At 52.3% G+C, this 69,612-nt stretch overlaps 6 protein-coding genes across 8 annotated transcripts in view; 2 read left to right on the top strand and 4 right to left on the bottom strand.

Moving 5' to 3' along the window:
- Positions 1 to 7,189, bottom strand: part of LOC128497443 (kinesin-like protein KIFC3) — an 18,175-nt gene extending 10,986 nt beyond the window's left edge. For both annotated transcript variants that reach the window (XM_053467527.1, XM_053467528.1), the window contains exons 1-8: positions 7,085 to 7,189; positions 3,602 to 3,686; positions 2,544 to 2,683; positions 2,169 to 2,421; positions 1,563 to 1,747; positions 1,211 to 1,276; positions 588 to 725; positions 1 to 170 (exon numbers count right to left, since the gene is read on the bottom strand). The exon at positions 1 to 170 is cut by the window's left edge and continues 28 nt beyond it. In XM_053467527.1, coding sequence (XP_053323502.1) covers positions 1 to 170; positions 588 to 725; positions 1,211 to 1,276; positions 1,563 to 1,747; positions 2,169 to 2,421; positions 2,544 to 2,683; positions 3,602 to 3,686; positions 7,085 to 7,189 — 1,142 coding nt within the window. The remainder of the gene's footprint in view (positions 171 to 587; positions 726 to 1,210; positions 1,277 to 1,562; positions 1,748 to 2,168; positions 2,422 to 2,543; positions 2,684 to 3,601; positions 3,687 to 7,084) is intronic.
- A 3,071-nt stretch (positions 7,190 to 10,260) lies between these two features.
- On the top strand, positions 10,261 to 15,154 carry CFAP20 (cilia and flagella associated protein 20). The gene is made up of 6 exons (XM_053467556.1): positions 10,261 to 10,575; positions 12,187 to 12,261; positions 13,138 to 13,249; positions 13,709 to 13,897; positions 14,800 to 14,910; positions 14,995 to 15,154. Exons 1-6 carry the CDS (start codon positions 10,487 to 10,489, stop codon positions 14,998 to 15,000), a joined length of 582 nt encoding a protein of 193 aa, XP_053323531.1. The 5' UTR covers positions 10,261 to 10,486; the 3' UTR covers positions 15,001 to 15,154.
- Positions 15,155 to 17,004: 1,850 nt separating this feature from the next.
- On the bottom strand, positions 17,005 to 36,135 carry DGAT1 (diacylglycerol O-acyltransferase 1). Its single transcript, XM_053467543.1, has 17 exons — positions 35,945 to 36,135; positions 34,977 to 35,064; positions 34,478 to 34,518; positions 34,042 to 34,127; positions 33,057 to 33,109; positions 32,456 to 32,561; positions 31,943 to 32,071; positions 21,970 to 22,044; positions 21,783 to 21,886; positions 21,621 to 21,659; positions 21,424 to 21,465; positions 20,887 to 20,931; positions 19,551 to 19,663; positions 18,677 to 18,742; positions 18,260 to 18,347; positions 18,065 to 18,127; positions 17,005 to 17,663 (listed from the first exon to the last, which is right to left on the bottom strand). The coding sequence occupies exons 1-17, from the start codon at positions 36,055 to 36,057 to the stop codon at positions 17,517 to 17,519; spliced, it is 1,398 nt and encodes a 465-aa protein (XP_053323518.1). The 5' UTR covers positions 36,058 to 36,135; the 3' UTR covers positions 17,005 to 17,516.
- A 769-nt stretch (positions 36,136 to 36,904) lies between these two features.
- Positions 36,905 to 42,137, top strand: LOC128497458 (TBC1 domain family member 20-like). The gene is made up of 8 exons (XM_053467548.1): positions 36,905 to 37,049; positions 37,492 to 37,680; positions 38,221 to 38,298; positions 38,648 to 38,834; positions 39,984 to 40,085; positions 40,266 to 40,407; positions 41,432 to 41,616; positions 41,845 to 42,137. The coding sequence occupies exons 1-8, from the start codon at positions 36,983 to 36,985 to the stop codon at positions 42,074 to 42,076; spliced, it is 1,182 nt and encodes a 393-aa protein (XP_053323523.1). The 5' UTR covers positions 36,905 to 36,982; the 3' UTR covers positions 42,077 to 42,137.
- A 2,572-nt stretch (positions 42,138 to 44,709) lies between these two features.
- Positions 44,710 to 51,066, bottom strand: LOC128497467 (cytochrome P450 11B, mitochondrial-like). Its single transcript, XM_053467558.1, has 9 exons — positions 50,786 to 51,066; positions 49,514 to 49,669; positions 48,957 to 49,156; positions 48,129 to 48,332; positions 46,911 to 47,065; positions 46,557 to 46,723; positions 46,294 to 46,372; positions 45,991 to 46,182; positions 44,710 to 44,967 (listed from the first exon to the last, which is right to left on the bottom strand). The coding sequence occupies exons 1-9, from the start codon at positions 51,064 to 51,066 to the stop codon at positions 44,821 to 44,823; spliced, it is 1,581 nt and encodes a 526-aa protein (XP_053323533.1). The 3' UTR covers positions 44,710 to 44,820.
- A 10,280-nt stretch (positions 51,067 to 61,346) lies between these two features.
- SCRT1 (scratch family transcriptional repressor 1) lies at positions 61,347 to 67,374 on the bottom strand. 2 transcript variants are annotated; one of them, XM_053467559.1, is made up of 2 exons: positions 66,937 to 67,374; positions 61,347 to 62,243 (listed from the first exon to the last, which is right to left on the bottom strand). In XM_053467559.1, exons 1-2 carry the CDS (start codon positions 67,046 to 67,048, stop codon positions 61,519 to 61,521), a joined length of 837 nt encoding a protein of 278 aa, XP_053323534.1. In that variant the 5' UTR covers positions 67,049 to 67,374; the 3' UTR covers positions 61,347 to 61,518. The 2 variants fall into 2 exon arrangements, 1 of the variants encoding a protein (XP_053323534.1); XR_008354316.1 differs by lacking the exon at positions 66,937 to 67,374 and adding an exon at positions 65,090 to 65,122 and having other exon boundaries at positions 62,127 to 62,243.
- Positions 67,375 to 69,612: the final 2,238 nt, after the last annotated feature.

The following is a 69,612-nucleotide window of genomic DNA, read 5'->3' as shown; positions in this document are numbered from 1 at the left end:
GTCTCCAGTAACAGCTGCAGCCGGCGGATCTTCTCCTCCAGCCGACGGATCTCGCCCTCCTTGCTCCACCGCAGCGTCTCCGCCTGGCCCTGGGCCGTCTCCAGCCGCTCCACCTTCTGCTGCAGAGACGTCTCCAGATGATGGACCTTGTTGCGCAGGTCCTCGTTCTCCTGCACGTGAGAGACAGAGTACAGAGAGCGCAGCGTGCAAACACTGATGAGTCTTTGGAGTCATCGGACCGTCCGCCCAGACCAGGCGGGGTAACAACTTTCGGGTAAAACTACAGAATAACGACGAAGCGGAACGAGCGAAGCTTTGTCCTCCCCGGAGATCTCCTCCAGGAGTCAGGAGATGATGGAGCTCCATGGAGAGCAGCGGCCGGTGAGACGGATCGGAAGCTAGAGAGAGAGGCGGAAGGGGGTAGGTGGGGCAGGCCATAGTACTAAACATAACCCCCCAATGGGCAGATCAAAGGATTACCCCAGTCGCCAGTGACCTCGGGGCAAATGGTGGAGGGTTCATGGTGACGGACGTATCCCGAGGAGGCCTGTACTGGGAGTCAGATCTGGGCGGAAGGCGTCCCATACCTTGACCAGCTGCGCGGAGGGCTGAGTGGACACCGCCGCCATCTTCTCCAGGAGCCCCTGAGTCACACTCAGGCTCTGCTTCAGACTCTGGTTTTCCACAGAGAGATTCTGGAGCCGCTTCTCGGAGTCGGTGACGCCCTGAAGACAAAAGCATCAGCCGGGGAATGCGTGGCGCCTCCTGCCCTGTCTGATACCCCCGTGCCAGGGTGAGATATGAAGCGTGGGCCAGAGCTTACCCCTGGCACGTGAGGTCCGTGTGCTGGAGCCGTGACCAACCGGGGACACGGAAGCTCCACTACTTCTTAAAAGGTCTCCGGAGCCCAGGACTGCGTGACAACCAGCATGTCGGCAGCTATGGAATTATGTCTTTGGGGCTGTTCTAGTTGCACCACATTTAACCCCTCGTGGGCTGCGGTTAACCCCCTACTAAAAAGGAGCCTGGGGAATATATGTGGGAATGACGGAGACTAATCAGAGCTCCCTATCTGGCCCTACGGCCCCCGCTCACCCATCTATACGGGCAGTCCAGGCGGCCAATAACCCCAGACATGGCGTCTCGTCACGCGGATACATATTGGGGGAGCCCCTCCATCCCGCAGAGCGCCCCCCGCCGTCACACTCACCGTCTCCATCCTCAGTTGTGACAGCTCCATCTCCCGATGGCGGATAACGTCCTTCAGCTCTCCCACCTAGTGACATGAAGACAAGGAGCCTGAAACCCCACCCCCTGCTCGCTATATAACCCCTCCCACTCTGTACATAACTGAACCTAAACTCCACCCTCCCCACCCAGAATTTACCTTTAACCCCGCCCCGTTCAGAGTGCCCCTGTAACCCTGCCCCCGCTTAGCATGCCCCTGTAACTCCGCCCCCGCTCAGCGCACCCGCCCACCCCATTGTATTTGCTGTAAGTTACACAGCAGATCCCAAGCCCTGGGACTGGCCCCCCGTGGCCCCTGTTGGGCAGAGTCACACCTGCTGCTGGAGCGAGACGGACAGGTCCTGCTTCTCCCTCTCCTTCTCCTCCATGTCGTGTTTCAGTCCACTGATCTCCTCCTTCAGCTGCGCCCTCTCGTCCTGCAGGACCCCGATAGACTCCACCAGCTTGTGCACCCCAACTTGGGAGAGAGGGGGGAGGGGGTACAGGGGGAATATGGCTCCTGGGGGTGAAATGCAGGGATGGGTAGGAGGGGTCTCCTTTCAGCAATTATTTACCTCCCCGCCCCCACCCACAATGGGGCTGAAACCGTTCTCTTACAACACAGGTTGGGTCTCGGCCATCTGTGATTGGCTGCTCTGCTCATCTCTCTCTGGGTTCATCTCTGGCATTTATGCCCCCTGCTGGGGTAATAAGGCAGAACTGCTGTTACTCTCCATCACCCCCAGGGTTGGAATACTGCGCGGTATATTAGATTTTACGCCTGAAAGGGAGACCTCTGAGGCCTTTGTCATAAACACTGGGTTTGGAGCTCCTAGGAAGCAGGTCCACGGCTCCTGGGTAAATGGGTGATTATTGGTGCTCTAGGGTATTATCAGCACATTAATTGCCCCCCATGTTTACCCCACTTTGCCGGACCGAACCTCTCTGCAGCTTCTCCAGAAGCAGCTGCTGCTCGCATATCACACTCTCTAGGCTCTCGATGAGGCTGAGTTTGTCGCGCATGCGCTGCCTGCAGGCCCCGCGCAGCGTCCGCAGCTGCTTCCTGCGCCGCCGCTCCTCTCCCCGCAGCTGGGCTCTGTACTCCTGCGCCTTTCCCTGCAGGCGCTGCATTTGGGAATAGCGCTCCAGGAAGGCGATGAGATGAGACATGACGGCCAGCAGGGGGGACGCCGTCTAAACGAGGGCAACGAGAACGTTCTTTGTCACACGGGTCACATGTTCAAGAACTGGGGTGGAATAATTGTTGGGGAACTGAAAGCACCTGACCGTCTCTCCCGTGTTACCCGACGTCTCACCTTGCCGGGCGGCGGATCTGCAGGGGTAGATCTCGATGCCTCCTGCTTGAAGGCCAGGAAGTCGGTGAGCGGGGAGGTGAGGTCTCCGGATGTTTCCGCCTCGTCTTCGGATCCGCAGACCTCGTCGCTCTCCGAGCTGCCTGTGAGAAAACCTCCGGTGAGTGGACCTTACTGAGGAGACCCCACCGGGATCGAAGACCCCATCCCACCATTGTCTCCTCTCCTCCTCGTCTGACCCCAGGGTGACTGCGCTCGTCACCTGACAGGTTGGCCAAGATGGCCGAAGACATTTAAGGACACTGCGTGCCACGAGAAGACCACCTGCACATATTACATGCCACGTGGCTTCTGTCCCAACTACTACTGATCCGTCGGGCACCACATGGACTCCAGGGCCCTTTTTGGCCGCTCACTCACGGAGTCTATTTGTTGCACAGACCGCGCTCCCCAGAGTACACCCTCACCCCAAAGAGCACCAGGGGCTGTTGATATATATATTTGGCGGCCCAGGGGTGCTCCGGGCTGGGCTGGCCATGGGGGCCGCAACTAATTATGTTGGTTAACTGCAGAGCCATCTCAGCGCCGGATACCGAGAGCTTTGCTCCAAGCCGGCTGGTCTTATTCCTCCCCTGTGTCGGGGTAACGTGTTGGAAGCCGCGGCGCTGTTCAGTGGGTTACTGTGGCCCCTGCGCCGTTACCTGATCTCTGCCTGTTTCCTGGGTCTGCCCGTGTTGCCTGCCACCCTGACCTTTGGCCTGTCTCTTTTACGTCGCCTGCCGCCTGCCCTGACCTCTCGGATCTCTCCGGCTATCCGCCTGCCCTGACCTCTCGGATCTCTCCGGCTTTCCGCCTGCCCTGATCGCTCGGATCTGTCCGGCTTTCCGCCTGCCCTGACCGCTCGGATCTGTCCGGCTATCCGCCTGCCTCCTGGTCTGATATCTGAGGGGACGCGGGGCCCGGCCTCGCTCCGCCATCACGCTGCCCACAGCCACGGAGACCCCGTGCATTCAGAGCGCTTTCCACGAGACAGCTCACCCGGTGACGCTCTAATCGCTTACTTTCCATTCCATCGAGTTCCAGCCACAGATCCTCCTCCGACGTCTTTAGGGATCCTTTCTCCCTCGTCTCCATGGAAACCAGAGTCTGAAAATCAATAAATATCATTTAATGCTTCGGTCCTCCCAGCCTCAGACTGCTTTAGAGTGTAAGCTTCGCAGTCTAAATGGGGGGATATGTGGAGAGATGTGAGAGAGGACACATTGTACAGCGCTGCGGAGTATGACGGCGATATATAAATAATAATAACACATTGTACAGCGCTGTGGAGTATGACGGCGATATATAAATAATAATAACACATTGTACAGCGCTGCGGAGTATGACAGCGATATATAAATAATAATAACACACATTGTACAGCGCTGCGGAGTATGACGGCAATATATAAATAATAATAATAACACATTGTACAGCGCTGCGGAGTATGACGGCGATATATAAATAATAATAACACATTGTACAGCGCTGCGGAGTATGACGGCGATATATAAATAATAATAATAACACATTGTACAGCGCTGCGGAGTATGACGGCGATATATAAATAATAATAATAACACACATTGTACAGCGCTGCGGAGTATGACGGCGATATATAAATAATAATAACACATTGTACAGCGCTGCGGAGTATGACGGCGATATATAAATAATAATAACACACATTGTACAGCGCTGCGGAGTATGACGGCGATATATAAATAATAACACACATTGTACAGCGCTGCGGAGTATGACGGCGATATATAAATAATAATAATAACACACATTGTACAGCGCTGCGGAGTATGACGGCGATATATAAATAATAATAACACACATTGTACAGCGCTGCGGAGTATGACGGCGATATATAAATAATAATAACACACATTGTACAGCGCTGCGGAGTATGACGGCGATATATAAATAATAATAACACATTGTACAGCGCTGCGGAGTATGACGGTGATATATAAATAATAATAACACACATTGTACAGCGCTGCAGAGTATGACGGCGATATATAAATAATAATAACACACATTGTACAGCGCTGCGGAGTATGACGGCGATATATAAATAATAATAACACACATTGTACAGCGCTGCGGAGTATGACGGCGATATATAAATAATAATAACACACATTGTACAGCGCTGCGGAGTATGACGGCGATATATAAATAATAATAACACATTGTACAGCGCTGCGGAGTATGACGGCGATATATAAATAATAATAATACACATTGTACAGCGCTGCGGAGTATGACGGCGATATATAAATAATAACACACATTGTACAGCGCTGCGGAGTATGACAGCGATATATAAATAATAACACATTGTACAGCGCTGCGGAGTATGACGGCGATATATAAATAATAATAATAACACACATTGTACAGCGCTGCGGAGTATGACGGCGATATATAAATAATAATAACACACATTGTACAGCGCTGCGGAGTATGACAGCGATATATAAATAATAATAACACACATTGTACAGCGCTGCGGAGTATGACGGCGATATATAAATAATAATAACACACATTGTACAGCGCTGCGGAGTATGATGGCGATATATATAATAATAACACACATTGTACAGCGCTGCGGAGTATGACGGCGATATATAAATAATAATAACACACATTGTACAGCGCTGCGGAGTATGACGGCGATATATAAATAATAATAACACACATTGTACAGCGCTGCGGAGTATGACGGCGATATATAAATAATAATAACACATTGTACAGCGCTGCGGAGTATGACGGCGATATATAAATAATAATAACACACATTGTACAGCGCTGCGGAGTATGACAGCGATATATAAATAATAATAACACATTGTACAGCGCTGCGGAGTATGACGGCGATATATAAATAATAATAATAACACACATTGTACAGCGCTGCGGAGTATGACGGCGATATATAAATAATGATAATAACACATTGTACCCAGGGGCATTAGGGCAGAGGGGTTTCCAGGCACGGGGTCCTTGAAGGTCAGCTTCCAACTTCCAGCTGAGATGGTCCAATGAGGCACCGCCAGAACAGAACGGATCCCCGCCTGGGGTGGTTCTAGATCTAGAGCTTCCTCTGAGACAGACCTCCGGGACGAGCGTTCCTGATCCTTGTGCTGGATCTCTTACCTTCTACACGCGTCCTGATTGGTTAATGTCCTTTAGGACTCTCCCCATATATTAGAAGCACACGCCAGTGACACGGATCACCCGCGGTCACGGATCGCTGTTAATTAACTGGGAGAGGGGATGCAGTGGCGTGATTGGCTGGGCAATAGTGACATAATGAGGTGCAGTAAGTATGATGTCACTCCGTGTTCCTGGCACCCCCAATCATCACAGTCCGGAACCTGCCCCGGGCAGTAATCACAGTGCTGGCTGCACCTTACGCGGTTAATCCCTGGCCAGGGGGGCCGCAGCCGTCTGCCTGGCAGTGAAAGTGTTAATCCTCAGCTGCTGGGATCTCCAGTTTCCATGGCAACCAAGAGAGATCTGACCTACTACCGGGGCAACAACTGTGCAACATTGAGCAGTGCTGTAGGCTTATACCCCTGCTACCCACCATCACGGTGCTGTACCCTAATACCCCTGCTACCCACCATCACAGTGCTGTACCCTAATACCCCTGCTACCCACCATCACAGTGCTGTACCCTAATACCCCTGCTACCCACCATCACAGTGCTGTACCCTAATACCCCAACTACCCACCATCACGGTGCTGTACCCTAATACCCCTGCTACCCACCATCACAGTGCTGTACCCTAATACCCCTGCTACCCACCATCACAGTGCTGTACCCTAATACCCCTGCTACCCACCATCACAGTGCTGTACCCTAATACCCCAACTACCCACCATCACGGTGCTGTACCCTAATACCCCTGCTACCCATCATCACGGTGCTGTACCCTAATACCCCAACTACCCACCATCACGGTGCTGTACCCTAATACCCCTGCTACCCACCATCACAGTGCTGTACCCTAATACCCCAACTACCCACCATCACGGTGCTGTACCCTAATACCCCTGCTACCCACCATCACGGTGCTGTACCCTAATACCCCTGCTACCCACCATCACGGTGCTGTACCCTAATACCCCTGCTACCCACCATCACGGTGCTGTACCTTAATACCCCTGCTACCCACCAGAAGCCAGTCACGGTGCTTTATACACCGTACGCCCCTGCAGCGTGACCTGACCTGGGGGCTGTTAGCCAGAAATGTTTTACATTAATGCTGTTGGCGTGTTGTATGATCTGAATGATGTTGGCGTGTTGTTAGTATGATCTGAATACTGTTGGAGTGTTGTTAGTATGATCTAATTGCTGTTGGCGTGTTGTATGATCTGAATGCTGTTGGCGTGTTGTTTGTATGATCTGAATGCTGTTGGCATGCTGTTAGTATGATCTGAAAGCTGTTGGCGTGTTGTTCGTATGATTGGGGACCCACCTGCTTGATGCTGGGCCCCCCGGCACCATCTTTTTGCTGGGGGTCCGGCTGCCTCCTGAAGAAGGTGTATATAATGTAGACCAGCAGGGAGTAAAAGGCGTACATGCTGCTAGGGGGGGCTGCTAGGGGGGGCTGCTAGGGGGGCTGCTAGGGGGGGCTGCTAGGAGGGGCAGCTGTGCATCTGCTGGGGGCGATAAATGCTCATCCAGACCAGCTTGGTGCTTCGGGTCCCAAAGATACCAGAACCCCCGCTCTGCCCAGGGGCCCGGGGGCCTCGCTCCACCAGCTCTGTCACGCAGGGTCCACAGCGACACGGATCTGCTCGCCGACTGCCTCCTGCCAGACGGCTGCTGCTGCCTCACTCCGGTCTGTGTGACGAGTCAGCTACCCCTCCTCCTGCAACACAGCATCCTACCCCTCCTACTACCCCCTCATCCTACCCCTTCTACTACCCCCTCATCCTACCCCTTCTACTACCCCCTCATCCTACCCCTCCTACTACCCCCTCATCCTACCCCTCCTACTACCCCCTCATCCTACCCCTTCTACTACCCCCCTCATCCTACCCCTTCTACTACCCCCTCATCCTACCCCTTCTACTACCCCCCTCATCCTACCCCTCCTACTACCCCCTCATCCTACCCCTCCTACTACCCCCTCATCCTACCCCTTCTACTACCCCCCTCATCCTACCCCTCCTACTACCCCCTCATCCTACCCCTCCTACTACCCCCTCATCCTACCCCTTCTACTACCCCCCTCATCCTACCCCTCCTACTACCCCCTCATCCTACCCCTCCTACTACCCCCTCATCCTACCCCTCCTACTACCCCCTCATCCTACCCCCTCATCCTACCCCTTCTACTACCCCCCTCATCCTACCCCTCCTACTACCCCCTCATCCTACCCCTCCTACTACCCCCTCATCCTACCCCTCCTACTACCCCCTCATCCTACCCCTTCTACTACCCCCCTCATCCTACCCCTTCTACTACCCCCCTCATCCTACCCCTCCTACTACCCCCCTCATCCTACCCCTCCTACTACCCCCTCATCCTACCCCTCATCCTACCCCTTCTACTACCCCCCTCATCCTACCCCTCCTACTACCCCCTCATCCTACCCCTCCTACTACCCCCTCATCCTACCCCTTCTACTACCCCCCTCATCCTACCCCTCCTACTACCCCCCTCATCCTACCCCTCCTACTACCCCCTCATCCTACCCCTCCTACTACCCCCTCATCCTACCCCTTCTACTACCCCCCTCATCCTACCCCTTCTACTACCCCCCTCATCCTACCCCTCCTACTACCCCCCTCATCCTACCCCTCCTACTACCCCCTCATCCTACCCCTCCTACTACCCCCTCATCCTACCCCTTCTACTACCCCCCTCATCCTACCCCTCCTACTACCCCCCTCATCCTACCCCTCCTACTACCCCCTCATCCTACCCCTTCTACTACCCCCTCATCCTACCCCTTCTACTACCCCCCTCATCCTACCCCTCCTACTACCCCCTCATCCTACCCCTCCTACTACCCCCTCATCCTACCCCTTCTACTACCCCCCTCATCCTACCCCTCCTACTACCCCCTCATCCTACCCCTCCTACTACCCCCTCATCCTACCCCTTCTACTACCCCCCTCATCCTACCCCTCCTACTACCCCCTCATCCTACCCCTCCTACTACCCCCTCATCCTACCCCTTCTACTACCCCCCTCATCCTACCCCTCCTACTACCCCCTCATCCTACCCCTCCTACTAACCCCTCATCCTACCCCTCCTACTACCCCGTCATCCTACCCCTTCTACTACCCCCCTCATTCTACCCCTCCTACTACCCCCTCATCCTACCCCTCCTACTACCCCCCTCATCCTACCCCTCCTACTACCCCCCTCATCTTACCCCTCCTACTACCCCCACATCCTACCCCTCCTACTACCCCCCTCATCCTACCCCTCCTACCACCCCAGCATCCTCATCCTACCCCTCCTCCTGCAACACAGCATCATACCCCTCCTACTACCCCCTCATCCCACCCCTCCTACTACCCCCCTCATCCTACCCCTCCTACTACCCCCTCATCCTACCCCTCCTACCCCCTCATCCTACCACCCCAGCATCCTCATCCTACCCCTCCTCCTGCAACACAGCATCCTACCCCTCCTATCCCCTCATCCTACCCCTCCTACTACCCCACTCATCCTACCCCTTCTCCTACCCGCCTCATCCTACCCCTCCTACTACCCCCTCATCCTACCCCCCCTACCACCCCAGCATCCTCATCCTACCCCTCCTCCTGCAACACAGCAACCTACCCCTCCTACTACCCTCTCATCCTACCCTTCCTACCCCCCTCATCCTACCCCTCCTTCCCCCCTCATCCTACCCCTCCTACCATCCTCACCCTACCCCTTCTCCTGCAACACAGCATCCTACCCCTCCTACCCCCGTCATCCTCATCCCACCCCTCCTACCCCCTCATCCTACCCCTCCTACCCCCCTCATCCTACCCCTCCTCCCGCAACACAGCATCCTACCCCTCCTACCACCCCAGCATCCTCATCCTACCCCTCCTACCCCCCTCATCCCACCCCAGCATCCTCATCCCACCCAAGCATCCTCATCCTACCCCTCCTATCACCCTCATCCCACCCCTCCTACCACCCCAGCATCCTCATCCTACCCCTCCTACCATCCTCATCCTACCCCCCGTATCCTACCCCTCCTACCCCCTCATCCTACCCCTCCTACCACCCCAGCTCCTGCCCTGATGCCCCTCTTTTCTAGGAGGTCAGAATGTTTGCTGGGCATGAGGGCATCACAGGGGTCTACAGCCCTAAAAGCCCCGATAATGTGTATAAATGTTCACTCCCACTCGAACATGTTTGCCCCTCTGGGGTGTGGGGTACCGCAGGGTGGGTATTGCTGCGCAACTCGTGAGACTGAAAGGTGCTTTTTTAAAAATTTCCGATAGAGAAGTTTTTTACCCCAACCAAAGATGGCGGCACTGAGAAAGCGGAAAAGGATCTGCCAGGGCTTAAGATGGTTTCCGCGTGCCTTCAAAGCTCTTCCTCCGACGCCAACGTGTCTCCACGGCGACGGTCTGTGTATCAGTCAACACAAGCGCTTGGTGGGTGGAGCTTAAGTGCCATGGAAACGCGGGGCGTGGAAGAGGCGTCACCTCGGCAACCGTGGCCTAGTGAGGCGCTATAGCAACGGCGCGAGAGCTGAGAGGGGAGAACACGGCCTGTCAGTGGCTGCCTCGGTGTAACTGCCCCGGTCTACTCACCCCTGCTTTGGTGTAACTGCCCCGGTCTACCTACCCCCAGCCTCGGAGCAACAGCCCCCAGAGCCCTCCTGCCCCGGTGTGAAAGCCCCTGTGGCCCGCGCCATGTTTAAGAACACGTTCCAGTCCGGCTTCCTGTCCATCCTGTACAGCATCGGCAGCAAACCCCTGCAGATCTGGGACAAGAAGGTGAGGTCCGGGGTGTGTGTACTGTGCAGTGTGTACTGTGTACTGTGCAGTGTGTACTGTGTACTGGTATACAGTGTGCGTGTAGTGTATATACAGTGTGCGTGTAGTGTATATACAGTGTGCGTGTAGTGTATATACAGTGTGCGTGTAGTGTATATACAGTGTGCGTGTTTGGGTATATACAGTGTGTGTGTGTGGGTATATATAGTGCGTGGGTATATACAGTGTGTGTGGGTATGGCGCGTGGGTATATACAGTGCGCGTGGGTATATATAGTGCGTGGGTATATACAGTGCGCGTGGGTACGGCGCGTGGGTATATACAGTGCACGTGGGTATATACAGTGTGTGCGTGGGTATATACAGTGTGTGTGGGTATGGCGCGTGGGTATATACAGCGTGTGTGTGTATGTACAGTTTGTGTGTGTATATACAGCGTGTGTGGGTATGGCATGTGTGTGTATATACAGTGCGCGTGGGTATATACAGAGTATGTTGATATGGCATGCTTCTATATACAGTGTGTGTAGGTATGGCGTGTAAATACAGTGTGTGTGTGTGGGTATATATAGTGCGTGGGTATATACAGTGTGTGTGTTTGGGTATATACAGTGTGTGTGTGTGGGTATATATAGTGCGTGGGTATATACAGTGTGTGTGGGTATGACGCGTGGGTATATACAGTGTGTGTGTGTGGGTATATATAGTGCGTGGGTATATACAGTGCACGTGGGTATATACAGTGTGTGTGGGTATGGCGCGTGGGTATATACAGCGTGTGTGTGTATGTACAGTGTGTGTGTATATATACAGCGCGCGTGGGTATATAGTGTGTGTGTGTGTGTGTGTGTGTGTGTGTGTGTGTGTGTGTGTGTGTGTGTGTGTGTGTGTGTGTGTGTGTGTGTGTGTGTGTGTGTGTGTGTATATACAGTGCGCGTGGGTACGGCGCGTGGGTATATACAGTGTGTGTGGGTATGGCGCGTGGGTATATACAGCGTGTGTGTATGTACAGTGTGTGTGTGTATATACAGCGTGTGTGGGTATATACAGTGTATGTTGATATGGCATGCTTCTATATACAGTGTGTGTAGGTATGGCGTGTATATACAGTGTGTGTGTGTGTGTGTGTGTGGGTATGGCGTGTGTATATACAGTATGTGTAGGTATAGCGTGTGTATACAGTATGTGTGTGTATATAGAGTATATATATATAATATGTTTATGGTGTCTATAGTGTTTAAACATTGCATGCATAGTGGTTTTGTATTGTGTGTATAATATGTATGTACTGTGTATAGTTTGTGTAACATGTGTGTAGCGTGTATAGTATGTATGTAGCGTGTGTAGGGTGTATACTTCTTGGACCCCAGCTGGAATCTAAATATTGAGTTCTGGGGCAGTTGCGTCTCTTCACCCAGGTGTTAGAGATCTGCCCCTGGGGCTGGGGTATTGTCTCTTGTGGGGGCCCCCTTGTGACTGTCGGGGGGCGGCCCTTGTGACTGTCCCGTGTTGAGGGGGCCCCCCTTGTGACTGTCGCGTGTCGGGGGGGCCCCCCTTGTGACTGTCGCGTGTCGGGGGCCCCCGTGTGACTGTTCCGTGTCTTTCTGTGCAGGTGAGAAACGGACACATAAAGAGGATAACAGATAATGACATCCAGTCGCTGGTGCTGGAGGTGGAAGGAACCAACGTCAGGTGAGTCTCCCCTATACCGCGGACTTCGTGACCCCCCACCCGCCTGGGGCCGGCCGCCGGTCAGACCGCGTAACAAGGCGCTGGGCTCTCTCCCCGTGATCCGGCACTGGAAGGGTATGGAAGGGTTAATGACACGCGTACCCCCCACCAGACTATAATGCCCTCCGTGCTATGCCGGCACCCAGAACATGTAATAATGTGTGCGTGTTATACCCAAACACGCCAGGCCCTGACCTGTAACGTACCGGATCCCCGGACAGCTTTTCAGCCTACGTGGCCTTTTAACCCGTTCAGCACTAGGCTCCTGCCCTTCAAGGGAGCAGATCCCTGGGGTCTTCTTGGTGAACTTCTCCAGTGAGGATCACAGGGGGCAGCTTGGTGGGGTATCGGCTGGGGTTATCGGGTGGGGTTATCGGCTGGGGTACGGGGCCCGGCACATTCCAGAACATTACTAAGCACTGTATCAGCAGCTTAATAGAGTCTGACACGGTCCAGGTGCATGTATCTGTCCCATCAGGAGATGTAGTTGGGGGTATGTGTCAGTCGGGGGTATATTATAACCCCTGTATCCTGGGTATGTGGTAGTCGGGGGGTGGTATGTGGCAGTCGGGGGGGGTATGTGGTAGTCGGGGGGTGGTATGTGGTAGTCGGGGGGGGTATGTGGCAGTCGGGGGGGGGTATGTGGCAGTCGGGGGGGGGTATGTGGCAGTCGGGGGGGGGGTATGTGGTAGTCGGGGGTATATTATAACCCCTGTATCCTGGGTATGTGGTAGTCGGGGGGTGGTATGTGGTAGTCGGGGAGGGGGTATGTGGCAGTCGGGGGGGGGTACGTGGCAGTCGGGGGGTATATGGTGACGCGGTTTCTCCGTTTTTCAGCACCACGTACATAACTTGCCCGGCGGATCCGAAGAAGACTCTGGGGATTAAGCTGCCTTTCCTGGTCATGATTATCAAGAATCTCAAGAAATATTTTACCTTTGAAGTGCAGGTGAGAGAAATCCCCCCCCCCCCCCTGCTCTGCCACCCCGGGGGAGGTGGGGGAAATGGCGCAGAATATAATAATAGTGATAGCCGCCAGCCGCCGCCGGTCCCCAGCAGCCAATCAGAGGTTTGTGTCTCACGACTTATTTATAAAGAGTTCTCCTTCTACAAAGTTTGAAAACTCTTCTCATCACCATAGCAACCGGCAGAATGTCCCTACTATTCTTTTAGTTGCTATGGTGATACGACTGCTGGTTAAACCTGCAGAAGAATCGCTCGTCGTAATTAACCCCGTGTGTTTTCAGTCAGTGAGGCTGGCATGCCGGGGCCGCAGGGTGTCTTTGCTTATCGCTAAACCGGGCAGCAGCCTGCTCGTTGCTGTCGGCAGTGGGGGTAAGAGGGGGTAGTTCAGTTACCCCGGGAACGTGTAATAAAAGGTTTTTTTATTTCCCGCGTGTCCGTCCAGGTTCTGGATGATAAGAACGTGCGCAGGAGGTTCCGAGCCAGTAATTACCAGAGCACCACGCGGGTGAAGCCGTTCATCTGCACCATGCCCATGCGCCTCGACGACGGCTGGAACCAGATCCAGTTCAACCTCTCAGACTTCACCCGCAGAGCCTACGGAACCAACTACATCGAGACCCTGCGTGTACAGGTGAGAATCACGCGTGTGCTGGCCCTCCACGGCTCCCACGGCCGTCGGTGCAGGATTCCGGCCCCCGGGGGTGGAAGGGCACTAGGCGGAGGGACCGGAGGCGCGGTGTGTATTTGAGGATTTGTTGCCCCGACACTCACATTATTAGAGCAGTCTTCTGGCCCAGCCTGGACTGGTGGGGACCGTGGCTGCCGGCCGGCGGCCGAGGGCTTCGTGTTAGGATCCCTGTGGTGCCCGGAACCGACTTGTGGCCGTTTGCTGCACTTCACGGGCTGTCCTCGGCATCGTGGCGCTGGTTTTGTATCCTGGGCTGCTGCCTCTGCAGGGGTACCCCGCACGCGCTCTACTACTCTGGCAATTTCCCATAGTCTCCCAATCAGAATAATCGATGTCTCTGCGTTGGCCCAAGAGGAGACGGCGTCTTCAGTGGAAGTAAAAGCCTTTTACGGAGCGACATAGAAGATGTCTCCGGTCCGGGACCTCCGAGGTCTCTCCCGCCGGTTGCGCAGGAGCCCAGGGGGCTGTATGGATTATAACCGCATTCCATGCACTTCTCGGCAGCTCGGTATATGCGGATGGCGTACGTTGCACAAAGGGCCTCAGCACCCCATTTAGTCCTTTGGCGGCTCTTCCCGCGCCGTCCTCTAACATCTCAGCTGGTCGGCGGCTTTGGTTAACCCTCCCCGTCTGTCTCGTGCAGCACAACACTTATTACTGCCCCAGAAAATGCCCCGACAACCGCTTCTGTAAGGGGTTAAACATAAGACCGGCTCCTGTCACGTGTTGTTTGCAGGTCTCCGGCCCCCGTCCGCTCCCGGTGCATGCGCAGCCGCAGACGTTCGCGTGCTCCGGGGGGCGTTTCTCTCGGGGGTCTCACAGCTGCTCTTTCCTTTTGGTTCTAGATTCACGCGAACTGTCGGATCCGGAGGGTTTATTTCTCGGACCGCCTGTACTCGGAGGACGAGCTCCCGGCGGAGTTTAAACTGTATCTCCCGGTGCAGAACAAGGCGAAGGTGAGCGGGGGTCTCCGGGGGTCCGGCGGGGGGGTGTGTGAATGTTTTGTTTTCTTTTCTCACGCCCCCGTTTGTGTCTTGCAGCAGTGACTCGCCGTCCAGCCAGGGATACCCGCCGTCCAGCCAGGGATACCCGCCGGTCCTGGGACAGAGAGCCGCTGCCTCCGCTTCTAAATTATTCCGCGCCCTCCCCGCAGTCTGTCAGACCCGCCGCCGTTTTTATAATAAACGTCCCTCCTCCGGCGTCTCGTCTTCTCGCCTTCCTCAGGACCCGGGCCGCGCTCGCTCTGTGCGCCTTCGTCGGGGTGGAATAAGCACCGGATCGGGTTGGGTCTCCTCTGTGTTCTGTGGCTCCCGTACGCAGGATCTCGGGGGCCGATATAAAAAGCCTCCCGCGGGATTCGGGGGGGGGGGGAGATGTAACGGTGGTTATTTTGAGCTTTGCCGCCCCGTCTCTGCCCCTTTTATAAACTCACCCCGTCCTGACAGCTGCGGTTTGGGGTTTCGGCTTCACCCAGCGAACACCCGGTCAGTGCTTATACTGCAGGTATATATGTGTATATATATAATGTGTGTGTGATATATATATATATATATATGTATGTGTGTGTGTGATATATATACCGTATTGGCTCGAATATAGGCTGCACTTTTCCCCCCCACTTTAAGTCTTTAAATTGGGGGTGCGGCCTATATTCGGGGTCTAGCGGCAGGCAGCGGGGTTAGGATACAGATCCCCCACAGCGGTGCATCCTGCTCTCCGATACGCTCAGACAGCCTCCCCTGCCAGCACTTTCCACAGGGGGGGGTGCCGGCACGGGGTGGGGGGGGGTGCCGGCACGGGGTGGGGGGGGTGCCGGCACGGGGTGGGGGGGGGTGCCGGCACGGGAGGTTGTCTGAGCGTAACTGCATGTCCCGGGCGTCGGGCGCTAGACCCCGAATATAGGCCGCACCCCTGCTTTAAAGACTTAAAATGGGGTGTGCGGCCTATATTCGAGCCAATACGGTATATCTCTCATGTGATAACGCTGAAGAAATGATCTCTGCTACAATGTAACGCAGCGAGTGTACAGCCTGTATAACAGAGTAACTTTACTGCCCCCTCAATATACCCCGACGCACAGCCATTAACCCCTCAATATACCCCAACGCACAGTCATTAACCCCTCAATATAACCCAACGCACAGCCATTACCCCCTCAAATATAACTCAACACAGCCATTACCCCCTCAAATATAACCCAACGCAGCCATTAACCCCTCAATATACCCCAACACACAGCTATTAACCCCTCAAATATAACTCAACACAGCCATTAACCCCTCAAATATACCCCAACACACGGCCATTAACCCCTCAAATATGGCCTTTTGCCTCTCTGTATAACAGCTGCTGCTTATCCCTTTGCTGTTCCCCGGCCAGCTGCCTCATTAACCCCTCGATGTGTTTAATTCTTCTGTATTTGTTCCCCGGGGGTCCTGCTTATCCCAATCACTGCTCCCGTTCCCCCCGCGGGGTCCCCAAGGCTCCAGGGACCCCCTTAACCAGCTCCTAAAATTCCATGTTTATGGTCTCTGCTCCCCCAAATACCCCCATCCTGGGATATAAAAGCTCCATATAGTTCCCCCCACCCTGGGTCCTTTCTTGTTGCCGTCAGCACTACTTGCAACATGAAGCCGTCATTGAAACAGTCGGATCGTCGCTCTCTTTCACTGAACTACTTGCCCCCGTACTCTAATCACCCGAGGGGTAATTAAATCTCCCACCATCAAAACACGTTTTTCCTCCAATGTATGATGAAAGCCGATCTGCCCCTCGATAATATTAACGGGGGGGGGGGTCATTTCATACAACCAGCGACTCTGCAAGTTTTTGGGGTACGACGGTGAGCGAACCCCATTCTCCGAGCCGGGGGAGGTGAGACGGCCGAGAGCTCCTTTTCATCATAAATCAGTTCATTTTCACATCCCGGTCTCTGCCCTCCCCCCCGCTCTACACCTGAATCAAATCATCGTCGGGGAAAATGCATGCGCACAGGGGGGAAACCGATCGATAATAAACGGGGGTCTGGGAGAGGCGCTTTCTTACACAACAACGGAAACAAACAGCTTTAATCACAGTATTCGGGACAGAGACCCCTCTCATCGTACCGAGACGTCCCCCCCCGAACTGAGAGACATCTTCCCCACACTCAGAAACATGGACGCTCCACACCAGGGGGGGGGGGTGATTATAAAAATGTCAACAAGAAGAGGGACGGCAGCAGCGGACGGACCGTATAAATTACCCGGACGGGACCGGACTGCCCCACGTGGGGTAGATGGAGGGACAAAAGGCGGCTAAAGATCGGCAGACAGATAACAAACCGGTCCGATCTCGGCCCCCGGCCCTGAGTAGTGTCTCAGAGAGGCGGGGATACGATGAGGGGTGAAAGCGGAGAGAGGACGATACTCGTTCCGGGCAGTCCGTACGTCCTGAGAAGGCACTCGGGTGAGTGTGGCACCGGCTTCGATTTGTACAGCCGGCAGCGGAGGGTGGAGAGCCGGCGGTTTAATCGTCCATCAGGTCCCGGGGGGGGGGGGGGTTAGACTCCGTGGAGGGGGGGTCATGCCCCCGTTCCGTGGTTCAGAATGTAGTAATCGTGAACATACATGAGAACCGCCACCGGCTGCCCGATGATCAGGGAAATCCACACCGCCGCGTTCCCGTAATTACCTCTCATGAACCGCCCCACAAACCAGGCCAAGGGGATCTGCGGAGGAAACAGGAGGGACTTTAAGACGCACGTCGGGCCTGTCGTCATTCATGCAAATCAGCGGAGGTTTTAATTAGTCGGGAGTTAGAAACAAAGTGCCTTCCTCTGCCAGCTGCCTCCAGCGCCATGCTTCACGCAGTCAAACATTCATGTTCCAGGCTACTTCTCGTATGTGCCCACAGACACGCGAATACGGCCTGGGAGAAGAAGAGACAGCCGGCGCCGGGCAAAGAAGGGACTGAAGAGTCCTCGTGTAACCCCAGATCCCCATTCCAGGCAGCAAACGGCTCCAAGAAGCATTACTCAGAAGTTCCACCAAAACTCCGGGATCCGCGTAAAACTCACACGGAAGAGGAGCCTCTGCGGGGACGAGCAGGACACGCGCAGGACACGCTTACCTGAGACATCATGCCCATGAACGCCCAGAGCCGGAACATCTTCAGGGGGACGCTCACCAGGTACTGGAAGAGAAACACAGACTCCATGTCCACGCGGCCAAACGCTCACACCACAGGGAGCCCCTGCCCTCCCCGCCAGCGGATTCGCTCTACCCTTCCTTCTCTTACCCCCCCGAGACGCGAGACCACACTGACCTCATGGAAGAAAGCCGAGGCGAAGAACACGGCGGTCTGCGCCCCCCACTTGGACATTCCACGTCTCAGCATCGGTTTGTAGAAGTGCCTTAGAGAAAAGAATCAGCGGATCATACGATGCCCCCCCCATCACACCCCAGAATCCATCGCCCCCTTCTGGGAAAGAACTAACCCAATATACCCCCCCCCCGGGGCAACATGCAGCTGCCCCCCCTCATCACACCCCAGAATCCATTGCCGCCCTTCTGGGAAAGAACTAACCCAATATACCCCCCCACGGGGCAACATGCAGCTGCCCCCCCTCATCACACCCCAGAATCCATCGCCGCCCTTCTGGCAATGCAATGAACTAACCCAATATACCCCCCCCGGGGCAACCTGCAGCTGCCCCCCGCCCCCCGCAGACACACGTCATACCTCAGGCACCATTTGTGGACGGGGATGTTCCAGTTCTGCCAGAAATAGGTAACTGTCTCTGAGTTCCTGAAAGAGTCCGACAGTGAGAGCGGTACCCGATATCCAGAACCCCCCGATCTGGGAGAGCGTTACCCGATATCCAGAACCCCCCGATCTGAGAGAGCGTTACCCGATATCCAGAACCCCCCGATCTGAGAGAGCGGTACCCGATATCCAGAACCCCCCGATCTGGGAGAGCGTTACCCGATATCCAGAACCCCACGATCTGGGAGAGCGTTACCCGATATCCAGAACCCCCCCGATCTGCGAGAGCGGTACCCGATATCCAGAACCCCCCGATCTGGGAGAGCGTTACCCGATATCCAGAACCCCCCGATCGGGGAGAGCGTTACCCGATATCCAGAACCCCCCGATCGGGGAGAGCGTTACCCGATATCCAGAACCCCCCGATCGGGAAGAGCGTTACCCGATATCCACAACCCCCCGATCTGGGAGAGCGTTACCCGATATCCAGAACCCCCCCGATCGGGGAGAGCGTTACCCGATATCCAGAACCCCCCGATCTGCGAGAGCGTTACCCGATATCCAGAACCCCCCGATCTGGGAGTGCGTTACCCGATATCCAGAACCCCCTCGATCTGCGAGAGCGGTACCCGATATCCAGAACACCCCCGATCTGGGAAAGCGTTACCCGATATCCAGAACCCCCCCGATCTGCGAGAGCGTTACCCGATATCCAGAACCCCCCGATCTGGGAGAGCGTTACCCGATATCCAGAACCCCCCGATCTGCCGGCGCCTGGAACGGAGCAGGGGGGCCCCTCAGAACTTTCACCGGGGTGAGATACGCCGAGACCAGTAACCCCCCCACTTACCACCAGTCCCGGTAAAACTCGCGGTCTCCGAAGCGCATGAGCTCGGCCACGAAGTTCATGGACGAGTGGAAGAACCAGTAGAAGAAGATGAGCCAGATGAGGTGGTTCGGAACCTGCGGGTTACAGAAAGTATCCGGGATTAGCCGCCCCCATTCCACGGACCGACCGGGGACCCCGAAACAGCACGGGTCAGGCAAACGAACACAAAACGGTAAATTATGGGTGAAAAATAACAAAATCGCAGAGCACACATTAAAGCCGTTTCATACGCTATACAGAATACGTTATACAGAATCAAAAGGGTTAAAACGACTTTAAACTCCCGCTTTTGTTTTTTGTTGGGATTACTCGTAAGATCGGGTCGGGGCAGAGTCTCCGGGGGCCGAGGCAGAGTCTCCGGGGGCCGGGATGCGCAGAGTCTCCGGGCCGCGAACCGTCCGGCCCCAGCGTCACCTCTCCGGACATGGTCACGTCTCCACGCCGCTCACCGCAGAGCTGCAGCTTCTCCACGTTCTCCTGCTTTATGTGGGTCTGCAGGTCGGAAGGCTCTCCTTCCAAGCCGTTATGGAGAGCGGGGAGAGCTTCTGCCAGCGCCTCTTGCAAAACCTCCTCAGTTTCTGGGAGGAAGTTGGTTTTTGGGGCGTGAAGAACTCTTCCTCCGCACCTCCTTCCCCAGCTCCTCCAAACTCCCTCACCGGGATGGAGAGCTTCTTCTCCCTCTGCTCCAGCAGCTCCCTCTGAAGCTCCGCCTCCCGCCTTTCTCTTCCTCCATGTAATCCCAGACTCGATGGGGTTGATATCGGGGCTCTGTGGGGGCCAAACTATCACTTCCAGGACTCCCCGTTCTTGTTTATGCTGAAGTTTTCCCACGTCAGAGGTTTTGCTTTTTGGCCCCAAGTCTTCCCGACCAGTAGACGGGTGCACCAGAGCCCCGCGCTTTTCTGCCGCCGCAAAGGGAAGCGACGTCTCTCCCCGCTGGGTCCATCACACTGAACATCGCCCGCTTCTTTCTGCTTCTTCAGACGTTCTGTCCGAGTTCTTTTGGAGACTCATCTGCCGGGAAGCCGCTGCCGGGGAGGGAGCCCGGAAGGGTGTAGCTACCCTGTGTGTTGTTGCTGTGCTCGGTCTCGGGATTTGACGTCTGGCCTCTCACCGTGTTAGTGAGTTTGGACGTTTCCTCACCCGGCATTATTCCTCAGGCTTAAATTTTGTTAAATGATAAAATTAAATTATGAACATGTCTTACTTTACACGTACCCCTCCCCCGCCTCTCACCCGCCCCTCCTCCGCCTCTCACCCGCCCCTCCTCCGCCAGCCACCTCAACGGGGAACTTACTGCTAGTTTAAGGAGACGCTCGATGATTCTGGAGTAATCCATGTCCTAAAGAGAAGGAAAAAAATAAATAATCTACACAAAACCTGCCGCAGACACGGGGAACTGCCCCGCAGACACGCCCCAGTCACGGGGAACTGCCCCGCAGACACGCCCCAGTCACGGGGGAACTGCCCCACAGACACGCCCCAGTCACGGGGGAACTGCCCCACAGACACGCCCCAGTCACGGGGGAACTGCCCCACAGACACGCCCCAGTCACAGGGGAACTGCCCCACAGACACGCCCCAGTCACGGGGGAACTGCCCCACAGACACGCCCCAGTCACGGGGGAACTGCCCCACAGACAGAAGGCACCGAATACAATCTGCCCCAGAAATACCCAGGGCTGTGCGCTCCGCTATCTCCCGTGTGTTAGTATAACTCCCACTGTACCGTGCTACAGAATCTGTTGGCGCTATACAAATAACAGTGACTGAATCACAGACCTAGGGACAGTCTCGGCCTCACGTGTACCCAACACGCGTGTTACACACTCACCCGGAACGGCTTCATGGAGTTCTGTATGGCCGGCACCATCCACTGAAACAAAAAGACAACGCGGTGAGGATCTGCTCATACTGCCACTCAATGCCAAAGCGCTCAAACACGGACAGCCAATCACGCGACCCCACAAACCGCGTGACAGCCGCAGAATGACCGGAGCGGGACTCGGCGTCCGTGTAACACGAACTCACCTGCTGGATGAGGCCGACGAGGAGCTGCATTAAAAAAAACTGCAAGAAAAAGGCAAAATGACTCGTTACCCCCCACAGAGGAGAGAATCGACCGCAGGAACCGCGACATGCGTGTAACAGGCATGTAACAGACGTGTGAGGCCCCTGCCCTCCCATCCTCACCATCTCAAAGAGACGCCGCAGGAGGAACCTCTTCCGGATCCGAGGAGAGCGCGGGAAATTGAGCTCATAGCAGAGCGTGGGGGCAAACACGAAATAATACATATCTGCGGGCGAGAGAGCAGGGGGGTAATAACCGACTCCGGCAAACACCCGCCACCCCCGGGAATCCGGGTCACCGGCCACCTACCTCTGTGCGACAGATTCCCCGGGTACGAAACCTCCCTCCTCCCCACGTCTCCATTAGAACTCTTCATCGCCGGAGCTGGGACAGACGTACGGACACGTGAGGAGCAGCCAAAACATATAGCACCCCCCCGATGGACGGCAGCCCCCCCTCCGGAACGGAATGGCCTTTATCTATACATTGTGCTGCCCAAAACTCCCGCAAACGTAGAGCCGAGGAGAGCCCCCTCTGCTGGGGGTCCGCAGCGCTGTACAACGTGTGTTATTATAATGGATTTATATATCGCCGTCATACTCCGCAGCGCTGTACAATGTGTTGTTATTATTATTTATATATCGCTGTCATACTCCGCAGCGCTGTACAATGTGTTATTATTATTTATATATCGCCGTCATACTCCGCAGCGCTGTACAATGTGTGTTATTATTATTATTTATATATCGCCGTCATACTCCGCAGCGCTGTACAATGTGTTATTGTTATTTATATATCGCCGTCATACTCCGCAGCGCTGTACAATGTGTGTTATTATTATTTATATATCGCCGTCATACTCCGCAGCGCTGTACAATGTGTGTTATTATTATTTATATATCGCCGTCATACTCCGCAGCGCTGTACAATGTGTGTTATTATTATTTATATATCGCCGTCATACTCCGCAGCGCTGTACAATGTGTGTTATTATTATTTATATATCGCCGTCATACTCCGCAGCGCTGTACAATGTGTGTTATTATTATTTATATATCGCCGTCATACTCCGCAGCGCTGTACAATGTGTTATTATTATTATTTATATATCGCCGTCATACTCCGCAGCGCTGTACAATGTGTGTTATTATTATTTATATATCGCCGTCATACTCCGCAGCGCTGTACAATGTGTTATTATTATTATTTATATATCGCCGTCATACTCCGCAGCGCTGTACAATGTGTGTTATTATTATTTATATATCGCCGTCATACTCCGCAGCGCTGTACAATGTGTGTTATTATTATTTATATATCGCCGTCATACTCCGCAGCGCTGTACAATGTGTTATTATTATTTATATATCACCGTCATACTCCGCAGCGCTGTACAATGTGTGTTATTATTATTATTTATATATCGCCGTCATACTCCGCAGCGCTGTACAATGTGTGTTATTATTATTTATATATCGCCGTCATACTCCGCAGTGCTGTACAATGTGTGTTATTATTATTATTTATATATCGCCGTCATACTCCGCAGCGCTGTACAATGTGTGTTATTATTATTATTTATATATCGCCGTCATACTCCGCAGCGCTGTACAATGTGTGTTATTATTATTTATATATCGCCGTCATACTCCGCAGCGCTGTACAATGTGTGTTATTATTATTTATATATCGCCGTCATACTCCGCAGCGCTGTACAATGTGTGTTATTATTATTTATATATCGCCGTCATACTCCGCAGCGCTGTACAATGTGTGTTATTATTATTTATATATCGCCGTCATACTCCGCAGCGCTGTACAATGTGTGTTATTATTATTTATATATCGCCGTCATACTCCGCAGCGCTGTACAATGTGTTATTATTATTTATATATCGCCGTCATACTCCGCAGCGCTGTACAATGTGTTATTATTATTTATATATCGCCGTCATACTCCGCAGCGCTGTACAATGTGTTATTATTATTATTTATATATCACCGTCATACTCCGCAGCGCTGTACAATGTGTGTTATTATTACTTATATATCGCCGTCATACTCCGCAGCGCTGTACAATGTGTGTTATTATTATTATTTATATATCGCCGTCATACTCCGCAGCGCTGTACAATGTGTTATTATTATTTATATATCGCCGTCATACTCCGCAGCGCTGTACAATGTGTGTTATTATTATTTATATATCGCCGTCATACTCCGCAGCGCTGTACAATGTGTGTTATTATTTATATATCGCCGTCATACTCCACAGCGCTGTACAATGTGTTATTATTTATATATCGCCGTCATACTCCGCAGCGCTGTACAATGTGTGTTATTATTATTATTTATATATCGCCGTCATACTCCGCAGCGCTGTACAATGTGTGTTATTATTATTTATATATCGCCATCATACTCCGCAGCGCTGTACAATGTGTGTTATTATTATTTATATATCGCCGTCATACTCCGCAGCGCTGTACAATGTGTGTTATTATTATTATTTATATATCGCCGTCATACTCCGCAGCGCTGTACAATGTGTGTTATTATTATTTATATATCGCCATCATACTCCGCAGCGCTGTACAATGTGTGTTATTATTTATATATCGCCGCCATACTCCGCAGCGCTGTACAACGTGTGTTATTATTATTTATATATCGCCGTCATACTCCGCAGCGCTGTACAATGTGTTATTATTATTATTTATATATCGCCGCCATACTCCGCAGCGCTGTACAATGTGTGTTATTATTATTTATATATCGCCGTCATACTCCGCAGCGCTGTACAATGTGTGTTATTATTATTATTTATATATCGCCGTCATACTCCGCAGCGCTGTACAATGTGTGTTATTATTATTTATATATCGCCGTCATACTCCGCAGCGCTGTACAATGTGTTATTATTATTTATATATCGCCGTCATACTCCGCAGCGCTGTACAATGTGTGTTATTATTATTATTTATATATCGCCGTCATACTCCGCAGCACTGTACAATGTGTTATTATTATTATTTATATATCACCGTCATACTCCGCAGTGCTGTACAATGTGTGTTATTATTATTTATATATCGCCGTCATACTCCGCAGCGCTGTACAATCTGTGTTATTATTATTTATATATCGCCGTCATACTCCGCAGCGCTGTACAATGTGTGTTATTATTATTATTTATATATCACCGTCATACTCCGCAGCGCTGTACAATGTGTATTATTATTATTTATATATCGCCGTCATACTCCGCAGCGCTGTACAATCTGTGTTATTATTATTTATATATCGCCGTCATACTCCGCAGCGCTGTACAATGTGTGTTATTATTATTTATATATCGCCGTCATGCTCCGCAGCGCTGTACAATGTGTTATTATTATTATTTATATATCGCCATCATACTCCGCAGCGCTGTACAATGTGTGTTATTATTATTTATATATCGCCGTCATACTCCGCAGCGCTGTACAATGTGTGTTATTATTTATATATCACCGTCATACTCCGCAGCGCTGTACAATGTGTGTTATTATTATTTATATATCGCCGTCATACTCCGCAGCGCTGTACAATGTGTGTTATTATTTATATATCACCGTCATACTCCGCAGCGCTGTACAATGTGTGTTATTATTATTTATATATCGCCGTCATACTCCGCAGCGCTGTACAATGTGTGTTATTATTATTATTTATATATCGCCATCATACTCCGCAGCGCTGTACAATGTGTTATTATTATTATTTATATATCGCCGTCATACTCCGCAGCGCTGTACAATGTGTGTTATTATTATTATTTATATATCGCCGTCATACTCCGCAGCGCTGTACAATGTGTGTTATTATTATTATTTATATATCGCCGTCATACTCCGCAGCGCTGTACAATGTGTGTTATTATTATTTATATATCGCCGTCATACTCCGCAGCGCTGTACAATGTGTGTTATTATTATTTATATATCGCCGTCATACTCCGCAGCGCTGTACAATGTGTGTTATTATTATTTATATATCGCCGTCATACTCCGCAGCGCTGTACAATGTGTGTTATTATTATTTATATATCGCCGTCATACTCCGCAGCACTGTACAATGTGTTATTATTATTATTTATATATCACCGTCATACTCCGCAGCGCTGTACAATGTGTTATTATTATTATTTATATATCGCCATCATACTCCGCAGCGCTGTACAATGTGTTATTATTATTATTTATATATCGCCGTCATACTCCGCAGCGATGTACAATGTGTGTTATTATTATTATTTATATATCACCGTCATACTCCGCAGCGCTGTACAATGTGTTATTATTATTATTTATATATCGCTGTCATACTCCGCAGTGCTGTACAATGTGTTATTATTATTATTTATATATCGCCGTCATACTCCGCAGCGATGTACAATGTGTGTTATTATTATTATTTATATATCACCGTCATACTCCGCAGCGCTGTACAATGTGTTATTATTATTATTTATATATCGCTGTCATACTCCGCAGTGCTGTACAATGTGTTATTATTATTATTTATATATCACCGTCATACTCCGCAGCGCTGTACAATGTGTGTTATTATTATTATTTATATATCGCCGTCATACTCCGCAGCGCTGTACAATGTGTTATTATTATTATTTATATATCGCCGTCATACTCCGCAGCGCTGTACAATGTGTGTTATTATTATTTATATATCGCCGTCATACTCCGCAGCGCTGTACAATGTGTTATTATTATTATTTATATATCGCCGTCATACTCCGCAGCGCTGTACAATGTGTTATTATTATTATTTATATATCGCCGTCATACTCCGCAGCGCTGTACAATGTGTGTTATTATTATTTATATATCGCCGTCATACTCCGCAGCGCTGTACAATGTGTGTTATTATTATTATTTATATATCGCCGTCATACTCCGCAGCGCTGTACAATGTGTGTTATTATTATTATTTATATATCGCCGTCATACTCCGCAGCGCTGTACAATGTGTGTTATTATTATTTATATATCGCCGTCATACTCCGCAGCGCTGTACAATGTGTGTTATTATTATTATTTATATATCGCCGTCATACTCCGCAGCGCTGTACAATGTGTTATTATTATTATTTATATATCACCGTCATACTCCGCAGCGCTGTACAATGTGTGTTATTATTATTTATATATCGCCATCATACTCCGCAGCGCTGTACAATGTGTGTTATTATTTATATATCACCGTCATACTCCGCAGCGCTGTACAATGTGTGTTATTATTATTTATATATCGCCGTCATACTCCGCAGCGCTGTACAATGTGTGTTATTATTATTATTTATATATCGCCGTCATACTCCGCAGCGCTGTACAATGTGTGTTATTATTTATATATCACCGTCATACTCCACAGCGCTGTACAATGTGTGTTATTATTATTATTTATATATCGCCGTCATACTCCGCAGCGCTGTACAATGTGTTATTATTTATATATCGCCGTCATACTCCGCAGCGCTGTACAATGTGTGTTATTATTATTTATATATCGCCGTCATACTCCGCAGCGCTGTACAATGTGTTATTATTATTATTTATATATCGCCGTCATACTCCGCAGCGCTGTACAATGTGTGTTATTATTATTTATATATCGCCGTCATACTCCGCAGCGCTGTACAATGTGTTATTATTATTATTTATATATCGCCGTCATACTCCGCAGCGCTGTACAATGTGTGTTATTATTATTTATATATCGCTGTCATACTCCGCAGCGCTGTACAATGTGTGTTATTATTATTTATATATCGCCGTCATACTCCGCAGCGCTGTACAATGTGTGTTATTATTTATATATCGCCGTCATACTCCGCAGTGCTGTACAATGTGTGTTATTATTATTTATATATCGCCGTCATACTCCGCAGCGCTGTACAATGTGTGTTATTATTATTATTTATATATCGCCGTCATACTCCGCAGCGCTGTACAATGTGTGTTATTATTATTTATATATCGCCGTCATACTCCGCAGCGCAGTACAATGTGTGTTATTATTTATATATCGCCGTCATACTCCGCAGCGCTGTACAATGTGTGTTATTATTATTATTTATATATCGCCATCATACTCCGCAGCGCTGTACAATGTGTGTTATTATTATTTATATATCGCCGTCATACTCCGCAGCGCTGTACAATGTGTGTTATTATTTATATATCGCCGTCATACTCCGCAGCGCTGTACAATGTGTGTTATTATTATTTATATATCGCCGTCATACTCCGCAGCGCTGTACAATGTGTGTTATTATTATTTATATATCGCCGTCATACTCCGCAGCGCTGTACAATGTGTGTTATTATTATTATTTATATATCGCCGTCATACTCCGCAGCGCTGTACAATGTGTGTTATTATTATTTATATATCGCCGTCATACTCCGCAGCGCTGTACAATGTGTGTTATTATTATTTATATATCGCCGTCATACTCCGCAGCGCTGTACAATGTGTGTTATTATTATTTATATATCGCCGTCATATTCCGCAGCGCTGTACAATGTGTGTTATTATTATTTATATATCGCCGTCATACTCCGCAGCGCTGTACAATGTGTGTTATTTATATATCGCCGTCATACTCCGCAGCGCTGTACAATGTGTTATTATTATTTATATATCGCCGTCATATTCCGCAGCGCTGTACAATGTGTGTTATTATTATTTATATATCGCCGTCATACTCAGCAGCGCTGTACAATGTGTGTTATTATTATTTATATATCGCTGTCATACTCCGCAGCGCTGTACAATGTGTGTTATTATTATTTATATATCGCCGTCATACTCCGCAGCGCTGTACAATGTGTTATTATTATTATTTATATATCGCCGTCATACTCCGCAGCGCTGTACAATGTGTGTTATTATTATTTATATATCGCCGTCATACTCCGCAGCGCTGTACAATGTGTTATTATTATTATTTATATATCGCCGTCATACTCCGCAGCGCTGTACAATGTGTTATTATTATTTATATATCACCGTCATACTCCGCAGCGCTGTACAATGTGTGTTATTATTATTTATATATCGCCGTCATACTCCGCAGCGCTGTACAATGTGTGTTATTATTATTTATATATCGCTGTCATACTCCGCAGCGCTGTACAATGTGTGTTATTATTATTTATATATCGCCGTCATACTCCGCAGCGCTGTACAATGTGTGTTATTATTATTTATATATCGCCGTCATACTCCGCAGTGCTGTACAATGTGTGTTATTATTATTTATATATCGCCGTCATACTCCGCAGCGCTGTACAATGTGTGTTATTATTATTATTTATATATCGCCGTCATACTCCGCAGCGCTGTACAATGTGTGTTATTATTATTTATATATCGCCGTCATACTCCGCAGCGCTGTACAATGTGTGTTATTATTTATATATCGCCGTCATACTCCGCAGCGCTGTACAATGTGTGTTATTATTATTTATATATCGCCGTCATACTCCGCAGCGCTGTACAATGTGTGTTATTATTATTTATATATCGCCGTCATACTCCGCAGCGCTGTACAATGTGTGTTATTATTATTATTTATATATCGCCGTCATACTCCGCAGCGCTGTACAATGTGTGTTATTATTATTTATATATCGCCGTCATACTCCGCAGCGCTGTACAATGTGTGTTATTATTTATATATCGCCGTCATATTCCGCAGCGCTGTACAATGTGTGTTATTATTATTTATATATCGCCGTCATACTCCGCAGCGCTGTACAATGTGTGTTATTTATATATCGCCGTCATACTCCGCAGCGCTGTACAATGTGTTATTATTATTTATATATCGCCGTCATATTCCGCAGCGCTGTACAATGTGTGTTATTATTATTTATATATCGCCGTCATACTCAGCAGCGCTGTACAATGTGTGTTATTATTATTTATATATCGCTGTCATACTCCGCAGCGCTGTACAATGTGTGTTATTATTATTTATATATCGCCGTCATACTCCGCAGCGCTGTACAATGTGTGTTATTATTATTTATATATCGCCGTCATACTCCGCAGCGCTGTACAATGTGTGTTATTATTATTATTTATATATCACCGTCATACTCCGCAGCGCTGTACAATGTGTGTTATTATTATTTATATATCACCGTCATACTCCGCAGCGCTGTACAATGTGTGTTATTATTATTTATATATCGCCGTCATACTCCGCAGCGCTGTACAATGTGTGTTATTATTATTTATATATCGCTGTCATACTCCGCAGCGCTGTACAATGTGTGTTATTATTATTATTTATATATCGCCGTCATACTCCGCAGCGCTGTACAATGTGTTATTATTATTTATATATCGCCGTCATACTCCGCAGCGCTGTACAATGTGTGTTATTATTATTTATATATCGCCGTCATATTCCGCAGCGCTGTACAATGTGTGTTATTATTATTATTTATATATCGCCGTCATACTCCGCAGCGCTGTACAATGTGTGTTATTATTTATATATCGCCGTCATACTCCGCAGCGCTGTACAATGTGTGTTATTATTATTATTTATATATCACCGTCATACTCCGCAGCGCTGTACAATGTGTTATTATTTATATATCGCCGTCATACTCCGCAGCGCTGTACAATGTGTGTTATTATTATTTATATATCGCCGTCATACTCCGCAGCGCTGTACAATGTGTTATTATTATTATTTATATATCGCCGTCATACTCCGCAGCGCTGTACAATGTGTGTTATTATTATTTATATATCGCCGTCATACTCCGCAGCGCTGTATAATGTGTGTTATTATTTATATATCGCCGTCATACTCCGCAGCGCTGTACAATGTGTGTTATTATTATTATTTATATATCGCCGTCATACTCCGCAGCGCTGTACAATGTGTGTTATTATTATTTATATATCGCCGTCATATTCCGCAGCGCTGTACAATGTGTGTTATTATTATTTATATATCGCCGTCATATTCCGCAGCGCTGTACAATGTGTGTTATTATTATTATTATATCGCCGTCATACTCCGCAGCGCTGTACAATGTGTGTTATTATTATTTATATATCGCCGTCATACTCCGCAGCGCTGTACAATGTGTGTTATTATTATTTATATATCGCCGTCATACTCCGCAGCGCTGTACAATGTGTGTTATTATTATTATTTATATATCACCGTCATACTCCGCAGCGCTGTACAATGTGTGTTATTATTATTATTTATATATCGCCGTCATACTCCGCAGCGCTGTACAATGTGTGTTATTATTATTTATATATCGCCGTCATACTCCGCAGCGCTGTACAATGTGTGTTATTATTATTTATATATCGCCGTCATACTCCGCAGCGCTGTACAATGTGTTATTATTTATATATCGCCGTCATACTCCGCAGCGCTGTACAATGTGTGTTATTATTATTTATATATCGCCGTCATACTCCGCAGCGCTGTACAATGTGTGTTATTATTATTATTTATATATCGCCGTCATGCTCCGCAGCGCTGTACAATGTGTTATTATTATTATTTATATATCGCCGTCATACTCCGCAGCGCTGTACGTGTTATTATTATTTATATATCGCCGTCATACTCCGCAGCGCTGTACAATGTGTTATTATTATTTATATATCGCCGTCATACTCCGCAGCGCTGTACAATGTGTGTTATTATTATTTATATATCGCCGTCATACTCCGCAGCGCTGTACAATGTGTTATTATTATTTATATATCGCCATCATATTCTGCAGCGCTGTACAATGTGTGTTATTATTATTTATATATCGCCGTCATACTCCGCAGCACTGTACAATGTGTGTTATTATTATTTATATATCGCCGTCATACTCCGCAGCGCTGTACAATGTGTGTTATTATTATATATATATCGCCGTCATACTCCGCAGCGCTGTACAATGTGTGTTATTATTATTATTTATATATCGCCGTCATACTCCGCAGCGCTGTACAATGTGTGTTATTATTATTATTTATATATCGCCGTCATACTCCGCAGCGCTGTACAATGTGTGTTATTATTATTATTTATATATCGCCGTCATACTCCGCAGCGCTGTACAATGTGTGTTATTATTATTATTTATATATCGCCGTCATACTCCGCAGCGCTGTACAATGTGTGTTATTATTTAATAGCTCCTCGGCAGGGGTGTCGGATATTTTATTTCCCACTCACCGGACAGGGAGCGCTCCAGACTCCGGCTCCGCTTCGCCCGCCGCTCTCGGCACCACTGATTCACCTCCTTATAGGAATACAGCTTGAGGAACAGGATGGTGTAAATACTCAGAGCGAAGACGGCCCCCACTGCAAGAGATCAGACCCCGCAAGTACATCAGAGACAGCACGGGACACAGAGACTGCCCCTCCCACCGCGGGGCGGGACAGGAGCGAGCAATGGGACACAGTCAGCCCCTCCCACTGCGGGGCAACAGGAGCGAGCGATGGGACACGGAGCCAGCCCCTCCCACCTCTAGGCGACAGACAGGAGCGAGCGATGAGACACTGAGCCTGCCCCTCCCACCGCGGGGCGACAGACAGAAGGGAATTATGGGACGCAGAGTCTGCCCCTCCCACTGCGGGGCAACACAGACAGAAGGGGTCTGTTATGGGGTCTTTAATGAAATGAGCTGCACGCAGTTCCGGTAACAGTCCGCCCGGGGCCGCCTGCGCAGCATCCGCTGCCGTTACCTGGAGTGATGGACGGCACGGTGAATACCACCAGCACAGGGCAGCAGAGGATGGCGAGGAGGAGGAGGCTGTGCAGCAGGAAGCCCAGGCGCTCGGACAGACGACCCTGACAAGAGACAGATAAAGAGAGGACTCAGGAGACCTCGTCACTGGCCAGCAGCACGGCTCACCCGCGGAATCTCTTCCCCCGTCACCCGGGCTGGGCGGCAGATCCACATCGGGGGACATCAGCCGGGCGAGGTTATTACCCCACGAGACGCTCCGCTTCTGTCTGCTCATCCAATTAAATATCGAGACTTAATGTGCTTTTAACCCTAAATGACCCCAAATAAACCCCTGCCGCCTCTGCACCGGGGCAAATAACCCGGGAGAATTCTCACCGTTTCAATAAACAAAACTTTATTAGAAAACAGACAAAAGTCAAAATTTTTAAACTTTTCCGCACTTCCCGTTTATGAAAGATATGGGATCGGGAAGATACAGGATTTATTCTACGGGCGCCCGTCTGTTCCGGTGACGTCGCCCCCCGCCACGCCAGAGGTTGTGTCGTTGGGGTAGAAGGGGAGCACAGGTAGGGTTGGCACGCGGCCGTTATACTCACCAACGCCAGATGCCTTTCCACGTGCAAAGCCCCCAAAATGAACACGTTGGACGCTGAGAAGAACAAACGAGTGCATGTCACCGGCACCTAACGGTTAGCCACCTGCTGGGGGAGGGGGCACGGGGGGCCCGGCGCCAGCATATTAAGGGACTAGGGGGGCCCGGCGCCAGCCTATTAAGGGACTGGGGGGGGGCCCGTCGCCAGCCTATTAAGGGACTGGGGGGGGGCGCGGCGCCAGCGTATTAAGGGACTGGGGGGGGCACGGCCCAAGCGTATTAAGGGACTGGGGGGGGGCCCGGCGCCAGCGTATTAAGGGACTGGGGGGGGGCCCGGCGCCAGCGTATTAAGGGACTGGGGGGGGGCCCGGCGCCAGCGTATTAAGGGACTGGGGGGGGACCCGGCGCCAGCGTATTAAGGGACTGGGGGGGACCCGGCGCCAGCATATTAAGGGACTGTGGGGGGGGGGCGGCGCCAGCGTATTTAGGGACTGGGGGGGGACGGCGCCAGCGTATTAAGGGACTGGGGGGGCCCGGCGCCAGTGTATTAAGGGATTGGGGGGGAGCCCGGCGCCAGCGTATTAAGGGATGGGGGGGCGGCGCCAGCGTATTAAGGGATGGGGGGGCGGCGCCAGTGTATTAAGAGAGTGGGGGGGCAGCGCCAGCGTATTAAGGGACTGGGGGGGGTGGCGCCAGCGTATTAAGGGACGGGGGGGGCCCGGCGCCAGTGTATTAAGGGAGTGGGGGGGGGCGGCGCCAGCGTATTAAGGGACTGGGGGGGTGGCGCCAGCGTATTAAGGGACGGGGGGGGCCCGGCGCCAGTGTATTAAGGGAGTGGGGGGGGCGGCGCCAGCGTATTAAGGGACGGGGGGGGGGCGGCGCCAGTGTATTAAGGGAGTGGGGGGGGCGGCGCCAGCGTATTAAGGGAGTGGGGGGGCCTGTGTAATGACCCCCACTAAGAGTCATAAGGGAAGGTTTTCGGAACTTACCCAGAACCAGGCAGAGAGACGGCCAGCTATAGGGGTCCTTCAGGAATAAAGAGACGACTTGGATGGGATCCACTAATATCCCGTATCTACAGAGACAGGAGACGCAGCGCACGCCCGGCGGGCGACAAACCGTTAATACCCTCGTTAAACACACCACCCTTTTACCCCCCGGGAGGTCATACGGTTACACGCAGTCCGGCCACGAGAACCCGCGGAGCGCGACGGGGACTCTCAGACCGCCACGTGCTGATCTGTGGACCCCACGCCGCCCACCCGCTTGACGGAGAAGCTGCGCATGTTACACGAAACATCCTCACCACGGTCCCCGGTCTATAAACGGCAACATCCCGGCAAGTTACAGATATCGCCCGGCCCGTGGTTACATCAGGGTCCCGGCTTTACACGCGTGTGACGTGTTGGGGGGGGTGTTACTTACTTGATAAGGTTCTCCAGGAAGAGCCGACAATTACTGAGAACCTGGAGACGAAGAAACACGGAATTACACACCATGGACACGCCAAACACGCAAATGACTTACAGGGGGGGGCAAAAAACACTGAACACCCCCCCGGACGCAGGAACACACAGATTTCACATGTCCAGCGGGGGCATCTTGCGCAACTCTGAAAGACATAACGCGTGACGCCATCGTCTCCACGAGCTGACGGGAGGGATAAAGGCCACGTTTATGGCGCGTCGTAAAGCCGGATATCACGCCGCCCCCTGCGGGGTCAGAACACGGGGCGACGGAATCGGGGAGGAAATACTGCAGCGCAAACTCTTTCTTAAGGTTACTAAATAAACCCGGCGGGCGACTTGAGGAACCTCCCAAACACGGGAACGGCCCCCGACAGCACGTAACCCCATGAGATACGGACGCGGCCCACCGCTGCGGGACACGGCAGACCTCGGGACCCCCGCGGCGGGGCACTTACCAACATCACCACGCACCAGTTCAGGATCCCGCGGTAGTTACTGTAACCGCTGGCAGAGCTGAGCAGAGACTCCTGGAGCTTGTGGCAGCTGCAAGCAAACAGAGAGAGGGGAAACGGGTGAGACGGGCGAGGGGCATCGGGGTAACCTTACATACGTGTCACATGACACGCCGGCCCCGGGGCGCGAATCATATTCCCGAAGCACTTATCGGTCAGGAGTGTAGCGAAGTCACCGCGCCTGCCGAACCGGTCCCCCCCCCCCACACCAAACCGGTCCCTCTACCCCCCCTCCCCCAGAACCAGTCCATTTGCACCAGGTGTGTCAGGCAGGAACACCCCCCCACACAGAGACCAAGCCCCCCACAGACCCCCCCACGGGCAGACGGGCGAGCCCCGGGTTCCCTGCGCATGTTCCCCGCTCTGTGATGATTTTATGAGACACGCCTTGGGTATACACAGCACTGGGGCCGGGGCAGGTGCACGGCCGGGGGGTAAATACCAGGGTGCACACGCTAAACACGGGGGGCATTAGTATTATTATTCCTTGTTTTATATAGCGCTGCGGGGTATGTACTATCTACACAGGGCGGGGGCATGGGGGTATGTACTATCTACACGGGGGGGGCATGGGGGTATGTACTATCTACACAGGGCAGGGGGCATGTACTATCTACACAGGGCGGGGGGCATGGGGGTATGTACTAAATACACAGGGCGGGGGGGCACGGGGGTGTGTACTATCTACACGGGGGGGGCATGGGGGTATGTACTATCTACACAGGGGGGGGGCATGGGGGTATGTACTATCTACACAGGGGGGGCATGGGGGTATGTACTACCTACACGGGGGGGGCATGGGGGTATGTACTACCTACACGGGGGGGGCATGGGGGTATGTACTATCTACACGGGGGGGGCATGGGGAAGTATGACGCAGCCCCTCCCCTGGGGTATCTAGGGGCAGTTACCTTATGTCGGGCTCCCCCCGTGGTATCTCGGGCTCCTCTGCCACCTGGTTCACACTCTGCACACGCTGGGCAGGCCGCTTCCTCCGGATCACCGCTTGACCCGAATCCGCCATCTCCCTGACACCTAAGCCCGCTCGGGTAACTCTGTCTGAGAGGACTTTGCTTGCCGCGGACCCCTGCCAGAGCAACAAAGGCATCATCCAATCACAAGCAAAGATACCATCCATAATCCGCCCGCCAACCAATCAGAAGTCAGTAGGAAGTAGAAACCCCGCCCATCCTAGATCCGGCCAATACAACTTCTACTCAAATTTCAGTGAATCACGCCCCTGTCATTTGGAAGGGCAACCCTTCCTAGCTTCCCGCTTTCCTTTTTCGGACATAATTTAGTGTCCGTGTGACCAAATTCCACCAATCAGCGCTAAGAGTAGCATGCTGGGAAATGTAGTCCAGAACGGGCTTGTAGGCGGCCGCGGCAATAGATTCAGTACCTCGCCCTCTCGCAGCACCCTCACACAAGTGTAATAATAGGGGAGGGGCCTAAAAAGTGCCCCTTTCCTCATCTGATGCCCCTCTTATCTAGGAGCTCAGAGTGTGTGTTGGGTATAAGAGTATCACAGGGTCCTACACTCATGACATGTAACCTGTAACCTGTAACATATAACATATAACATATCACATGTGACATGGACCCAGGCCTGATATTTCCCAGTGTAACTTGACATAGGCTTGAGCTGGAGCGGCTCTGGCTGTCTCTCAGCCAAAACTACATTACCCACAATCCACCCAATCTGAGGCGTCAGCCACTCGCAACCGATTGACGCATGCACGCCTTATGACCCTGAATCATGCGATTCCTATTGGCTTATTTGCTCGAGGGATCTGAGTGCTGACTGGATAAGCGGAAAGAAGAGGATGGGAACGGTTGGCGGAAGTTATTAGCTGTGGTTGGCAAAGCTGACCGAGCCAGGCGGAAGTGGTTGTCAGCGATTAGCAAAGCGAATTGTGGTTGGCAAAGCGCGAGGAGAGTTGTGGACAATGAGTGGCCCGGGAACGAGAGTGCGGCGACGGCGGAAACCGGGGCTTCCAGGTGTTACCGCAGGAGGTGGGGTCACAAAATATCGGGACCCATTAACCGTTTGTCTGCAAGAGATAAGAGGCAGAGAGGGGGCAGCTTTCCCCAGACCGTCAGCCCACTGATAACCATTATATAGTATAGTGTAATGGTATAGATATATGTACGTGTATTATTAACCCTTTCTTTATTAACACATTCATTAAACTGGTCTACCGGCAGTATGGAAACATTTTATATAATTCAGGGGCAGGGGTTCTGCAGGGGCAGGGGTTCTGCAGGGGCAGGAACCGGGGGGAGGGGGGTGCAGCAGCCACCAGGGGCAGGAGCCGGCAGCTCCTGGCATTTCCTGCGGGGGTCCAGTCCTGCCATGCGCCCGCTGTCTGACCTCTTGCCCCTTGTCCTGCATGTTAACCCCCGGCACCGGCTGTACTCGTTACCGTGACTTTTATTCCTTCTCCTGTTATTTCAGAGACGCTGCTGTCCTGGCGCAAACGGAAGGCCCTGCAAATACACAACGCCCTGACCTCTGACCCCATAGATATAGATGCCCTGAGGGGGGCAGCAGTGAGCGAAGGGGGGCTTCTGAGCCAGGAGATTCGCAGGAAAGTGTGGCCCAAACTGCTAAACGTTAACGTCTTCTGCCTTCCTCCTAAACCAGGTAACGCTCGTAACTAACCGCAGGCGTCCAGCCCCTCTGACTACCCTGAGAACTGCCCCTTCCCCTATGGGCTGACACGGAATCTGCCCCTCCCGCCGCAGGATGACAGACAGAAAGAAGCTATGGGACACGGGGCCTGCCCCTCCCCCTATGGGGTGACGTGGAATCTGCCCCTCCTGCCGCAGGGTGACAGAAGGAAGCTCTGGGACACGGGGTCTGCCCCTCCCTCTATGGGGTGACGTGGAATCTGCCCCTCCCGCCGCAGGGTGACAGACAGAAGGAAGCTATGGGACACGGGGTCTGCCCCTCCCTCTATGGGGTGACGTGGAATCTGCCCCTCCTGCCACAGGGTGACAGAAGGAATCTATGGGACACGGGGTCTGCCCCTCCCTCTATGGGGTGACGTGGAATCTGCCCCTCCCGCCGCAGGGTGACAGACAGCAGAAGGAAGCTATGGGACACCGGGTCTGCCCCTCCCCCTGTGGGGTGACGTGGAATCTGCCCCTCCCGCCGCAGGGTGACAGTGATGTTGTGTTTCAGGTGCTTGGGTCCGCAGTCACCGGGATTATAATCAGGTTGAGATGGATGTGAGGCGGTCGCTCCGGAGATTTCCCGCAGGTACGCGCTGCCCCCGCGCCGCTCTCCCTTTCGCTGCGGGATGACCTGGCCCCAGAGCTTACACTCTAACCCGCTGATGCTGCTGTGTGGTGATGTCAGTTTACATGATCGGCAGCTGTTTCTGGGGATGCTGCTTAATGTGTGTGTGCGGGGGGCTCCATTGACTGCGGTGTCTGCAGGGATGAGGGGAGCGGTGTGTGTGTTGGGGGGCTCCTGGTGTGATGCGGGGGGCTCCCGGCGGGTTGTGGGCGCATTGTGCATTGACTGCGGTGTCCCTGCAGGGCTGCGGCGTGCGGGGGCTCCCGGCGGGTTGCGGGCGCATTGTGCATTGACTGCGGTGTCCCTGCAGGCATGCGCGAGGCGGAGCGCGCTGTGTTGATGGCGCGGCTCGTCGACGTCATTCTGTACGTTCTGCAGTCTCACCCCGAGCTGCATTATTATCAGGGATTCCACGACATCGCGGTGACGCTGCTCCTCACCGCCGGGCCCCGGCTCGCCACCGCCATGCTCAGCACCCTCTCTACTCACCACCTGAGGTCAGTACTCGGCACCGGCATACACAGAGAGGCGAGTGTGAGTACTCTGTGTCGTTATACAGAGAGGGGAGTGTGAGTACTCTGTGTCGTTATACAGAGAGGGGAGTGTGAGTACTCTGTGTCGTTATACAGAGAGGGGAGTGTGAGTACTCTGTGTTGTTATACAGAGAGGGGAGTGTGAGTACTCTGTGTCGTTATACAGAGAGGGGAGTGTGAGTACTCTGTGTTGTTATATAGAGAGTGGAGTGTGAGTTATCTGTGTCGTTATACAGACTGGAGTGTGAGTAATCTGTTATACAGAGAGGAGAGTATGAGTACTCTGTGTCGTTATACAGAGAGGGGAGTGTGAGTACTCTGTGTCGTTATACAGAGAGGGGAGTGTGAGTACTCTGTGTCGTTATACAGAGAGGAGAGTATGAGTACTCTGTGTCGTTATACAGAGAGGGGAGTGTGAGTACTCTGTGTTGTTATACAGAGAGGGGAGTGTGAGTACTCTGTCGTTATACAGAGAGGGGAGTGTGAGTACTCTGTGTCGTTATACAGAGAGGGGAGTGTGAGTACTCTGTGTTGTTATACAGAGAGGGGAGTGTGAGTACTCTGTCGTTATACAGAGAGTGGAGTGTGAGTACTCTGTGTCGTTATACAGAGAGTGGAGTATGAGTACTCTGTGTCGTTATACAGAGAGTGGAGTGTGAGTACTCTGTCGTTATACAGAGAGTGGAGTATGAGTACTCTGTGTCGTTATACAGAGAGTGGAGTATGAGTACTCTGTCGTTATACAGAGAGGGGAGTGTGAGTACTCTGTCATTATACAAAGAGTGGAGTGTGAGTACTGTGTCGTTATACAGAGAGTGGAGTGTGAGTACTGTGTCGTTATACAGAGAGTGGAGTGTGAGTACTGTGTCGTTATACAGAGAGTGGAGTGTGAGTACTGTGTCGTTATACAGAGAGTGGAGTGTGAGTACTCTGTCATTATACAAAGAGTGGAGTGTGAGTACTCTGTCGTTATACAGAGAGTGGAGTGTGAGTACTCTGTCGTTATACAGAGAGTGGAGTGTGAGTACTGTGTCGTTATACAGAGAGTGGAGTGTGAGTACTGTGTCGTTATACAGAGAGTGGAGTGTGAGTACTCGTGTTGTGTCTGTGCAGGGACTTCATGGAGCGCACCATGGATCAGACGAAGCATGCGCTGGATTACCTGATGCCGCTGATTCAGCGTGAAAGTGATCGGCTGCACGACTTCCTGCGCAGGTAACGGGCGATGTCACTCCGGGGGGGGGTGACTGGGGCAGGTCCTGCTCCGGGGAGGAGGCATGGGGCGGGTGCATTTCCCGTGTCAGTGACAGTCCGTGTAAAGTGCTGCACGTGGGCGTCATTGTACCCCCTGTCGCGCAGGAGGAGTGACCCGTCTTTTTGCCCCATCTCCCCCAGGTCGGAGGTGGGTTGCATCTTTGCCCTCAGCTGGTTGATCACATGGTACGGACACGTCCTCAGCGACTACCACCAGGTGCTGCGTCTGTACGACTTCTTCCTGGCCTCGCACCCGCTGATGCCCGTCTACTGTGCCGCGCAGGTATGGACACGGTCAGGAGGGGGCGGGTCCTGGAACAGGATCATTGGGGGTGGCCACGTCGTTCACATGGGGTGTCCATGGGGTCGCCAATTGTGGCCCCCCCGAAGGCCCAGAAATGTGGGGCAATTCCCTGAATCAGGATGAAGTTGCCCCAGGCCTTATTAGTATCCAGCTCTTATTCTGCCCCGGAAGTCCTAACCCTTTCCTGCCCAACCCAGAATAGATTGTTGTATCAGAACCCCCTCTGTGTTTCCCATGGAAGAGTCCGTCCTCACTTCCTGCCGATCGCTCCCCGTTTATTTGTATTAAAGCCCCCCGGGTGAGGCGCTGCGTCTGGCGGGGGTGGCGTGAAAGCTGAGCGGGCGCTACGGCTTCTCTCGCCTCTGTAGGGTCTCCCGCTGACTCTCGCCGGATGACGCGGTAACCGTGATGTCACGGTAACAGTGATGTCACCGATGCGAGGGAAGAAGGGGGGACCGGTGCGTCTTCACCCGGCACGGAAGGTAAGTGCTGCCCCTATAACTAATGCTTACGGGGACAGTTTAATGCCCCATGCAGCCCCCCCAAGCACTTACTTGCCCCCTTCTGTTGGCCCGTTTTTGCCCCACTGATCCTGAAGCAGCCCATTGGTGGAAGGAAAGCGATACCATTGAAATCGGTAGGAGCGCTTTCTGCCGAGCCGGCGGCGGGTGCGCCGCGTATAACCCAATGTGGGGGGGGGGGGGTTTGTTAATTGCACTACCAGGTGAGGCCACGAGGTGACAGCGACGAGCTACAGAGTGCAGGCGGTCCTCAGCTTACAGCGACCCGCAGTTGCATCGTGTCCATGCGCACACTGCAGCCAGGTCTGACGTTTGCGCTGGAGGAGAAGGTTTTGGGATCATTAGGCTTGCTTTTATCTGAGAAAGAGACCTCTGAGACCTTGAAAGCTTATGCGATTTCCTGAGACTGTTTGCTATGAGTTAGCTGATCCTGTGAGCTGACGCTCAGTGGTGCCGGCGCCCCGTCTGTCTCTTTGTTTCAGATGGTGCTGATGAGGGAGCCGGAGGTTCTGCGGGTTGACTGTGACATGCCCAGCGTTCACCAGCTTCTCTCCAACATCCCCCGCGACTTCCCGTACGAGACCCTGATCTCCCGCACCCGCAGCCTGTTCCAGACGCACCCGCCCCACCACGTGCTGGCATCCGCCGCGCTGCGCACGCACAAAAGGTATCGGGGGGCCCACCCTCTCCTCCTCCTGACTCTCTCGCCCACCCTCTCCTCCTCCTGACTCTCTCGCCCACCCTCTCCTCCTCCTGACTCTCTCGCCCACCCTCTCCTCCTCCTGACTCTATCGCCCCCCCCTCCTCCTGACTCTCTCGCCCCCCCCTCTCCTCCTCCTGACTCCCCCCCCCCTCCTCCTCCTCCTGACTCTCTCGCCCCCTCTCCTTTCTCCAGTATTTCCATTTCCTCGTTCGACTCCCTCCTGGCTTCCACCTCGTGTCAGCGGCCGGACTTCGTGCTCCGCAGAGAGACGGCTGCTGGTTCCCAGGATGGGCCCCGGCGCTCCCAGAACACGTTGGTGAAGCTGGCGGTGTGGGGTCTGTCTGCCTCGCTGGGGGCTGCTGCACTCGCCGTCACTCAGAGCGCCCTGGAGTGGGGCCCGGAACTACTGCTCGGCCTTTTCTGAGGGTCCGGGATTGGAGCGGTCCCAGGAACGTGTGCTGGATCCGGGTGAACGGAACTGGATGGTGAGGAGTAGCAGAGGATGACGGAAAACACGAGGCTTGGGCAAGCTATGTCCTTGTGCTGAGAGTAATGGGGGTTGTGGTGATGCCTGGACCTGCTTTAACGTTATGGTCTGGGTCGCATAAAACCCCCGCTGAGTGTGGACCAGGCAGTGCAGCGTGAGTGAGTGGTGGGCCCGGTGTAGGTGATGGGCGGTTATGGTGGGTTGGCACATGGACTCGGTGGAGCAGCGCGGATGGCCGGTGGTTTGGATGTCACGCGGGTGGAGTGGGAGTCCCATGGACCAGGAATGAGGTTATTTCGTGCTCTCCACCCTGATTCGCTGTGACCAGATCTTCCGTGGGATCCTGTGGATGTGTTTCCCCCCCCCCCATGACACTTGGAGCCGTCCATGTCTCGGGGGCCTTTCCGGTCGCTGGACCCCAGTGCCGATGTACCGCGTGGGGCCGTAGAAGGACAGGATCATCAGTGTATTCGTTAACCATCTGAATGAAAACTCAAATACAAACGGCAGAGAGCCCCCCGTCTCCACGACGCTCACCGAAAGCAAAGCCGAGCCGCGCCCCCCCGATGTATTCCGTCGTTGGTGGGGGGGTAGTTTGGCGGTTTGATAAAATCACCGCTGGATCCGGTTAGGGTTATTAGTATCTACAAATTCCCTGAGAGACCAGAGCCGGGCGCCCGGCGGGACTGCTCTTTCTAGCGTATGGTGGGACTGCAGCTTTAATGTATAGATAGGGATAAGATTTGGGGTCGCGGATGGATTGTGACGGTCGGCGCGATTTATCATCTTCTGATAGGTCCAGTAAGTTCGTCCCGCGGCTCCGAAGGAGATCTATAAAGCCACTCGCGTTATTTATTGTTCTTTTTTTTTTACAATAAATTGTTTCTCGTTCTTCTGTGTTTGTTTTTGCCCCCGGGCTGTGCGGCCGATGCATGCGCGGGGTTACTGGCGACTGCCGGGGTCAGGCTGCAGCTGAAGTGCCGTTTCCGCTGCAGCAGCTGCCGCTGTTTAATTACCGCCGTTAATGAGTTTAGTTTCAGGGGAGCAGCTGCTGTTCACTAATTACAGGAGACGGCGGCTTCGTTACCGGGCTATGGGGGGCCGAGAGAGAGAGAGACGTCCCCCTCCCCCCAGGGGGTCTCCGAAGAGACATCGCAGCAGAGCTATGAGATTAGACTGTAAGAGATAGATGCCCCTCGCCCTCGAGACCGCCCCCTGTATGGGGGATCGTCCAATCAGCTGGAGATCTCATGAAGTCTCCCAGAGCCGATTGGCCGGGATCGTTACGAGACGTTCGGTTTATTGCATATCAATTGCATATAAAACGTTTGAGACATGTGAGACGGCAGCTTGAACACGTATGTAAAAGGCGTGACGCGGCGGGGACAGCAAGTAATATATAAAGAAAAAAAAACACATTAGAAACCAAACCTGGATTGTGATTGGCTCTTTAATTTAGCAATAAAACCGACAGTACAAAACCTCCGACACATTTACAGATACATTTAAAATTGTCCAGACGTGAATCTGCCGCCGGGTGGATGCCGCCCGGTATCTTCTCACAAATAACAGGCAGGATCTTTGAGCAGAGACCAGCTCTGCAACCCCAGCGACCGCGTAACGTACGATAATACCGCGCATGCTGCGGCGTCTACCGGGCCAGGAGGAAACATTGTGCTCTAGGTGAGCAGGACGAATTAATGGGTGTGTGAGTGGAGGCTCCGTGGAGTAACGGTTAGTGTTGGCGGAGGCTCAGAGGAGTTATGGTTAGTGTGGATTGAGTAAGGGTGAGTGGAGGCTCAGATGAGTAACGGTTAGCGTGGATAGAGTAATGGTTAGTGTTTTTGCGGAGGCTCAGAGGAGTAATGGTTAGTGTGGATTGAGTAAGGGTGAGTGGGGCGGAGGCTCAGAGGAGTAATGGTTAGTGTGGATTGAGTAAGGGTGAGTGGAGCGGAGGCTCAGAGGAGTAATGGTTAGTGTGGATTGAGTAAGGGTGAGTGGGGCGGAGGCTCAGAGGAGTAATGGTTAGTGTGGATTGAGTAAGGGTGAGTGGGGCGGAGGCTCAGAGGAGTAATGGTTAGTGTGGATTGAGTAAGGGTGAGTGGGGCGGAGGCTCAGAGGAGTAACGGCTAGTGTGGATTGAGTAAGGGTGAGTGGGGTGGAGGCTCAGAGGAGTAATGGTTAGTGTGGATTGAGTAAGGGTGAGTGGGGCGGAGGCTCAGAGGAGTAACGGTTAGTGTGGATTGAGTAAGGTTGAGTGTGGGCTGAGGAACTTTGTGCCATTACTAGTCCTCCGCCATGTTTTGGGCCATCACAGAAGCAGGCGTTGTTCTCAGGCCCCCAAAACCCCTTTCCACGTTTTCCTCTCAACTCTCGCAATGGTCGGCATTTAAGGTTAGAGGTCACAGGGGGCTGCTCCTCGGGGGCCGCTCCTCGGGGGCCGCTGTTGCTGTCGTCCGGTGGCTTTTCCAGACGTGATGGAGGCAGGAGCCGGGGCTCTGGCTATCGCTTCAGAAGAATGAGTGTGACTTAGTAATGGTCAGGAGGGATGCGCATGTCCAGGAATACGTATCGAAAGTCCTCTGGTTCGCCTGGCCGCCATTTTTAAGCCGCAGCCGTGGAGGAACCTGGAGGTCGCCAGCTGGACTCCTTGGGTTGATTGGGTAGAGGATCTGTGGGCGTTACATGTTCGGGGTGCTCTGTGTTTTCGGGGCCCTGGAAATGGGGCGGAATGTGAGAAGGGGAGGTTTCTCTGGCATCAGGATGAATCCGAAGACGGTCTTCATGTCCTCTTTACAAACCGTGTCGATCTGGAAATTCTTCAGGATCTGGAGGAGACAAAATAGAAATGGCCGCATTTACTCATCACAGAGCGCTGCTCCTCTCTCTCATCCCATTATCCCTGCTCCTCTCTCTCATCTCTGCTCCTCTCTCTCATCCCATTATCCCTGCTCCTCTCTCTCATCTCTGCTCCTCTCTCTCATCCCATTATCCCTGCTCCTCTCTCTCATCTCTGCTCCTCTCTCTCATCCCATTATCCCTGCTCCTCTCTCTCATCTCTGCTCCTCTCTCTCATCCCATTATCTCTGCTCCTCTCTCTCATCTCTGCTCCTCTCTCTCATCCCATTATCCCTGCTCCTCTCTCTCATCTTATCATCTCTGCTCCTCTCTCTCATCCCATTATCCCTGCTCCTCTCTCTCATCTCTGCTCCTCTCTCTCATCTCTGCTCCTCTCTCTCATCCCATTATCCCTGCTCCTCTCATCTTATCTCTGCTCCTCTCGCTCTCATCCCATTATCCCTGCTCCTCTCTCTCATCTTATCATCTCTGCTCCTCTCTCTCTCTCATCCCATTACCCCTGCTCCTCTCTCTCATCTTATCATCTCTGCTCCTCTCTCTCTCTCATCCCATTATCCCTGCTCCTCTCTCTCGTCTTATCATCTCTGCTCCTCTCTCCCATCCCATTCTTCCTGCTCTTCTCTCATCTTATCATCTCTGCTCCTGTCTTTCATCTAATTATACCTGTTCTTCTCTACCCCTTTATTCCTTCCCCTATATCCCCCCTTTATCTAGAATCATCTCTCCCCGTTATCCTGGCACCTCTCTTCCCTTTTTTCGCTGTTCCTCTCTTTCCCGTATGAGTCCTGGCTCTTCTCTCCTCTTTATCTTGGCTCCTCTTTCTCCTATCCCATTTATCCCTGCTTCTCTCTCCCCTCTCTCCCTCATTATCGGTGCTCCTGCCTCTTCCCCGGTTATCCCTGATCCCCTCACTCCCCCATTATCCTTGATTCTCTCCCCTTGCTCCTCTCTCCCTCTCGTTAATCCCGTTCCTCTCTCACACCCTCACTCACATGCATTAGGAAAAGCATTATCTCAGTCTCTGCGATCCGGCGGCCGATGCACTGACGGGAGCCAAACCCGAAAGCCAGAGCCTTAAAGTTGGTGTCGTCTTTGCGTGTCCAGCGCGCTGGGTCATAACGTAGAGGATCCCGAAACACCAGGGGGCTGCGGCCCAGGGGGTACAATGCAACCTGCACCAGGGTCTGTGGCGACAGAACCAAAACTCACTCATACACAGCGTGGCCCCTTACACACGGTGGGGGTGCAAACGCAGTAACACAGAGAGGCCCCCCGCGTCTCACCCCGGTTCTTACCCCAGCTGGGATGTGGTAATTCTGCAGAACTAAGTCCCGCGTTGGGTATCTCTGCACCGTGATCCCCACCGGATACAACCTGAAAACACAAGGAGAGATCCCCCCGTTAACTCAGGCCCGGCAGACCCGGGGGAGACGCGGCGGAGACACGACGGAGACCAGGCGGAGACCAGGCGGAGACACGACGGAGACCGGGCGGAGAAGCAGCGGAGACACGGTGGAGACCAGGCGGAGACCGGGCGGAGACGCGCCACCGCACTTACCGCAAGGTTTCCTTGATCGCTCCTTTGAGTAGCGGAAGAGAGTTGAGTAAATGGTTCAAGTCTTTGGGTTCCTGAGTTTCCGCTCTGAGTATCTCCTCGCGTAAGTCTCTCTGCACCGAAGGGTTACGAGCCAACTCGAAGAGCGTGAAGAGCAGAGGCATGGCTGTCTGAAAGCGAGAGAGGGAAGAGGCGCGTGAAGAGGGCAGGGGGCCGATGAACACTCCTGGGGCTGAGTGAGTGCAGGTGAGTGAACGCAGGGTAAAGGGAATAAAGACAAGTGGCATCTCACTATAACATCTTCCATTTTAAGGGAGTGAGTAGCAGTCAAAGGCACCTGGGGACGGACCCTCTCACCGTGTCCACGCCGCCGGCCATCAGCTCAGTGACGTTGGCTTTGATCGAGTCAAGTGGAAGCTCTCCTTGGAGTAAGAGCTCGGCCATGATCCCCGAGTATCCGCGCTCCTGCCCCAGGCAGAATTCCTGGTAAATGTTCTGGATGCATTTATCGGCTGCAGAGAAAGAGCGAGATGGGGAACCAGGTCACGTAACATGCGTGTCACAACGTCCACGTCATGCGTGTCACAACTTCCCCTCTGTTCTTAATGTCTCTGGTGTTGGGGCATTAGAGGCAGAGAAACTGCCTGGAAAGCATAAGGGGTGTCTGTGTGATTCCTCCCCCATGCAAGTGGTTTGTTCCATGATACTGAGGGGAAGAGATTTCCCCACCCCAAATGGTTTGTTCCATGATACTGAGGGGAATAGATTTCCCCACCCCAAGTGGTTTGTTCCAGGGCGTTTCCTGTCTGCTGTGTGAGCAGGGAGTGCTTCCTGTGACAGATTATAGAGGTGATGGCTGTTCAGTAGATGGCTGTTCAGTCAATGCAGATGAGTGAGGGCAGCATACTCTGAGTGAGTGCAGTATACCCAGTGAGTGAGGGCAGTATACCATGTGAGTGAGTGCAGATGTATGCAATATGTTATGTCATGTATAATCAGCCCAAAAACATAAACTATATGTACAGCATTGTACAGCGCTGCGGAGTATGACGGTGATATATAAATAATAATAACACATTGTACAGCGCTGCGGAATATGTTGGCGATATATAAATAATAATAACACACACTTTACAGCGCTGCGGAGTATGACGGCGATATATAAATAATAATAACACACATTGTACAGCGCTGCGGAGTATGACGGCGATATATAAATAATAATAATAACACACATTGTACAGCGCTGCGGAGTATGACGGCGATATATAAATAATAATAACACACATTGTACAGCGCTGCAGAATATGTTGGCGATATATAAATAATAATACACATTGTACAGCGCTGCGGAGTATGACGGTGATATATAAATAATAACACATTGTACAGCGCTGCAGAATATGTTGGCGATATATAAATAATAATACACATTGTACATTATATTCGCGGTGGAGCCGGCGATTCTCTTATGATTTATGGGTAATTATTGGCGTAGAGTTACCCGTCCCCGGGAAGCGCACCATCACACAACGGCTCCCTAAAACAGCGAGACAATCAGCCTACGGTACTAACCCTGCTCAAAAATCACGTCCCAGGCCTTCATGTGCTCCTTCCATATCTGGTGCTCCGTCAGGCGCATGAGCTGCGTGGGCAGGAAGAGCAGCGGCAGCGTGGTCTTAATCATGGTTTCCACGGCGCCAATAAAGCGCAGAGACTCGGCGTTGGGATTTTCTTCCAGGAGCCCAAGACGCTGTCCGTATAAAACGTAACTACTCGCTGCCAACACAGAGGAGGGTCGGGGTCACTCAAAGAATGAAACAACGGGACATGGACGAGGCCCCTCCCACTGCAGGGCGACAGAAGGGAGCTATGGGACACCGAGGCGGCCCCTCCCACTGCAGAGTGACACAGAAAGAAGGGAGGTATGGGGCACGGAGCAGCCCCTCCCACTGCAAGGCGACAGAAGGGAGGTACGGGGCACGGAGCAGCCCCTCCCACTGCAAGGTGACAGAAAGAAGGGAGGTATGGGGCACGGAGCAGCCCCTCCCACTGCAGGGCGACAGAAGGGAGCTATGGGACACCGAGGCGGCCCCTCCCACTGCAGAGTGACACAGAAAGAAGGGAGGTATGGGGCACGGAGCAGCCCCTCCCACTGCAAGGCGACAGAAGGGAGGTACGGGGCACGGAGCAGCCCCTCCCACTGCAAGGTGACAGACAGAAGGGAGGTATGGGGCACGGAGCAGCCCCTCCCACTGCAAGGCGACAGACAGAAGGGAGGTATGGGGCACGGAGCAGCCCCTCCCACTGCAGGGCGACAGACAGAAGGGAGGTATGGGGCACGGAGTCTGCCCTCCCACTGAACAGATCCATAAAGTTGCCCCAAATATGAGAATCTCTCACCTTCTAGCGTGAAGCGGAAGAGGTCGGCGTACAGATCCACCGTCAGCGCTCCGCGGGTGTTCTTGTCGATGCGTCTTTTCAGAAGAGAAGAGAAGTCACGGGCGACCTCATCGAGAAACGGGAGGAATCTCCTCACTCCCATCAGGCTCAGCACCTCCTTGTTCAGCACCAGGCGGTCAGAGCGCCATTCCTCGCCGTTACTGGGGAGAGAAGGAAACCGTCTCACAGCAGCCGGCGGATAATACGGAGCCGCGGACGGATTCCGGAGATCTCTCCGGGCCGCCCATACTGCGAGAAGATCAAACAGCGCTACGGAATATGATGGCGCTATATAAATAATAACACACATTGTACAGCGCTGCGGAGTATGACGGCGATATATAAATAATAATAACACATTGTACAGCGCTGCGGAATATGATGGCGATATACCGGTCTATATATATATAATAATAGTGTATTGTACAGCGCTGCGGAATATGATGGCGCTATATATATAATAATAGTGTATTGTACAGCGCTGCGGAATATGATGGCGATTTATATTTGACACTTACAGCAGGAAGACCCCACACTTGTGGTTGCGCAGGTCCCTGTGTGCCGCCCAGGCCTCGATCCGCATCCTGCGAGGAAAGACCCCCTCGGCCTGGAAGAGGCGCGCCACGTCCTGAGGGAGGAGGATGTTGACGCTGCTGTGCGAGCCGAGCCGCTCTCTGTTTAGACGCAAAACATTTTATTACAGTCGCCCCTCTCCGTACCAAACGCCCTCCGCCACCCGGTTCCTCTCCCCGCCCCCCGCTCCAGGTCTGCAGCCGGAACCCCGCGACGGGGCACTCCTTCCTCTCTATGGTTTACGGAGAAGCGACGAGGTTCCTTCCGACGCGTTTGGATTTGGGGCGAGGGGCTGTCGTGGCATCTGTGGCAGAAGCTGTTTGTCGTGAAGAGCCCCGCAGCGGGGGTCCGGACGCGGCCGGCGATATAAACATCATTTACCCGATTAGAGAGGCTCAGAAGTTTGGGTGAGACGACGATTTCTAGCACTCGGGACCACAGAAGAATATTAACCCCATAACTGCCGACAGACTCTTTCCGCGGGGGCAGGAGCAGAGCGGGGTGAAAATGTTTGCCCATATTCTCATCTTTATGCCGGCGGCTCTGACAAGACTTTCTGCAACCAAGGACATCATCGCGTCGTTGTGGACGTATGGGGGGGTCTTGGCCTCATGACGCCTGCCGTGGTGGAAGAAATCCATGTTTTCTCCCCTATACATATATTTGCATTAGGTGTGAATGGAACGGGGGCGCTCGGAACAGGGGTGCCCGGAACAGGGTGCCCGGAACATGGACGCTCGGAACGTGTTTCTGATCATGTGACCGAACTGTTAGAGGGATTGTTCCGGAATGGCCCAATCGGATTAGGAATATTGAAATATCGCCCATATGTGGTAAAAACTCTACCCCTAGGGGTATAACGTTTAGAAGAATGGGGGTCTCTTTCTCCTCCATGTCTTGAAGAACCCGGAGCCTACAACACCGAGCTCCATCGTCTTCTTACCTCCATCTGCCCTGGGTTGGTGCTGTATATCTACTACTTTGCTTAAGAAATGAACCTGAAATACCCAGAAGCTGTGATTCCGGTTTAACAGAGAAGCTACAATGTACCCCCGACTGGGTACTAGAGTGGAAGTTACCCCCTGCATGTTCTCGTTGGGGGGCCATGGGTGTTGTGGCCCCATCACTGCAAACTGTCCCCCGCTCGTCCGTATTTTGGGGGCTATGGTTAAGGTGCCCTCAGCGTGGCCCCTACGGCGCGTCCCCGCAGCACTCACCGGTATATGGGCCCCAGTCTCTGGAAGTTCTCCTCCATGACGTGGTGCATGCGCTGGAACTGGTTTCTTCTCCAGAAGTGGAAGAGGTTGAGCCACGCGCTGCGCCCCGTGCTGGGGATGGCGCTGAGCGGCAGGGTTTGTGGGGCGACCTCCGCGTGGGGTTCTTGGATGAGGGGGACGGTGGACAGCTGGGAGATCCCCCTCCAAAAACACCTTCCATGGGCTGGGGGATATCCGGCCAAACAGGAGCGGACGTGGGGAAGGACTCTGCTCTCCAGCATCTCCGCAACGCCGTCTGTCTCTCCTACACGGCCCCCGAGTGCCGCTGTCTCTTATATCTTTCTCACACACTTTATCACTCGATCTTTCCATGACACGTAATTCCTTCCCACTTTCCTCCCACCATCACCCAGTCCATCCCATCATGTTATATCGTCATTAATTACACGTGACACGCGGAGAGCTGTGATGGGACTGTCTACATGTTGAATGTTATAAAGTCAAAATAAACGGTCTAATCTCTGCCAAATGAGCGATCTCTCAGAGGACACGCGTGTTTGGCACTGTACTGAGCAGCACATGTGAAGTGCTGCCCCCTGCAGTATGTGGCATGTATAAGAAGAACATACATCAAGTAACATGCGCAGCTCAGTAACATGGGAATTGCATATATGTCCTGGAACAAGATGGCTGACACGGCCATAATTTCTGTATCATGTTGTTAATCGGGCGAAGGCATCTACAAAGCTGAAGGAACTCCCAGAGAAGAGGGGTATCAGGGCAGTTGAGAGGGACTGGGTGACCTAGACAGGGGCTTTTCGTAGACATGGGAGAGGGGCAAACTGAACGTGGCGATGTGGGGGGGGGGCAGTGAGACTAGTATACAATGGCTTCCTCCCCAGGGGGGTATTTTCTGCTCATTGTGACTTGGAGGCCTCTGCCAGCCTTCCAGAATCTTCCATCAGAGCAGCGCGGAGCGCAGTTGCCCTACTGCAACCGGGGGGGGGGTTACTGCCAGTAAAACACATATCAGGACGGAATAAAAGCCCCCCTTTTGTGGACCCCTCATTATTCCCACCTTCTCTGCTATAATCCCCGCCGCGCACTCCACCCCCTCTATATCTGCCCGGAACACTTTGTTCAATGACATTCTCCATCCAAGGCCCCAGATAAGGATCTCCCATGATGAGGGATTTATTCTGTGACCCCGGCCGCGCCGCTCTCTGCGGAGAGGAAGAAAGATTCATGCCGGGGGCTTCATGTTCATTCACCTTATTAATCTATTACCAGCCTCGGGGAGTGAAGAGTTAAACATAGAGTAAAAGTGATGGGATTTAGTGTCAGTGCGGGGGCAGCGTGGCCACTGTCTGTATATAACCGGCACTGAGTGATGGGAGTTAGTGTCAGTGCGGGGGCAGCGCGGCCACTGTCTGTATATAACCGGCACTGAGTGATGGGAGTTAGTGTCAGTGCGGGTGCAGAGTTCTGGTGCCGGTGGGGCCTTTGGGGTAGGGGCAGATCTCGGGGGAGGGTGAAATCCCGGAGCTGAGTATCTGGGGAAGTTTTGTGGCGCGAACAATAAACAGTAAAGATATTTGAGGTCTTCAGAAACGTGCACTTTACACGTTAGAGACATGCTCCGTACACGCTAGAGACATGCTCCGTACGCGTTAGAGACATGCTCCGTACGCGTTAGAGACATGCTCCGTACGCGTTAGAGACATGCTCCGTATGCGTTAGACACATGCTCCGTACGCGTTAGACACATGCTCCGTACACGTTAGTCACATGCTCGGTACGCGTTAGACACATGCTCCGTACGCGTTAGACACATGCTCCGTACGCGTTAGAAACATGCTCCGTACGCGTTAGAAACAAGCTCAGTACGCGTTAGAAAGATGCTCCGTACGCGTTAGAAAGATGCTCCGTAAGCGTTAGACACATGCTCCGTACGCGTTAGAAACATGCTCCGTACGCGTTAGAAAGATGCTCCGTACGCGTTAGAAAGATGCTCCGTACGCGTTAGAGACATGCTCCGTAAGCGTAAGAGACATGCTCCGTAAGCGTAAGAGACATGCTCCGTACGCGTTAGACACATGCTCCTTACGCGTTAGAAAGATGCTCCGTACGCGTTAGAGACATGCTCTGTAAGCGTTAGAGACATGCTCCGTAAGCGTTAGAGACATGCTCCGTAAGCGTAAGAGACATGCTCCGTACGCGTTAGACACATGCTCCTTACGCGTTAGAAAGATGCTCCGTACGCGTTAGAGACATGCTCCGTAAGCGTTAGAGACATGCTCCGTAAGCGTTAGAGACATGCTCCGTAAGCGTTAGACACATGCTCCGTAAGCGTTAGAGACATGCTCAGTACGCCTTAGAGACATGCTCCTTAAGCATTAGAGACATGCTCCGTAAGCGTAAGAGACATTCTCAGTACGCGTTAGAGACATGCTCCGTACGCGTTAGAGACATGCTCCGTACGCGTTAGAAACATGCTCCGTACGCGTTAGAAACATGCTCCGTACGCGTTAGAGACATGCTCCATACACGTTAGAGACATACGCCGTACACGTCAGAGACATACGCTGTACACGTGACATGTTATCAGGAGACAATCTATCCTGAGGACACAGTACAAAGACTATTATTGTATTTATAGAGAGGATGGAAAATGGAGATCAGGGTAAGAAGTGACCTCTGTCAGAAAGACCTTCAGAACCTCTCTGGCCAGAAGCGGCAGACAGACGGCGTGGGAGACGCGGTTCCAAAAATACCTAAAGCAAACACGCGGTCTGCACAGAGCGCTCTATCCCACAAACTGTCTAATGTATCGGCCGAGACTCCCCAAATACTAACCCTTTAATAACCCATCACACAGGTCCTGTGCAGAGAGTGGCCAATGGCGGCAGCCAAGCATCTCTAATAACGGTCGTTACGCAAACCGTGGTCAGGAGATATTCTGAAATAAGTCACCTGTATTCAAGCAGCGATTCCAGCTGTGATAAAGCAGGGAGAAAAACAACAATTGGGACGCTCAGAGGAGAATATGAAGGTGTTGGCTCCAGACTGTGTGGCCCTGAGGATCTGCCCATTTACCCTGAGACTGGGGTAAAAACCCTAAGAATCTGCCCATTCACCCTAAGACCCTGAGACTCCATGTGATTGTCGGTCTGACATGATCCATCCTCAGAAAAGCCTGACTGCTACATTCAAAAATATATTTCCCAGAATGAGCCTTTAATTCATTTCCCTGTCACAGAGGTGAGACTCGCAGGGCTGCGGTTACCCGGCTCAGATCTCCATCCCGCCTGCTTTACGCCAGTCTTCTGGGACCAGACGGGAGAATCCATGAACATCAAAAGCCATGCGCTCGCTATTTCTTGGTCCCTGGGGATGTATACCACGCAGGCCCCCCCGGGGATGTATACCATGCAGGCCCCCCCGGGGATGTTTCACGCAGGCCCCCCCGGGGATCTATACCACGCAGGCCCCCCCGGGGATGTATACCACGCGGGCCCCCCGGGGATGTATATCACGCGGGCCCCCAGGGGATGGATACCACGCGGGCCCCCCGGGGATGGATACCACGCGGGCCCCCCGGGGATGGATACCACGCGGACCCCCCCTGGCTTCTTTTATTTTAACTTTATTTAGCAGTTTTATCACCTTGTCTTGTCTCAGCCAATCACATGTTTGCTCTTTGTAGCATTCATTTGCAGACCTGCAGGGATTGGTTCTTCTCCTGATCTTCACTAATTCCCGCCTCCACTAGTTCCCTGCCTTAGTGGCCCCCCAGCCTCTTGCCCCCCCACCAGTTAACTTACTATCACACGCACTCTCACTAAAACACATACACACACACTAACACTTACACTAAAACATACTCCATCACACTCCACTCAACTGCACATCGCAGTCCTCATTCTATCGCACCTCATTCTCTCGCACCTGATTCTCTCACACCTCACTCTCTCACACCCTTACCTTGTCTTTTCTTATAGTTGTTTGCGCACAGTGTGCAAGCAGCTGTGCATTTACCGGGGGGGGTCACTTAAGGTCACGTAAAGTGACCCCACTGCGCTCCCGCCTCTGAGAGTGGACTGGTCTTGCTTGAAGAATTCTGGACTGGCTCGGGGTGTAGTTGCCCCCTTCCTGTTACTAAGCTACTTGCCCGAGTATTCCAGTGTTGGGGTAATTAAAACCACCCATGATTACAACCCGACCCAGATGGGCAGATAGCGTGTGTGACATCATCATCGCCCTCATACGTCTCTGTGTTCTCAACCCCTGGTACACGCAGTCACGCGCGGAATAAAGGAGTGCGGAGGCTGCTTAAATAGATTTATTGAGAGGTGCAGTAAAGGCATATTATAAGTTGTACATTGTGCTTTCCATTCCGCTAACAGCGCCCCCCTCTGTCTGCGCAAAAATAAATAATACAACCAACGTAGCCCCCCCGGGGGGGTGGGGGGCAGGAGTCCCAGGGCTCCTTCAAGAAACGTCACCGCAACCTCAAAACAGCTCCAAAAAAGTGGCTGCGGAATTATTTACACGGAGGCTGCCGGCGACCCGCGGTATTACAACCCATACAACTCTCAGTACAAAAATCCCGACGCCCTGACTTTTTTATTTATTTTTTATACATTTTTTTGATCTTTTTTTTTCCATTTTTTTATTTAACGAAAACAAGTGCAGAAATACCTGAAGGTTTCGTGACTCCTCCCTCGTCTGAGCGGATTCGCGGAACGCGCCGGCCTTTAACCCTTAAAGTGCCCCTGGAACCAATAGAGTTAAAGAATTCTCCCTGCTTTGTCCTGTGCTCCGTTTTAACCTGAATATCAGAAGATGAGTGTCCAGGGGGCCGGAATTGCATAATTTGGCATTTTACTTAAACTCCAGATTGCAATGAAAAAGAGAGGGGGGGCTCGGAAACGTGAAGGGGCCGCCCGGAGATCCGCGGAAATCCGGAGCGTTTGAGGGGACGGCGTCTCTCGGAGGGGAGGGGCGGTTCCATTTTGGCTTCCCGCATGGAACGGACTGTGAGACGAAGCCCCCCGTACAGCGCCGCGCGCTCCGCGTCTCGCTCAGACTCAGCGGGAATCCCGGGGTTTACCTTGAATCAGTCGTATTCTCTAGAATTGTGCTGCTTTCACATTATTAATACTGGAATACAAAGCGTTAAACACCGTCTGAGAGCAATGCAAGTGCTTCAGTAAAAAGGTTTGAAAATCCCCCTCCCCCCATGGCTTTTCCGTAACCACTCCCAGAAACCCGATCCGAGCTTCGACCATAAAGCGAGGAATTTCACGTGAAAAATCCAGTTTCTGCGTCCATCGGCTTCATCCGGCGGCTAAAAACTCCTTTAAATCTCTTTTAAATATGAAAAAGTCCTAAAGTCCTATTTCTAAATCAAGCTACTGTGCAGGCAACGCGCTACAGGAACGAGAAAACGGAGTACAAAAATTAACCCTTCCTCGGCCAGGCCGGTGCCGGGGAGCACCGCTGGCAGTTAAAGGGTAAAAGCAGCACTGCATGTTTAAATACTACATTGCTTTACATTCAGGAAATGCGACCGGCGGCAGCGCGCTCACGTCCTGATGCGGAAAATGCTAAGAGGATTAAATGCGATCTCCTGGGGGGCGGACGCGAGCGTCTTTCTAAAAGTGAATGAAAAACGTGCAGGACGGGGAGCCTGCCCTCTGTGAATATTAAACAGGAAGCTGCGATACGGGCACCGCCCCTTCCGGGATATCACAGGAAGCTGCAATATGGCACCACCCCTCCCAGGATATCACACAGGAAGCGGCGATACGGGGTACCGCCCCTCCCAGGATATCACACAGGAAGCTGCGATACGGGAACTGCCACTCCCAGGATATTCCACGGGAAGCTGCGATACGGGGTACCGCCCCTCCCAGGATATCACACAGGAAGCGGCGATACGGGGTACCGCCCCTCCCAGGATATCACACAGGAAGCTGCGATACGGGCACTGCCACTCCCAGGATATTCCACGGGAAGCTGCAATATGGGCACCGCTCCCTCCCAGGATATCATATAGGAAGCTGCGGTACAGGGCACCGCCCCTCCCATGATATCACACAAGAAGCTGCAGCACGGGGCACTGTCTCTTTCTGAATATTACACAGGAAGTTGCAGGATGGGACACCGCCTCTTTCTGAATATTACACAGGAAGTTGCAGGATGGGGCACCGCCTCTTTCTGAATATTACACAGGAAGTTGCAGCATGGGGCACCGCCTCTTTCTGAATATTACACAGGAAGTTGCAGGAAAGCTCCCCATCTGTGAGACCGACAGGAATGCTGAATCAGGTCTCCTCTAAGGCTTAAACTTTAACTGAATACATCGAGTGCGTACACATGCCACGCGTCAAACATGCACTGCTGCTCTAAACTAGAAATTTCCCCCAAAACGCTATACAATGCGATATAATCCCTGATATAAGAATAATTGAGGCAGTACCTGATCGCTCAGAATCACCGCATATCCTAAAAACCGCATGCATTACATTGTGATTATTACTATTATTATTGCTTCATATTCAGTATAGAATTCCTTACAGGAATAAATATTGCCGCTAAAGCGCTAACGTCTGTCAGATTCCCCCCAACCCCTACAAAAATTGGCATAGATTTTAAACTCTGGCATGCAAAAAAAACCCTGGCGCGGACCCGCAGATCCAGCTGCGCGGATTCACCCCAACCCCGCAAATCCCGCCCCGGACCCGCAGATCCAGGCCTGCGGATTCGCCCCAACCCCGCAAATCCCGCCCCGGACCCGCAGATCCAGGCGTGTGGATCCGCCCCAACCCCGCAAATCCCGCCCCAGACCCATAGATCCAGGCGTGCGGATTCGCCCCAACCCCGCAAATCCCGCCCCGGACCCGCAGATCCAGCCGCGCGGATTCGCCCCAACCCCGCAAATCCCGCCCCGGACCCGCAGATCCAGGCGTGCGGATCCGCTCCAACCCCGCAAATCCCGCCCCGGACCCATAGATCCAGGCGTGCGGATTCGCCCCAACCCCGCAAATCCCGCCCCGGACCCGCAGATCCAGCCGCGCGGATTCGCCCCAGACCCACAAATCCTGCCCTGGACCCACAGATCCAGACCTGCGGATCCGCCCAAACCCGCAAATCCCGCCCCAGGCCCGGAGATCCAGGCGCGCGGATCCGCCCCAACCCTGCAAATCCCGCCCCAGACCTGCAGATCCAGCCGCGCGGATCCGCCCCAACCCCGCAAATCCCGCCCCAGACCTGCAGATCCAGCCGCGCGGATTCGCCCCAGACCCACAAATCCTGCCCTGGACCCACAGATCCAGACCTGCGGATCCGCCCAAACCCGCAAATCCCGCCCCAGGCCCGGAGATCCGCCCCAGATCTGCAAATCCCGCTCGGCCCCACAGATCCAGACCCGCAAATCCCACCCTGGACCTGCAGATCTGCCCCTACCCGCAAATCCCGCCCTGGACCCGAAGATCCAGCCCTGCGGATCCGCCCCAGACACTCAAATCCCGCCCCAGACTTGCAGATCCAGCCCTGCGGATCCACCCCAGACCCGCAAATTCCCACCCCACGAACCCAGACCCGCAGAGGCAGATCCACGGACCCGCCCCAGACCCGCAAGCTTTGTTCTATTCCCTTTGTGAAAATCATGTTCCAATTGCTTGTTTTTTTGCCTAAAACTTGTTTTTATGAACAAAAAAGTGACTTATGCTTTGGCATAGCAATATAACACGGGACGCGCTAAAAAACATGCGCAGGACTGTGCTTCGCGGACAGCCGAGCGCCCAGCAATACACAGCGGGCCGCATGGGAAATACTGATCCATTAAAGAGTTAAAACATCAATCTTATTGCTAATAAAATATAACAAATGGCTGTTCCAGTCCCGACTTTTACTGACGGAAGGGAAGTCAAATCATAACCCTTTCACTGCCACACAGAGGTCACGTGACCTTTGCTTCCCGTGGAGAGTTCTGGTGTTTTTCATTGACATTTTTTTTTACTATGGATTAGAAGAGGTCGGCAGCGAGCAGATCCGTCTAAGGCAAATACTATTCTCTGGCCATGGGTCGGAGGAGAAAGGCACAGCGATGGCCGTCAAGGTCGCGGTAGAGGTCACTGGCGTGAGCGGTTTCAGGTTATTAGAGACGAGAGCAATACACGTCCTAACGGCCATCAACGAGGGAAACCCGAAGAGCAGCAGGAGAATCTCGAGATAAGAGACCCGGGGGAACAAAAACGAAACTGCGCGGCAACCACAAGGTGACCGGCGTCGCTTTCCATGCAAAGGAGACCCGCCAAAAAAAGGGAACTGCGAGCGATACCAACAGGGGGTTAATACTGCTGCTCAGGACTGAGAGGGTTAATTCAAGCACAGATCTGTTAAAGGGGAAGCCGGTGGTTTGTTTGGGGGTCAGTAAAGCAAGCAGTTCCCATGGCCAATCCCTGCCTCTGACGCAAGCAATATCAGGAAAGCTGCTTGTTTTCTCCGGTCCGGCTGGGTGTGCCGCGCATGCGCCGCGCTCTCCCAGTGCGGGGTCTAATATAAACCACGTCCACGCAGGGCCATGGCGGTCACTAAAGACCTCAACAGGCGTCAGACGCATTCTTAATCCTTCTTGCTGTGCCAGAGGAGGAAAGTGTTCCTGGAAGCACGCAGAGAGGGGGCATCCCCGGGGGCCACGCGCCCGGCGGGACATTTGGTTTGGGGCCAGCCCTGATCGCGGAAGACAATAGATTCCCAAAGCTTAAAAGCTCTGGTTACGCTGTAACTCTCATCCGCTTCCGCAAGCACTCCGCAAGCACTCCGCAGAGCGGCCAACTGCCTACCGTACCCAGGGGTAAAAGCATTGGTGGCGTGGCCCCTGGGAGCTTGGCCCCTGGGATATTAATGTATGGGATTAAAAGGTAGATTTGGGTGTCAGGGGGGTTATTATGCTCGGTCTGAGATGGACGCGAAGGAACCAGTGAGAAAAAAAACGGCAAAATAAATAAACGCAAACATGAAAAATCCCCATGAATCCCTCCGTTCCCTGCTGGGAAGCGGCTCCTGACACTGGGAAGCGGCTCCTGACACTGGGAAGCGGCTCCTGATACTGGGAAGCGGCTCCTGACACTGGGAAGCGGCTCCTCATACTGGGAAGCGGCTCCTGACACTGGGAAGCGGCTCCTGACACTGGGAAGCGGCTCCTCATACTGGGAAGCGGCTCCTCATACTGGGAAGCGGCTCCTCATACTGGGAAGCGGCTCCTCATACTGGGAGAGCTCGTTTTACTTTTTGCATCAAGTGGTTTATGACTCGAGGTAAAAATGTGCTGAAAAAAACCTGTATTTCTATATATTATACAGTATTGCTCCACGAACTCTCTCATCCCCTATTACTCCCCATACTCTCCTTATACCTCCCCCTATTACTCCCCATACTCTCCCAATACCTCCCCGTATTATTCCTCATACTCTCCCTATACCTCCCCCTATTACTCCCCATACTCTCCTTATACCTCCCCCTATTACTCCCCATACTCTCCCAATACCTCCCCGTATTACTCCTCATACTCTCCCTATACCTCCCCCTATTACTCCCCATACTCTCCCTATACCTCCCCGTATTACTCCTCATACTCTCCCTACACTCCCTGTATTACTCCCCATACTCTCCCTATACCTCCCCGTATTACTCCCCATACTCTCCCTATACCTCCCCCTATTACTCCTCATACTCTCCCTATACCTCCCCGTATTACTCCTCATACTCTCCCTACACCTCCCCCTATTACTCCCCATACTCTCCCTATACCTCCCCGTATTACTCCTCATACTCTCCCTATACCTCCCCGTATTACCCCACGTACTCTCCCTATACCTCCCCGTATTACTCCTCATACTCTCCCTATACCTCCCCGTATTACCCCACATACTCTCCCTATACCGCCACTTATTACCCCACATACTCTCCCTATACCTCCCTGTATTACCCCACATACTCTCCCTATACCTCCCCATATTACCCCACATACTCTCCCTATACCGCCACTTATTGCTCTATACACCGCCTCCTATTACTCCATGTAACTCCTCCATAAAGCAGGACCCCACACACCGTGCCACCGCTTGCCCTGAACACGGACAATGATAATGTTAATGTTCCGATTAAACTCATAAAAACTCAGCTCATTCTATTGCTGGAGTGGAGGCTCCGTAGAAGTCTCCACTCACATGGTAAATACTTCTTAAATGTAAAGGAAGATCCATTTCACGAGCCTCCGGCGTAAAGGGGTAAACTCTCCGACAAAACAAAAAGTACCTTTCTGTATTAAGCTGGGAAATGGATGAGTCTCGGGGGGCCAGCTGCCCGAGAATGAATTCCGGCGGAAGATAATCCCGTAGAAATATCACTCGATTCTCCGCGGGGCCGTTTGACGTTAACACCCGAACAATAACGAGGATTCTGGGGCCATTCGAGTATCAGCGGCAGAAGGCTCCGTCAGAGAACTGCAAAAAGTGAGCGGGGAAGAACAATAAAAATATCGGGACTTCTCCTCAGACCTCCCCCGGTTCATCTTCAGCTCCCGGAGAACGCAGCACCAGGTGTAGCAAGGAGGCAAGGCGCAGTTTTGAAGGGGATGGACTTCGTTCCCTCAGGGCTGCCGGGAGCAGATGCTGTAGGGTGTCGGATGGCGACCCGTCCTCTGTCCCACCGCGGCACCATCTCTAGTCCTCCATGGGGCTGAGCGGAGGCACCGACCCTTTGAAACATGCAGACTCGTAATGCTTGTTTAGGTAAGACTTGAGTGCGAAGGTTTTGCTGCAGCGTTTGCACTTGTAGTGTTTGAAGGCGGAATGCGTCTGCATGTGAGCGCGGAGGTTGGAGCGGTCGGCGAAAGCTTTTCCGCAGTGGGCGCAGCCAAACGGCTTCTCTCCCGTGTGGGATCTCATGTGGCCCTGCAGCAACCACGGCCGGCTGAAGGCCTTTCCGCAGGTGTCACACTTGTGCTTGAGGTCGTGGGTGAGGAGGTGCATAGCCATGGCCGGCATGGACACGTATACCTTGCCACAGGTGGGGCACTTCTTGGCGAGCTTGCTGTCCAAGCTGCGGTGAGTCTGCTTGTGCCTGCTCAGGTTGGAAGACGTGGCGTAGCTCTTCCCGCATTCGCTGCAGCTGTGCCTCTGTATGGAGCGCCCGCCATTCAAAACTTTGCGGCGAGAACGCCCGTCCGTGATGAAAAAGGCATCCACCGAGTATCCCTCGCTGACCGCCGTATCCCCGTTAATGTAACCCCCGGTGATCTCTGAGCGAGGGCTGTCGGGAGGCTCGGAGTCCGGGGCACCGTATTCACTGTGCACGGCTGTGTAAAGGGTGTCGGGTGAAGGGACTTTGATGACTCCATCGCTGTCCCCGTCGTACACAGAAGGGGTGATAAAATCACTTATGTAGCCTGAAAGACAAAATATGGAATCCCGATTACCGATCTAGAACCGAGTTTTACCCGCAGGTTCCCCAGGCCTCCCATCTCCGGCGCTGCCTTCCCCAGGACAGGGCCGCCTGCCGCGCCTCTGCCCTCACTACTGGACGTCGGGGCCGGACGTCATATCGCGGCACGCAAGGAATCTATGGATGAATGTGCTGACCCGGCCCAGCCCTCCATCGTGTTAATGTGCCGGTTGGGGAGATCAGGGAGCTCCCCCTTTAACCGGCCAATTGAGTAAAGACATTGCGGGGAGCCTGAGGCCAGAATACGTCACTGGCCAACAAGGGCCTACTTTCTGGGCATCCTGAGCCGTCTCTCCTGCCTCATAGTACCGTTCCCAGGGACCCTGATAACGCAGCACCCCGAGGAATGGTCGTCACCCCAAAGCAACATCAAAAAACAATCACAACGTCTGCATTAGCAACTTTCCCTTTTATTTCCCGTTCACGTCTGTAAATTTATTCACATTTATGTTGTTTGCATAAAGAAAGCTGTTTCGGGTATTTCTGTGGTGCAAAAGCTGGGAAGTGAGGGGTATTATACTCCAGTATTGCTCGGCCTCAGTTACTAATGTCGATGGGGCCAGCGTTTGGCCCTTCTGTTCTCCGTCACTCTACCGGTTGGGTTGAATCTTGTGTCGCCCTGGCCGGGATTATGTGACGTTGGGCAGGAACGACACACGCTGAGTATTGCCCCAGACAGACGCTGTTCCCTACTAATACCCCCACATCAGTACTTTATGGGTACTAAGCGACTGTTGTGAGATGTTGGCTTGGGCTGGATAGAGGGGCTTCTCAGGGGGACACGAGCGGCGGCAAGGCCAGAGGGCATCAAAAGCCAGGGAAGATGGTCCTAAAGCACCAGGGGCCACCAAGGAGCCCACATGAAGCCTCAGGCGGAACTGAATTCCTTCAGCGCTCCATAAAGGCCTCCTCGGCTCTCTCAGGAGGCCATGCTGCGGCCATTGAAGCCGTTTCTGGTGTCTCTCAGCAGGCGGATGGTTCAGGGTCCTGCGCTCTGTAAATTGTAGTGACAGGGGGTCAGGGGACACAGTCTCTCCCTCAATGCATCTCTCTCCTTCTGTATGTCTGACATCCCTCCCGCTGTCACTCATTTAATTCCTCATGACGTCTCTCTCTCCCTTTATATTTTGGGGTCTCCCCCATTAGGACAGGCTGCTCCCTCCAGTACTTATTGTCAGCAGATTCTGCCCATTCTCTCCCCCTTCTCCACTATCATACTTCTCATTTTCCCTCACCTCAGCAGATTCCCCTCTCCACGTGTTCGCCCTCCTCCCCTTTCCTTGTGTCAGCACTCCACCCCTCCCTTTTACCACCAGCTCTGGCACGCTCATCTCTTCTCTGTGACCCAATTTTCCAAAATCCCAACTCAACCATCACCCCAAATACTGCGGCTCAATTTTATCCGTATGAATGGTGATGGCCAATTGCCCTTCACCATCATCCCTACAAACCCCTGCCACTACCCCCTCCACCACTATGCCTGCAGCCCTGTCCACCCTCCATCACCACTCCTACAAACCCCTGCCTTCACCTCATCCACCACCCCTACACACTACTACTGCCCTATCTACTCACCCCTACACATTACTACTGCCCTATCCTACAACCCCTACACACTACTACTGTCCTATCTTACCACCCCTATGCACTACTACTGCCCTATCCTACCACCCCTACACACTACTACTACCATATCCTACCACCCCTAAACACTACTCCTGCCCTATCCTACAACCCCTACACACTACTATTGTCCTATCTTACCACCCCTATGCACTACTACTACCATATCTTACCACCCCTACACCCTACTACTACCCTATCCTACCACCCCTACGCACTACTACTACCATATCTTACCACCCCTACACCCCTACACACTACTCCTACCATATCTTACCACCCCTACACACTACTACTACCATATCTTACCACCCCTAAACACTACTACTGCCCTATCCTACCACCTCTACACACTACTACTGCCTTATCCTACCACCCCTAAACACTACTACTGCCCTATCCTACCACCCCTACGCACTACTACTACCATATCTTACCACCCCTACACCCTACTACTGCCCTATCCTACAACCCCTACACACTACTACTGCCCTATCTTACCACCCATACACACTACTCCTGCCCTATCCTACAACCCCTACACACTACTATTGTCCTATCTTACCACCCCTATGCACTACTACTACCATATCTTACCACCCCTACACCCTACTACTACCCTATCCTACCACCCCTACGCACTACTACTACCATATCTTACCACCCCTACACCCCTACACACTACTCCTACCATATCTTACCACCCCTACACACTACTACTACAATATCTTACCACCCCTAAACACTACTACTGCCCTATCCTACCACCTCTACACACTACTACTGCCTTATCCTACCACCCCTAAACACTACTACTGCCCTATCCTACCACCCCTACACCCTACTACTGCCCTATCCTACAACCCCTACACACTACTACTGCCCTATCTTACCACCCATACACACTACTACTGCCCTATCCTACCACCCCTACACACTACTATTGCCCTATCCTGCCACCCCTACACACTACTACTGCCTTATCCCACCACCACTACACTATTACTACCTTTTCCCGCCACTCCTATACACTATTACTGCCCTATCCCGACACCCCTACACACTACTACTGCCCTATCCTGCCACCCCTACACACTACTACTGCCCCTGCAAAATGCTTCATACCACAACATTTTCCATGATGGATGCTCTCTAGCGGCACGTAACCTTTAGGTTAGAAAGAGGTAAATCTGTGTCGCACAATGGGTTAATGCAGCTATTTGCCCGTGTGGTGTGATGGGCACACGCGGGGCATCAGGACTGATGCTGAGACTTTGGCTTTAATGCCGCTTAACTCCTTGTTGTCCAAATAGATCTCGGATATCAGCGATGGACTGCAGCTGCCTCTTTGCGGCCATGAAAGGGTTAAGTTTGCCTCTGCATGCCTCACGGGTGCAGAATCAGCAAATTCTCCAAAATAGCATCAAACCCTTTCCCCAAAGCAATGAAATCAGCAGCTCCCCCCTCCCCCGCTCTCATTAGGGGGCAGAACGACTTTCCCCAGGTCCCCATGCCGAGTGTGGACTGTGTGGGGTATTCATTATTACCCCTATACTGCATACAGTGTGGGGGAAGGGATACCCCAACCCCACCATCTTCCCTCAAAACTCAAGGTCACCATTTAGAAAGCATGACCCCGCACCAGCTACTGAAGCCCGGAGCGGGGTAACTCAGATCTGCCCCCGTGCAGCGTGTTTATCGCGTGTATAGAGTGTGGGTTGAGGGGTGACCGTCGGGGGGCCGTTTAGCCGGCGGCAGGGGGTGAATGGTGATTGTGTGCGGTGTGTATACGGTGGGAGTGAGTATCGCGGTGTGTTAATTAAGCGTGATTATGCCGGTAATAACGAGGGAACACGCTGTACACGCGCTGCCGTGTTCCCTGCATTAACAGCATGCCCTTGAACGGATGCAGGGGCTGCAGATAAAGCTCTCCCCACCCCCTCCTTTCCCAGCTGCCTCTCTCCCCCCGAGGTCTAAATTTAGTTCTGTGTTGGGAACAGAGCATTCCAACAGGCCTCAATAACCCGCAGAGCCGCCGCAGAGCCATGCCGGAGAAATGGCTCTGCTCTGAGGGGGTTCTGTAACCCGCTCTGGGTGTTATAGGGCTCTTTATTGTCTATAGAGCCGAGTGTACGTTCTGGAGGAAGAAGAGCCGAATGAATGTTCTGGGTGACGAAGAGCCGAGTGTACGTTCTGGATGATGAAGAGCCAAGTGAATGTTCTGGATGATGAAGAGCCGAGTGAATGTTCTGGGTGACGAAGAGCCGAGTGTACGTTCTGGATGATGAAGAGCCGAGTGAATGTTCTGGATGATGAAGAGCCGAGTGAATGTTCTGGATGATGAAGAGCCGAGTGAATGTTCTGGGTGACACAGAGCCGAGTGAATGTTCTGGGTGACGCAGAGCCGAGTGAATGATTTGAAGGATGTAGAACTGAGTGTACGTTCTAGGTGATATAGAGCTATTAGTGTCTGTTCTGGGTGATGCATATATGTTCTAGGTTATGGAGAGCGGTGTGTGTTGGCTGCAGCAGTAATTATGTGGTTAGCAAGACGCAGTTAGGTTGTAGGTGATACCGAGTATCTGTTCTAGGTGATGGAAGCTGTGTGATTGTTCTAGGTGGCACAGAACTCTGTCCTGTGTGTTTGTTGGAGCAGCCGTACAGCAATGTGCATACCATGGTGCGGAGACCCCAGTGCGAGTCCCCGGGCCGTATACACGGGAGCTTCGGGGCTTTCCATAGACGTATAGGGATCCACGTCCTGTAAATATGCCGTGTATACGTGTCCCGTGACTCATGTAACACAAAGCGCATGTGTGTTATGTGTGGCGTGTAACATGTAAGCGTTCTATGCTGCGTGTGACACATAGGGCACTTTGTGTTGTATTCGTGGTGCAGCATGCAGCCTGTAACACAACACAAAGAGTGCAGAGAAGTGTGTATGCGCGGACACATGTACAGAACAATAACACGCAATAACCCCGGGCTCGGGAACTTGTGACAGGCACGCTTACCTTTGTCGGCGAGGTGTGCGCTGAAGTCGGTGCGGTGTCTGACATACGCGCTCTCACTGTCTGCCGAACAGAAGCCGTCCTTCACCTTCTTCACCAGAAAGGACCTTGGCATTGTTCCTCTTCCCTCCCGAGGTGAAAGGTCACGGCAGGGTCAGGGGTCACAGACGGGAGATGAAGTGATCAGAGAATGAAGGATGACAGCGAGTGAGGGACATTAATCTGCGGCCCCCCTGACGGGAACAAACTGTCCTACCTCAGGGTCAGAGGAACAGAGCTTGGGGAGGGACAGGTGCAAGGCCCTCAGAATTAGGGCCACCTCTGCTGGGTACCATGGGTTCAGATTAGTTCAGCACCGGACAGAAGCTTGGATTTTCCGTAAGGGGTCCAGCCCTACAGCACCAGACAGCCCCTCAACCCAGCGGTCCTTCAGTAGCAGCCTCTCAAATCCAGCAGCCCAGCAAGAAGGTACAGCACCGAGATCCAGAAGCCCACCAAAAAGGTACAGCACCGAGATCCAGAAGCCCACCAAAAAGGTAGAGCACTGAGATCCAGGAGGAAACCAGGAAGGTCCACCACCGAAATCCAGCAGCCCTCCAAGATGGTACAACAACCAGGTTCAGCAGCTTCAGCACTGGACAGCTCCCAGGTCCATCAGCCTCAGCACCGGACAGCTCCCAGGTCCAGCATCTTCAGCACCGGACAGCTCCCAGGTCCATCAGCCTCAGCACCGGACAGCTCCCAGGTCCAGCAGCTTCAGCACCGGACAGCTCTCAGGTCCTGCAGGCTCAGCACCGGACAGCTCTCAGGTCCTGCAGGCTCAGCACCGGACAGCTCCCAGGTCCAGAAGGCTCAGCACCGGACAGCTCCCAGGTCCAGAAGGCTCAGCACCGGACAGCTCCCAGGTCCATCAGCACCGGACAGCTCCCAGGTCCAGCAGGCTCAGCACCGGACAGCTCCAAGGTCCAGCAGGCTCAGCACCGGACAGCTCCCAGGTCCAGCAGGCTCAGCACCGGACAGCTCCCAGGTCCAGCAGGCTCAGCACCGGACAGCTCTCAGGTACAGCAGCCTCTGCATGACTATTGCCCAACTGTGACCCCCTTCCACAGGCTTCTCTCGTAAGACACTTTCTGTCTCTTTTTCTCTATATCAATCTTGCTTTTTGTGCCGCTCTCCTGCTCTCCTCTTCACCAATCCCGTTCGTTTGGGTTTTTCTCCTTGTCCCTCTGTTTCTCCCTCCCTTTGCTGTCTTTTCTCTCAGCCCCTCCTTCCTTGCTCTCCCCCCTCTCCAGCGCTGTCATTCTCTCATTCCGCTCTCCGTTCCTCCCTCTTTTCCTCCTTTTCTGCTATTTAGTTGTCTTCCTACAGTTTTTCCAATTCCGTGTTCTGGATACGCAGAGACTTCTGGCTTCAGCTGTGAGATTTATAGGCTGTGATCAGGTGCTGCATTGAGACGGACCGGCTATAATATCATAAGCGTCCCCGGGGGCCGAGCGAGCTTTATTACTGCCTCATTCCTTTCTCTCTGCAGACGGATTTTCTCTGTAAGCAGAAGTGGGGCCTGCGGGAGATGGCGCTGACCCAAAGGAAGAAGGATCTCCCTGTTGTCTCTTTGTCCTCTCGTTGCTCAGCTTTGTAGCTGTCCACATTATCACCTCAGCAGACTCTTCCACCGAAGTCTCTTTTGCTCCGCTTACCGTAGTCTTTACCCTTCTCGTGGTCTTCCTTCCTTATCTTTTATCGAAGCTGTCCTCATTACCGGACAGTCCTTCTGCAGCCCCTACTCCCAGCAGAGCAGTCACCAAGACGGGCTGCCGCCCTGCTGTGCACTTGTACCATGCGAAGACCCAAAAGAGTTAACCCAAATACCCTCCTCTTCTTTGTGACTCCCTGGCAGTCAGGCTTCTTTCCATACAACATCTTTTTTAGGGTTAAAGAACATTTTATTTTTTGTCTTTAAACTCTCCAGCTGAACATCTCCTGGCCGCGTGCGCACAATGCTGGTCCGATACAACGGAGAATAAGAACCAAAGGTGGAGGCGTGTTCCTTAACACAGAGAATGGACAGATAACGTGACATCCAGAACCTCAAAGACCCAACAGACAGAGGAACGACTCCATCCAGAACCTCAAAGACCCAACAGAGGAATCACGCCAGCTAGAACCTCAAAGACCTGACAGATAGATGAACCACTCCATCCAGAACCTCAAAGATCCAACAGAGGAATCACTCAATCCAGAACCTCAAAGACCTGACAGATAGATGAACCACTCCGTCCAGAACCTCAAAGACCCAACAGAGGAATCACTCCTTCCAGAACCTCAAAGACCCACCAGAGTAACCACTCCATCTAGAACCTCAAAGACCTGACAGATAGATGAACCACTCCATCCAGAACCTCAAAGACCCAACAGACAGAGGAGCAGCTCGATCCAGAACCTCAAAGTTAAAACAATGAGCGGGAAACTCAAAGGCCAGCATGGGGACAGAGTCAGATTTGTTTTTTATTGAAGCCGCGAGATCTGTGTAAAAAAAGTGCCAAATCGTATCTGAAGTCCATGGTGGACACCAGATCCTCTTCGTCGTTTCTCCGGGGTCGCACTTCGCAAAGCTGAACTAATCTGCTGAAATCTTCAATAGAGGGAAGGGGGCCACTCTGGACAGCTACTTATCTCCCC

Source organism: Spea bombifrons, chromosome 5, assembly GCF_027358695.1.
Source record: "Spea bombifrons isolate aSpeBom1 chromosome 5, aSpeBom1.2.pri, whole genome shotgun sequence".
Classification (NCBI taxonomy): domain Eukaryota; kingdom Metazoa; phylum Chordata; class Amphibia; order Anura; family Pelobatidae; genus Spea; species Spea bombifrons.
Note: the sequence above shows the minus strand (reverse complement) of the source record. Positions and strands in the feature narration are given on the sequence as shown.

What these genes read in the sequence shown, in the direction of transcription:
- CFAP20 (XM_053467556.1), top strand. Translation starts at nt 10,487, where the DNA reads ATGTTTAAGAACACGTTCCAGTCCGGCTTCCTGTCCATCCTGTACAGC. An exon ending in GTGGAAGGAACCAACGTCAG is followed by an intron (nt 12,262 to 13,137) that starts GTGAGTCTCCCC and finishes TCCGTTTTTCAG; the next exon opens with CACCACGTACATAACTTGCC. An exon ending in TCGAGACCCTGCGTGTACAG is followed by an intron (nt 13,898 to 14,799) that starts GTGAGAATCACG and finishes TTTTGGTTCTAG; the next exon opens with ATTCACGCGAACTGTCGGAT.
- SCRT1 (XM_053467559.1), bottom strand. Translation starts at nt 67,048, where the DNA reads ATGCCAAGGTCCTTTCTGGTGAAGAAGGTGAAGGACGGCTTCTGTTCG. An exon ending in CGCACACCTCGCCGACAAAG is followed by an intron (nt 62,244 to 66,936) that starts GTAAGCGTGCCT and finishes TTTGTCTTTCAG; the next exon opens with GCTACATAAGTGATTTTATC.
- LOC128497458 (XM_053467548.1), top strand. Translation starts at nt 36,983, where the DNA reads ATGAGTGGCCCGGGAACGAGAGTGCGGCGACGGCGGAAACCGGGGCTT. An exon ending in TCCAGGTGTTACCGCAGGAG is followed by an intron (nt 37,050 to 37,491) that starts GTGGGGTCACAA and finishes CTGTTATTTCAG; the next exon opens with AGACGCTGCTGTCCTGGCGC. An exon ending in CTCTCTACTCACCACCTGAG is followed by an intron (nt 38,835 to 39,983) that starts GTCAGTACTCGG and finishes GTGTCTGTGCAG; the next exon opens with GGACTTCATGGAGCGCACCA.
- DGAT1 (XM_053467543.1), bottom strand. Translation starts at nt 36,057, where the DNA reads ATGGCGGATTCGGGTCAAGCGGTGATCCGGAGGAAGCGGCCTGCCCAG. An exon ending in CGGGGGGAGCCCGACATAAG is followed by an intron (nt 35,065 to 35,944) that starts GTAACTGCCCCT and finishes GTTTGCTTGCAG; the next exon opens with CTGCCACAAGCTCCAGGAGT. An exon ending in CGTGCCGTCCATCACTCCAG is followed by an intron (nt 32,072 to 32,455) that starts GTAACGGCAGCG and finishes GATCTCTTGCAG; the next exon opens with TGGGGGCCGTCTTCGCTCTG.
- LOC128497467 (XM_053467558.1), bottom strand. Translation starts at nt 51,066, where the DNA reads ATGCTGGAGAGCAGAGTCCTTCCCCACGTCCGCTCCTGTTTGGCCGGA. An exon ending in AAGTGTGGGGTCTTCCTGCT is followed by an intron (nt 49,157 to 49,513) that starts GTAAGTGTCAAA and finishes TTCTCTCCCCAG; the next exon opens with TAACGGCGAGGAATGGCGCT. An exon ending in CTTCCGCTTCACGCTAGAAG is followed by an intron (nt 48,333 to 48,956) that starts GTGAGAGATTCT and finishes CTGTGTTGGCAG; the next exon opens with CGAGTAGTTACGTTTTATAC.